The 72,089-nt window shown below is 45.9% G+C and overlaps 1 protein-coding gene and 1 pseudogene across 1 annotated transcript; both read left to right on the plus strand.

The window, feature by feature from the left end:
• The first annotated feature begins 4,724 nt into the window (after positions 1–4,724).
• Positions 4,725–38,267, plus strand: LOC136503330 (4-hydroxy-7-methoxy-3-oxo-3,4-dihydro-2H-1,4-benzoxazin-2-yl glucoside beta-D-glucosidase 2, chloroplastic-like; annotated as a pseudogene).
• A 16,509-nt stretch (positions 38,268–54,776) lies between these two features.
• LOC136504699 (calcium-dependent protein kinase 29-like) lies at positions 54,777–58,183 on the plus strand. Its single transcript, XM_066499666.1, has 8 exons — positions 54,777–55,514; positions 56,186–56,309; positions 56,429–56,572; positions 56,711–56,863; positions 56,955–57,070; positions 57,173–57,340; positions 57,499–57,720; positions 57,835–58,183. Exons 1-8 carry the CDS (start codon positions 54,933–54,935, stop codon positions 58,027–58,029), a joined length of 1,704 nt encoding a protein of 567 aa, XP_066355763.1. The 5' UTR covers positions 54,777–54,932; the 3' UTR covers positions 58,030–58,183.
• Positions 58,184–72,089: the final 13,906 nt, after the last annotated feature.

Consider the following 72,089-nt stretch of genomic DNA (forward strand, 5'->3'; position numbering starts at 1 on the left):
ATTTATATTGGCTGTTATTTTTATTTATATGATTAGTATATTGTTCATGTCAATTGCGTGTAGATCACGTATGCACGTAACTGTCATAAATCCTTTGACATTTACTAGTAAACATGCTCGTTCGTTGCAAGGGACGAAAAATACACATTAGCGAAAAGACCTCCCGGCCGCTAAAAATCAGGCTAGGCTTGCATCCATAATATAAATTAATATTAGCAATAATACGACAATGTCATGTTAAGCCTATATAAAATTAAAATACAATGTTGATAAATTTTTTTCTCCCATTGCAAAGCATAGAAATAGTTAGAGGTAATCATAACTTTAATTTTCATACTATCCATGTGTTGCTAAAATTAAATATCGAGTTTGATGACCTTCTTTAAGGTTACATAAAAATTTGTAGTTTAAATCTCTAATCAAAGTCGGTGAGGAATTAGTCACCGACGACTTGTCAAGGTTTGGTTTGTCCGCTGATGTTTATGATAGGAGACCTCTCTTGTTTTTCAACAATTCCTCATCGGGATTGTGGTGATACATTTATTAAGACCGGATTAGATAACAATGTACTCAAGTTTTCAGTTTATGATTTAATTAGTTGAACTATAAGCTGATAAAAAATTCAATGTATATCTATATATCTAATATTAAAGAGATAAAATTTCTCTTCACCCATTTTTCTTGTCCACCTCGCCGTAGCTACCTGGATAGTGGAGAGTTTTCTCTGTGTCTCGTATGTGACCCGAACTCATGGTTCATACTTATATGAGTTAGGACAACTCACATCTATTAAGGATGAATACAGAGTCTAATTCCAATATGTATTGGGTCGCACCATAAGTATCTCACATGTGACGCCGGACTCATGGCTTGCGTTCATTCGAGTTGGAACAACTCGCATTTTAGGATGACACGGAGTTCTATTCCTACACATAGTGAGTTCTGTTACAATGCACGTGTGCGTTTGCTATAAGGATAACTTTTGTTTCGAATCAAAACTAAATCAATAATTTAGTTTGCAGAAATCTTTGTTTCCTATAGAAGTGTCAGTGGTTTAAATGACTCATGATATTATATTTATTATTTGTTTTTTAGAAAAAAAACCCACACGGTAGGACTGGGGTAACCAAACAAATCGGAAGCTGACATAAAAAACCGGAAACAGTGGAACGGGGAAAAGGATACTGCATGGGACGCAGAAAAAAGGAAACAAAGATGTGATGTCATGCTCGTAGCCTCGTACACATGTGGTTCCAATTTGCCTATCTAACGGACGATATCAGCGGCTAGTTTGTCGCGTCGTCCTACGCATGTGTGATGCGTGCTAGTCGTCTTCTGGTTCGATGGGCCAACCGGTGCGTGTGGTTACCGGTCAACTTCGATCGTCTATAATTAAGTTGACGTGGAAAGCAAAAAATGATTCCAAACTGTACAACGTTGGTGTAACACCCTAAAATTTGCTTATCTTGAAATAGAGCTAAAATGATTTAATTTTATATTTTTATGCTCATGAAAATATGGGAAAATAATAAATTTTCATTAGATTAAAATTTATCTTAAGGTAGAAACATGTTTGTTGCATTCATGCCGGTCGCACCTTGTGTTTCTATGTGCAAAATATATATATTTTTTAAAATATGTTTAGGAGACGAATATCTATCTCTAGAAAATTTTTAACTTCTTTCTGGAATTTAATTCCTACCCCTTCACCTTAATCTTTATGTTCCAAGTTCTCAACAATCTTTTCGTGAGCTTCAAATATTTTATTTGGGTTCATCATATTCCAAAGTGTCTCTGGGAATTTTCTCTAAATTTTTAGAGGTCTCGGAGTATTTTTCGTGGCTTAAATATCAATTCTGCACTTTTCTAGAATTATTTTATTCATGAAATTAATTAATTCCAAAAATAAATAATATATCTCATTTTCCAACCAACTCTCAAAGCCCATATGCAATAATCCTGATAAATCTCAAATGCCCATGTATTTATTTACTAATGGGTTTTAATGATTATTTTGGTCCATTAGTAAATATGGAGGGTACAACATTAATTAGCACCATATTATTAGTTGATGTAGATGTGAGAAGTTTTTCTCCCTATAAATATGTACTAACCCCTTGGGTAAAGCGCACCAAAACTAACATAAGGGGAGCCACTAGTTTGGAAAATCCCTCATGTAGTAAATTAGATTTTTCTCCTCCATCTCTCGTCGTCACCGTCGCCGCCACGCTACCCAACGCCGTAGACCCATCGTCGACCGCAAGAAGGCCCTAGGTGAGTTCGTCGTCTTCTCTTATTCCCTGTACTCTCGGCTCGTCAAACCGTGGCCTCTAGGACCCAAACCAAGCGCTCCGGGGAGCTTCTCGCCGCCGGTAATGGAGCTCCGCCACGTCGGTTTTCTTCTCCGACCGGTGACTCTCTCTCCCCCTCCTTTCTAATCTGAATCGTCCAGATTCAATCCAATAGTCCAAGATCGCCCGTACCCCTTAGATGGGTTTATTGGCAAAAGAGCTCCTGCAGTTTCGCGTAATATAACCCGCAGTCCATAGCGCACTTCTAGAATACATTTTCCTATTCCAAAAGCGTAGTTTCTTTCTAGTAGATTCAGAATACGTTTTCTCTTTCAGAAAGCGTAAAATCCCTCTGTTAGATTCAGAATACGTTTTCTTCTTTTGAAAATGTAGTTTCTTCGGTTGGATCCAAAATACGCTTTTATATATTTACAGTTTTGCCACTAGTCTTATTTAGGCCATAAAATCTTCGTTTTAACTCCGTTTTGATCGATTCAAGTTGCGTTAGATTCGTAATTGAGTAATCTACATGTTCATTCTACTGTTGAATATATTTTCAACTTTTAAAATTCAAGATTAAAATTCAAGAATATCTTTAAAACCTTTTTGCTTGTTGTTTCATATGTTTGGTGTACTCTTCTAATTTATTTCTATTGTTTGCTTCGTGTATGATTGCATGGATGCTTGTGTGGTGTTTTATGATCATGTCTAGTCAGTGAGCTATACACAGTGAATCCAGAAGCAATTCATTGAAAGTTTAGACTAGAAGAAGGATCTGAGTTTAAAGCAAATATAGCATGGGATCTTCCTTGTCGTCCTATTCACCTTAATATCATTTTAATCATATGCATGTGTCTACATTGGCAACCAAGTAATTTTCCTAGCTAATTGATATCCTGGATTCCTTGATTCCTACGGGTTATTGCATTGGGTAGTATGATGCTAGTGCTCCAACTAAAGCCAAGATCTTGTAACTTGACTAATGGTATATGCAATAAACATTAAAAGATGCTTTTTAGCAACATGGAACAAGGGGGCTAGAGCATTGGGCTATTTTATGATGCTCTAGATTCCTCTCCCTAAGGACTTATCTGTAAGCGAACATCCGGAACTTACAGTACAACTGTGAGGGCTACATGGCTCTGGCTTTAGCTCAGTATGAGGACCTTTTCTACCTTGTTAGTGGTTACCTTTATGGCGCAAGAGGGGCTCCGACAGGTATGATCTCGGCCTGCCAAGAGGGTGCACTTTGGTTTCTTGGTATTTTGTTAGTCACTCCTTGGAGGGGGTTCATGCTTATTGATGGAGAAACCTTAGCGGCTCTAACTTGTTAGATGAACCTTTGAAAGGTTTTATAGTGAACCCTGCCGACCTTCCTTGGTAGTGGGTCAAGATGTTGGTCGTCTCGGGCGAAAGGGTAAATCACGACTCACAGTGAAAGTGTACAACCTCTACAGAGTGTAAAACAGGTATATCAGCCGTGCTCATGCTCACTAATGATTACTATTTATGCTATTCATTATTCATGTTTACCTGATCATGTGTTTATATGGGCTGGTGAATAAACTTGTTGCCACCCAATTGCTAAAAGATGACTCATTAAAAGCTAATTACAGTTAAACCAGTGTCAGCCTTTTGAGCCTCATGAACCCCATGTTATATTTGTTGAGTACGATATGTACTTACGCTTGCTTTACTTTTTAAATCTTTGGAAAAATCCTAGATGGGTACCAGATTGCTAGAGTTTGGAGGAATTAAGCTTGCGATCAACCAGTCAGTTGTCCCTGTGGAATTGGAGTTTTCACCCGAAGATCGGAGTTGTCTTTCCACTGTTTACCGTCTAAGGTTATATCCTTTATACTAAGTATGTTATATATTAAGCATTGTCTATTGATATTACCTTTATTTATAGCTATATATGGGATTTGACTTCCTAAACTCACATATAGTGTGTATTTGATTTTGTCCTTAAAACTGGGTGCTACAGTTGGCAAGGCCAGTTCACACTGCAGCACGTGATCCAGCTTTACGCGTGCAATTTTTACACGGGATATGATGTGCTGGCTCGCTAGTAAGGCCAGTGTCAGAAGGTTTTATTTCTTAGTTTTCAACGCACTCACATTTTAAAAATGGTTGAGAAGAATTTTATTCTCATAAAACTCTCTACTTTAATAAACTTTTATCGTCTCTCTCTTCAGCAATACAATGCCATATCAGCGCATTTAATGTCTATGAAACTCTATGCAACTCCTATTGAGATTAGTCTAAATAGGCGGCGGTGTGTACCGTACACATTACAAGCATTCCACTACATATTGAAATAATTGGCAATAACCCGCTTACACGGTCGGCATCTTTGACTATAAATAGACACTTGCATCAGCCTCTCCTACTATACACAAGCAGCTCAAAACTTTAGCCAGCTAGCAAGACATGGCTCCACTGCTTGCTGCTGCCATGAATCACACTGCCCATCAAGGCCTTAGAAGCCATCTAGGACGACCCAATAATGAGAGTTTCTCACGGCACCACCTTTCTTCTTCACCACAAAACAGTAAGCGAAGGTGTAACCTTAGCTTTAGGCCACGAGCTGAAAGAGTAGCAGGCAGTGAGAATGGAGTCCAAAAGCTGAGCTCCTGGGAAATCACTAAAAGGGACTGGTTCCCCTCTGTAAGTATTATTTTCTAGCACGAATGTTTACATCTTTGTTAGATATGATAGGAAAGTAGTGTTAACAGTTGTTACAATGACAGCTCATACCTAGAAGAAAAAGAGATGATGTGTGTGAATGCATTGTACGAGCTGTTTGGTTTTACCGACAGTAACGCAAACGCAAATGATTTAAAGCTGCAGACCTTACCTGCGGAAAATGCAATTGAACTAATTTCATTTACGTTTACGTTACTACTGAACCAACCAAACACTATGATATTTTAATTATTTGTTTGATATGCACAAAATAAGTGCTATACATATGATATATATGTGCGTAGATCGAAGGTGGTTAGAATGAAGATGGAAAGGGGCCAAGCACTTGGGATCACTTCTGCCACACTTATCCGGGTAACGTACATATACCCCAGCGGCCCAGCCTTTTTTTTGTTTATAATAATAAGCACGCAGGCTGTATATGTTCCAACAATAAGATGCAATTTTCAGTGTATAACCATCATATGTGATGTCCTTCTTTCCTTAATTCTTCCTTTTCGTTCTTTCATGTGCATATCATCAATAGAAAGTATAGCGGACGGTAGCAATGGGGACGTCGCAACCAATTTGTACCATATGTACCCTGTAAGTACTGAGATTATGCCATTGATGACTAGCTATATTATAATTACCTGGAAGTACCTGAGATGTATTGTATGCAGTTAGCTCTGTTAAACATGTAAATATGTATGATTATGAAGGGATCTATTTTGTATTGTGCAGATTTTTTGTGGCAAAAAATTGTTAATGTATATGCACTACTAACTTAATATGCTTGTTGTCGGAGACCAATATTAGGGTACCCGAAGAGGAGGAGCTAATGACCGTCAACATTGATTCGTCCGCGCGATCGAGAGCACGACTACACAGCTTGCCGGGTCACTTCTCGTCCGTCCACAGAGACCATGGGCCCAGCCTCGTCTGACCCTCGAGGGTTGGCTCCGCCTCGGTGGGCGCTATGGCCGCAGGCTCCGTCTTGCCCAACCCCTGAGGGCTGGCTCCACCTCGCCCGACGTCTGAGGGCAGACTCTGCCTCGCCCGACCCCCGAGGGCTGGCTCCGCCTCGTCCGACGTCTGAGGGCAGACTCTGCCTCGCCCGAGCCCCAAGGGCTGGCTCCGCCTCGCCCGATGTCTGGGGGCTGGCTCCGCCTTGCCCGACGTCTGAGGACAGGCTCCGCCTCGTCCGACCCCAGAGGGTTGGCTCCGCCTCGCCCGACGTCTGAGGGCAGGCTCCGCATCGCCCGACGTCTGAGGGCAAACTTTGCCTCGCCCGACCCCCGAGGGCTGGCTCCGCCTCGCCCGACGTCTCCACCTCACCCGACGTCTTGGGGGCTGGCTCTGCCTCGCCCGACGTTCGAGCGCTGGCTCTGCCTCGCCAGACGTCTGAGGGCTGGCTCCGCCTCGCCCGACGTCTGTGCGCGGCTCCTTCATAACTACGTGCACAGATAAGACAGGGCACTCAAGTCAACCGCAATACCGAGGACCATACCCTGCATGTCTGTAGGAAAGTACCATCAGGATATGACCAGAATGGTGCAGTGAGACTTTCCAGGCATGTCAGAGTCCAAACAGTGTTATAGGCGCTGACATTTGTCTTACAGTGTTGTGGGCACCGCCATTTGCCCTCGGGCACGGATCCTGACAGAAGCACACGACAACCACTACGGTCCAGAAGAAAACTCGAATCACCTATAGTAACAGACGTACGGTCACTACGCCGTCTGCTCCCTATATGGCCGTAGATCAGCACCCAGGTCTGCCGTGTCGCCCGCCGGAGCAGGATGGGATGAGACAACTTGCTGACAATGGCAGGACATGGCATCATCAACGGACAGACGCCCAGCGCGGCCCTATTAGGATCTGCGAACATGAACCTAGCATAGAGCTATTCTTGGCACCGCCTGCCATGTCAGCGGGGCCCGCATAGAGGAAAAGCAAGACCCGGCATCTTTGAAGGACCTCCTTTGCCTCTAGTTTTCCTCTTTTCTCCCATCTATAATCCCTGCTCTCCCTTGGCCTATAAAAGGGAAGGCAGAGAACCCCACTAAGGGGATCGATTCAACACACCACGCATCACATCACACATAGTTGAGCAGCAACCAACCTCTCAGCACCAATTCAACCTTTCCATCAGAGACATGGGACCTGTCCCTCTCTTACCCGTTTATAACCCCTACTACAAACTTTTCAGTGCTAATAACAGGAGCAACAACCACGAACTGGACGTATGGACATTCTACCCAAACCAGTATAAATCTTGTGTCTTTTTAGCACACCATCCGGACCAGACGTGCAATAACACAAATTTACTCGTTGGTGTTTACTCGAAACACCAACACTTGTTAATATATATTGTCATCACCTTCTCTTACGCCAATGACATGGCGAGGCTTGCCAGAGAGGAACCCCTCTCTCTGGAACACCTCATACGGAGCACCCCGATAGTGCTTCCGTTCGGTCTCCGCAATGCCAGGGGGGGCCATTAGCCACCTTGTGGCACAACGCATGATTCCACCTCCCACGAACGATGAATTCATGGGGGTGATCGAACATGCCGTGGAGTCTTTCCACGACCTCCTCACAGAGGAGCCAGAGTTGCCCTCTAGCTCTGACTCCAGTAGGGGAAGCCATCACCCCTCTCGTGAATGCTTCATGATGGGTACACCCGAGGGACACATCGAAAGCATCCACGAGGAGGAGGCTACCCCGGTGAACAACCTCGATGACGAGGCCAAGGGGGAGATAGTGGCCTCACCTCACATGCATGTAGAGCATCTAAAAGCCTAACACCAAGAGATCGAGGAAGTGCGGCTCCAGCTCGAGGAGGAATGCGCGGAGTTCGATTGGGAAATTGAGCGCCACAGAGACGGTGGGTGTGCACGTGCCATGGCCCGCGACGTGAACCAAAGGATCATCACCGACGATAAAGCCCTCCCTCATTTCGTCCGGGCGAGCCAGAACATCACCGCCGCTGTGGCCTTGCTCCATGGCCTTCGAGACACTGCAACGCCCGAGGATCGTCTGGCCCACCACGAGATTCACACGCTGCTCGAGCGTGCTGTGGCGCAGCAGGCCGATAGCTCATTGTCTCGGTGACACAAGCTTGACGTCAGCCAACGCATGCTCTCAGAGCATCCCGGCAGGGACGCGTTGGTCGACCAAGCGCCACAAAGTGGTGGGCAGTGCGTCGCGGTTCTTGTGCATCAGCATCTCGGCTGCAACCGTGACACACGCAACACCCTCGATGCTCGCAGGCGTACCCATGAGGATTTGAGAGAGGGAGATAGCTGCGGCTATCATCCTCATCGTGGCGAACGCTACGACAGGGCCGAGGGCCAAAGCCCGAGCCCTGGCCTACCAGGGCCCTAGGCCTTCGGTCATCACATCCTCAACGCTGCCTTCCTACCAAGGTACCAACCACCAACCAACATCCCGAAGTACTCTGGGGAAATGAACCCCGGACTATGGCTCAAGGATTAAAGGCTTGCCTGCCAAGCCGGTGGTGTGGATAATGATGATTTCATTATCTGCAACCTTCCATTGTTTTTGGCCGATTCGGCACGAACATGGTTGGAACACCTGTCGTCCAACAGAATCCTAAGTTGGGCGGACCTAAAGGAGATCTTCATGGGAAACTTCCAGGGCACATACAAGCGCCCTAGGAACCCATGGGACCTCAAGAACTACCGACAAAAGGCCGGAGAAACCCTCCATGGGTACATCCGATGCTTCTCCTAGCAATGGAATGAGCTTCCTAACGTCGCCGACGCTGATGTTATAGGGGCTTTCCTTTCTAGGACCACCTGCGAGTCTCTGTTTCACAAGCTGGGATGCAAGGGTCCGCGAACCACCAATGAACTCCTTGACATCGCCACCAGCCACACCAAGGGTGAAGAAGCAGTTAGAGCGATCTTCAATTGCCTCAATGGCAAGGCAAAGCGGGATGAGGACGCTGGCAAAGGTGCCTCCAGCCGTCCTGCCAAAAAGAAGAACAAGAAGCAACGGCGCTGTAGCACCCGGTTTTAAGAACAAAACCAAATACACACCATATATAAGCCCAGGAAGTCAAATCTCACATATAGCTACAAATTATGGTAATATCGAAAGACAATGCTCAATATATAACGCACTTAGTATAAAGAATATAACCTTAGATAGCAAACAATGGAAAGATAACTCCGATCTTTGGGTGAAGACTCTAATTCCATAGGGACAACTGACTGGTCAATCACAAGCCTAACTCCTCTAGACTAGCAATCTGGTACCCATCCGGGATTTTTATCCAAATAATTGAAAAAAATAAAGCAAGCGTAAGTATATGTCGTACTCAACAAATATATCATGGGGTTCATGAGGCTCAAAAGGCTGACACTGGTTTAACTGCGATTAGCTTTTAATGAGTCATCTTTTAGCAATTGGGTGGCAACAAGTTTATCACAAGCCCATATAAACACATGATCAGGTAAACATGAATAATGAATAGCATAAACAATAATCATTAGTGAGCATCTTTATCATCGGTATCATTAGTGTTTATCATCATTAACCATTTGTGATCATCTATTCCATAAATATTCCAAGGCCGCTCGTGACCATGAGCACGGCTGATATACCAGTTTTACACTCTGCGGATGTTGTACACTTTCACTATGAGTCATGATTTACCCTTTCGCCCGAGTTAGTTAATCTCTTGACCCACTTCCAAGGAAGGTCGGCAGGGTTCACTATGAAGCCTTTCAAAGGTTCGTCTAACAAGTTAGGGTCATTAGATTTACTCGGCAAACAGATGTAGGAACCCCCCTTCCTAATGGCACAATGACACACAACCTATACACAAGGGGATAGAGGCTGTCCTATACCCGATTCGGCAAGCCATTCTTACGCCAATAAAGGTAACCTCTAACAAGCTAGAAAAGGTCCTCATACTGAGCTAAAGCTAGAGCCATGTAGCCCTCACAGCTATACTGTAAGTCTCGGATAATCACTTACAGATAAGTCCTTAGGGAGAGGAATCTAGAGCACCATAAAAATAGCCCAATGCTCTAGCCCCCTTGTTCCATGTTGCTAGAAAGCATCTTTTAAATGTGTATTGCATATACCATTAGTCAAGTTATAAGATCATGGCTTTAGTTGAGCAATAGCAAAGCTACCCAATGCAATACCCCAAAGGCATCAAGGTACAAGGTAACAAGGTACTAGGAAATCTTTAGTGGTAGTCAAGGTAGACACATGCAATATGAATTAAGTGATTAAAGGTGAATAGGACAATAAGGAAGATCTCATGCTATACTTGCCTTAAAACACCGATCCTTTGATAAGCTTTAATCTTCAACGTTCTTCTTCTTCTTCTTGATCACCACGTTTATCTCACCGACTGGACCAAATCATAAAGCACCACACAAGCATCCATACAATCATATACGAAGCAAACAATAGATCTAAATTAGAATAGTACATCAAACATAAAATCAAGATGAAAAGTTTGTAAAACGAATCTATGTCTTGCTACGAACACACAGACGCGAAGAGCACGCTAATCGGAGCTACGGTTGAAAAGATACAACTACCGAGAGATCTACTCATAAAACTATTAGCTTCATGTGTTTTAATGGTATAAAACATATATAAGATATTTTATAGAAATTAAGTCAAATTTAAGTTTGAATTATAATACTAAAGTAAAACAAATCATATTTTATTTATAAAACCCAATTGCATAATTATTAATCAAGATATAATTTAAACCATGGAATTCCAGAAATAGTGACATGGTAACAACTGTTACTAATGCGTAGATCTCATCGCTATGAATCTAATGCAACTTGAATGGGTTAAAACGGAGTTAAAACATAGAAGGTATGATTTAAACAATATTTCCTTTAATAAAATAATAGATTAAATCTAATCACGAATTTTAAAAGTTGAAAACATACTTAATAGTAGTATGAACATGTAGATTATGAAATTACGAACCTAACGCAATTTGAACGGATTGAATCGGAGTTAAAACGGGGAAGTTATGGCTAAGGCTGGATAACGAGCTAGCTCGACTCGGCTCCGGTCGGCTCGTTCTGGCTCGTTAAGCTCGCGAGCCAGGTATAAAAAATACACAAAATATAATATTTGCATTTATGTAAAGTTAAGAATAATAATAATATAAAAAAAATGCATCTAGACCAGTTCCCAATCAATTTATAGGGTCTAAACCAGTTACCAGTCAATTGTAAAGTGCAAGATATGAAGTAATACAAAAACTAATATAAGTTTTGATACTTTTTTTTCACGAAAGCTTGGCTTGTTTAGCTCGCGAGCGGCTCGCTAGCTGGCTCGAGTTGGCTCGTTATAGCTAACGAGCTAAAATCTTGGCTTGGCTCGGCTTGTTATCATAACGAGCCGAGCCGAGCCGAGCCGAGTCGAGCTAGCCACGAGCCGAGCGAGCTAACGAGCTTCGAGTTTTTCATCCAGCCTTAGTTATGGCTAAAACAAAATTGGTGGCAAAACTATAAATAAGTGAAAACGTATTTTGGATCTAAACCGAAAAAACTACGTTTTCCAAGGAAGAAAACGTAATCTATGATTGCGCTTTGGACCGCGGATTAATTTGCCAAAAACAGAGGGGCTCTTTAGCAAAAAGAACAACGAATGGGAACATTCTAATCTGGGCCATTGATCTAAAAACGGACGGATCAGGATGATGTGTATTTATATTGTATTTCAGGGTTTGTTTTCTTAAAGGAAAACGGCCACAAAACTCATGCATGACCTCATATGATGTCATCAAGCTAGCTAGCAGATTGGAACTGGGCAAAGCCAATTCACGGCCGGGCTGCTCTGCTAACTCCGCTCGCTCGCGCGGTGTCATGTGTTTGCGCGCATGCATGCGGAGGGAGCGCAGAAGCTGTGCGCTCGTCTCGGCTGTGGGTTGGGCATGGCGCCGCTGGAGCAGCCGGCACTGGTGAAAGCGTAGGGTGGCTATAGGCGGCACGGTTTGCCACCGCTACAGAACGAGTGGGAGCTCACGGGAGGCACCTGCGGCATATTTACCTCAACGCGAACCTCAGCCGAAGATCCTCGACGACGGCAAGGCAGCAGGTGAGATCAAGAGTAGTGGCGGCGCTGTAGCTCTGAACGCCGGCTGCGCTAGGATTATGCGAGGAGCGGCGGGTGCTCGGATGTATGTGGGCAGTATGGCACGGAGGCTCGCTATTTATGGCGCTGGCGTGTCTTGCGAAGCACGCAACCGAGTGAGGCGGTGCGGCGTGGGACACTCGACAGCGGCGGAGTCCGGGTTGCTCATGGGTGGAGGTGGGAGATGGAGCTGATGGGCGGACCCAGGCTCAGCGGTGGCGCCACGACTCGGGCGAGGCGGCGCAAGGGCTCCGGATTTATAGGGGCGGAGCGACACGGGCGGCACGGCAAGACGGTGCCGTGGTGGTGTGGGGCTCTTGACGTGGAGGCGGGATGGACACGGACGCTGTCGAAGAACCCGTGCCGGTTATGAGCTCGAGCTGGGGGATGAAACTGATAGGTAGGTCCCACCTGGCAGTGAGAGAAGAGGCGGGGTTGGCTGTCAGCTAGAGAGAGACGGAGGAGTGCGCGCCTACGTGGCTTTGCTAGGCCGGCCTGCTGGGGCTTCATCCTGGGCTTCGCGAGTGGTGGCGGAAGCGGCCTATGCGTGGGCTGCTGTGGAGAGGAAGAGCTACTGCGGTGATGGGCCGCGCACATGGGAGAGCACTGGGCTGCGGGGTTGAGGGAGAACAGGCCGGCGCAGTGGGGAGAGGGAGAGAGTGAGTTTTCCTTTTTTTTCCATTTTTTCTATCTTGTTTTCAAAACCAATTTCAAATGTAAGCCAAATCAAATTCAAATAGAGTTTTGAATATACTTTTCAACTCAAATAAAAATGAGCCATTTTGGTAGGTTTTCTGAAAATCAATTATACAACTTTTTAAATCCTTTTATTTTCAAATTTTCTTTTCTTTCTTTTCTTTTACTTCAAAGCCATTTTTTTCTTTCATTTGCAAAAACAATTTGAACCATTTTAAATTTTCAATCAAAACCACTCAATCAAATACATCAAATGCAAGGGCATGTATGCACAAACATGTTGCTAAACCTTATGATGAATTTTAATTAAATGAAAATTTTTATTTTCCTATATTTTATGAGCACAAAAATTCCAACTTAAATCTTTTTAGCCCTATTTCCAAAAATTCAAATTTTAGGGTGTTACAGGCGCGAGGACTCTCTCGTGGCCGCCGCTGACCATAGGGGTGGTTGGAAGCCCGCGGAGGGCACTCTGAACCACTTCAAAAAACTACTCGAGGGGCCATGCCCAAACCATGCCTTCCTCGTCAAGCATTTGTACAATGAATGCGCCCTCATGAAGTTGTTCATGTCTGGAGGCTCCAACAAAGGGGAGCATGGGAAGGACCCCGACCCTACCACGGATGACGCCGAGGGGAAGGACGACGGCATTTCAACACTAGATGGCTGCCTCATGATCTTTGGAGGATCAGAGGCCTACAACTCTAAGCGCCTCTAGAAGATCGCGCGCCGTGAGGTCTATACGACTGAACCGGCCACGCCTACCTTCCTCCGGTGGTTAGAGTCCGCTATAACCTTCGATCGAACCGACCACCCGGAGAGCATCCCGCGGCTAGGGAGATACCCGCTTGTGGTTGACCCGATCGTCGGCATGAAGCGGCTCACCAAAGTACTGATGGATGAAGGCAGCGGCCTCAACATCATGTACGCCAAGATGCTCGATGCTATGGGCGTCAACCGAGCACACATCTGGCCAACCAGAGCGCCCTTCATGGCATTGTGCCTGAAAAGTAGGCCATGCTGCTTGGGCGGATCGACCTACACGTCACCTTTGGCGGTCCATCCAACTACCAGACGGAGACCCTCGCTTTTAAAGTGGTGGGGTTCCATGAAACTTACCACACCATCCTGGGACGACCATGCTACGCGAAGTTTATGGTTGTCCCCAACTACACCTATCTCAAGCTAAAGATACCGGGCCCAGGCGGGGTCATCACCGTCGGCACCTCCTTTCAACGCGACTACGAGTGCGAAGTCGAGTGCTACGATCACGGCGCAGCGATCGTCGCCTCTAGAGAGCTCACGGCCCTCAAGCAGGAGGTCGCCGAAGAGGCATGAAACATCCTCAATTTTCCTTGAGGGGAAAATCCACAGAATGAATTTTAATATGATAGAACCAAGAACTGATTCCATCATATTATCATATTTTAGTTGATGTCACAGTCATACATCGTAAGATTACAAGAATACAAGATATTACATCACTAGGGAACACACCTATTACAGAGTTAATCTAGCAGAAGACTATCGAGTGAAGGCTCCTCCTTCACGGGTCATCATCAGAGTTGGCGTAGTGCAGCGTAGATTCCATCTCCGAACCAAACTTGAGCGTAGGCATGAGACCTCCTAATCCTTCTAAAGTCAGCATCTCTGAGAAGCAGGAAATCTACACACCGCTAGATGTGTGCAGGCCATGGTCAGCACCGATAAGCTTTAGTGGAAAAGATAAACAAGGGATCTGGCGATCCTAATATTTGGCTGTGGTTTGCATCCTTAGCGTATGAGAAGTATATAACATTAGTAATATAGTAATAATATCCAGTTTTTAACACATTCACCACCACACCATCCATATCCATCCCCCAACCATCCATCCCAAACCATCTCCACACCACCACACCATATCTCATCTCACATGCTCAGGTCGACAGGCCAACTCCCTCTCGGCCTTGTCTCAACGGCCCGCGGCCCCCAAGGCTCACGACCAGAAAATACCCCAAGCCCTAGAGGGAGGAAAGAAGGACTCATCTCCTATCTAGTTTAAGCGAAACCCAGGAAAGGTCCATAGCCGGCAAGTCGGCATATGTATCGATCGATCAACCATACACTCTGCAGAGGTTTCACATACCAACAAGATAGCCATCCTCGACGATGCCCCGTCTAGGCAGATTCTGGCCGCTTGCTAGCCTAGAACGATGCCACCCTACCTCTCAGCCCTGGAACATCCCAAGTCTAGTCTGGGATGGCTGATACTGTGAGTCATAGACAGAGCCGGGGCCCTCCGGATGTCAAGAGCCGGGTCCACAAGGCCTCCTAAAGTCTCGGAAGGGTGTGGGGGAAAAACCGCGCACCCCGTACCTCCTTGCACACGTTCGCCTAGCAATAGTGGCATCGCTCTACCAAGTAGTCCAACCGTCCCGCACCATATAGGGTGAGTGGGATGTAAAGGATTCCCGGTGAATCTGAGTACTAGTAAGTCCTTAGGGATTGACCAAGCCAGAATGTCTTCATCAGGGTTTCCATTTTACGTGCCACCACAGCACCTCTACCCTGGGCTCCACCTCTCTGAGGTTCACACCCAAGGCCACCTCCAATTACCATTTACCCGCCACAGGTATTCCATATCCAAGTGCCCAGGTAGCACCACATGGCAAGACTCGCCCTAGGCTCATCGTTATTCCAGCTCGGTCGACACAACCCTCACTCTCCACGCACCCAAGACACACGATGCACGCTCACACACCACCAAGTCCGGCACCCATAGCCAAACCATTCCCAGGGGGTTCACCACCAGCATCACATCCCTGATATAATGCGAAGTGGAGTTAATAATAAGTATAGTGGTGTAATATGCAAGCAAGCAGGCAAGTAAGCATATATAAGCGAGCGAATGCGCAAAGTAGGGTGACGTGGTAGAGTGGGTTGCATTAGGGTAATAATGGCTCAGGCAGTAGCATGCATCAAAGTACTAGCAAAGGAATAATTATAAAGTGCTAGCAGTTCTAGATATTATGCAATGTCTAATAGGATTCTCTAAAAGAGGGTGCTGCCATGACACCTGCGATGTCGAGGTAGTAGTGGTACAAATCTTCGTTAGTCGGTGTAGTCGATTAGCAAGGTCTCCTCCTCCCAGGGTCCTTTCACTTTTGGTGGAAAGGCATGAAGACAGACATTGTGGGACATGTGGCATGATGTGACACCTATAATAGAGTCAAGGCTGAACATCAAAGGCCTGCAGGATTGTTAAAGCCTCTTGACGTTCGTGAGTGGAAATGGGATAACATATCCATGGATTTCATAGTTGGATTGCCCCGTTCACAGAAAGGCAATGATTCCATTTGGGTGATTGTTGATCGTTTGACCAAGGTTGCTCACTTTGTACCAGTTAAGACCAAGACCAATGCCAAAAAGTTAGCAGATCTATATGTTGAGCATATTCTCAGATTGCATGGAGCTCCCTCTAGTATTGTATCTGATCGTGGTCCTCAGTTTATGTCCTAATTCTGGGAAGCCCTGCACAAGTCCATTGGAACCAAACTTGATTTCAGTACCGCTTATCACCCACAGACAGATGGACAGACTAAACGAGTGAATCAGATCTTAGAAGACATGCTTCACGCTAGTGTACTGAATTATGGCTCTGATTGGGAGAAATGCCTACCCTATGCAGAGTTCTCTTACAACAACAGCTACCAAGCCAGCATCAAGATGTCGCCGTTCGAAGCTCTATATGGTAGACCTTGTAAGACACCTTTGATGTGGTCCCAACCGGGAGAAAGATCATTTTTTGACTCCGCTAAGATTCAAGATGCCGAAGAAGGAATTGCTCAAGTGAAGGAGAATTTGAGAATTGCTCAAAGTCGATACAAGAGCTATGCTGATAAAAGAAGAAGAGAACTTGAGTACAATGTGGGAGATTTCGTCTATCTCAAGGTATCCCCGCTACGTGGAATTGTCAGATTCCATGTGAAAGGAAAGCTCGCCCCTAGATTTGTTGGGCCATATAAGATCCGCAAGAGGATTGGAAAACTCGCTTACAAACTTGAGCTACCTGAGGAATTGGCGGGTGTACATCCCGTATTCCATGTCTCACAGCTACGCAAGTGTTTGGGAGTGCTCGATGAAGTAATCCCGACTAATACACTTGACAGTCAGAACACTCTTGAGTATAAAGAACATCCTATCCGAATTCTGGGTAGAGATACCAAAGGGACCCGAAGCAAAACTATTCCTATGTGCAAGATCCAATGGAGCAATCACACTGAGAGAGAAGCAACATGGGAGAAAGAGTCTGACCTCCGGCTACAATATCCTTATCTCTTCGAAGGATATGTTACGCTTTAATCTCGGGGACGAGATTCTGTTAAGGGGGTAGGACTGTAACAACCCAAAAATCCACACACCAAAAATCCCAACTACAATTTTTTTTTTCTTCAAAACCCCATGTGATGATGAGTGACATTTGTAGGAGCTAACCCTAAGTGTTGCATTAGTCATAATCCAACTAAACAAACTCATAATCATAGCATGTCACTTGTTGTATATGTGTGTGTTTAAAATCCCTAACACATACATTCTTGCATGCATTTTAATTCTAAACAAGTGAGTTGCCTTTTATTGATCTTTTGTTGTGCAAATAAAAGTGACCACTTATAATTAATTTATTATGCAATAAATTAATCACCTAAGTACCACCTAAGTATGTGGGCCCCACCTACTAGCCCTAAGCTCCACCCTTAATCAAGGTGCACACTTGTACATGAAACTAAATAAATCAAACCCTAACCAAATTGGCAACAAATAAAAGAGAAAGGAAAACAAGATAGAAAAAAATAAGAAAAAGAGAAAGGAAAGAAGAGGGAGCAGCAGCAGCCCAGGCCTGCTCGGCCTTGCGAGCCAGCCCGGCCGAGCCTGCCTGCCCTCCCACTCGCACACACAGCCCACGAAGCCAGCCCAGCAACACCCTACCGCCCACGCGCGCACAAGCCGCTGATGAGCCGGACCCACCCGTCAGCCGTCATGCACCGAACGCTGCCGCATCAGGACAAGCTGACAAGCGGGCCCCCTCTGTTAGCCGCCCAGCTACAACGTCATCGTCTTCCCCACGCTCCCTCCACCATGCGATCGTGAGCCGACCACGGAGCAGGCATGGGCCTGGGGTCATGCACATCGCATGACCCTGTCCCCCACCTTAGCGCCACGCCCACGTAACCGCCCCCACACGTGAGATCTATCCGATGCGCTCGGCGCATCACCAGCCATTCCGCCATCCGCCATGGATGAGCATGGAGCTCAGCCTATAAAAGGAGGACCCCAAGCCCTAGCCCTCCATTCACCTCGCCGCCGCCGTGTGGTTCGCACCAGCACACTAAGACGAGGGACAAGAGGAGAAGGAGAGGCGCGGAGAAGGACGCCACCGCCGGAGTAGAGGAAGGCCCCACCGTCTTCTTCCACGAGCCGGCGTAGCACCACGCACCGCTACACAGCCGCACCACCACTCCGCACCGCCAAGCACACCACGGTGAGCACCTTGGCTGAGACCTCTCCAAGCCCATCAGGAACGCCATCGCAAGGCACGTGCTCGCCGCGCTCACAACACCCTACGGCGAGGCCACCACGGTGTGATTACGCGCCATCACGGCCAACATCGACCTCGCTCCGTGCTTCGCCAAGCTCGTGAACACATGATGCACCCATTTAGTGATGAGGAGAGCATGGGAGAGACCCTGACCACAGGGCACGCCGGAGCTACTCTACCGTGGAACACCGCCGCCATGGCGCAGCCACCGTATGCGCATCCGGCCACCTCGCTGGACTAGGACTGGCCGTAGAGCACCGCCGTGACACCTGGATGATAGCCGTGTAGACCAAGAAGCTGTTAGCCAGCCGCAGCGCCTTGGCCACGTGCACCGGACCTCGGGCGGAGCTCCACCGTGCACCACCACCGCGTGCAGACTCCACCGTGCCTTATGGTCGTCGTCGATGTTACACTATGCCTCCCCGCTAACTGTCTAAAGGAAGACAGGGAACCAGGACCCCACCGTCGAGCACCGCCACGCCGAGCTGCCGTTCACCGTGGCCAGAGCCCTAGGAAGCCCTAGCCGTCGCCCCAACCCCACCGTCGTAGTCGTCATGGCATGGGGAGGCTATTGCCTACCCTAATCGGACGCTAGCGCCGCCGCGGGGGCTCGCCGGTGACCTCACCGCCGACAGGAGCCCCGTCAGGGAAGAGAAGGGGATTTTCCCATCGCCGGCCACACGTCCGTGCACTTCGTGCATGTGAACCGAACCCTGGGAAGGAGTAAGTTTACCAAGTCCTTCATAGACCGGCTCTGCGGTCTATGGACCAACGCAGGCGGGTTCAAAATGAATCGCGCCTCACCTGCACCCGTGGACCACGGCCCGTTAGTGGCCCAGTAAGATGACGTGGCCGTACCAGCACGCGCCACGTGGCGGGCCAATGCCCAGCCCGTATCCAGGCCCAACCGGCCCAGTTTGGACCCGGCCTGAGCTGACCGTTGACCAGGCCCACAAGTCAGCGACACAGAGCCACTGGACCCACTTGTCAGTGGGAGACGTCATGCTGACGTCATGATGACGTCATGTGGGTCCCACCTGTCAGTGATAAACACAGCCGAGGTGACATCATGATGATGTCACGATGACATCAGCTGCTGATGTCAGCAGCTCTGGACCCACCTGTCAGTACCAGAGCCAAGACGATGATGTCATGCTGACGTCATACTGATGTTAGCATGCCACGTGGACCAACAGGAGCGTGACACGTGTTAGCACGATATTAATTCAACCTTTTCCCATTTTCAGAAATGATTGAAACTTTGGAAATTCATAACTAATTCATACGAACTCAGAAAAATATAAGACTAGGACCAAAATTCATCTAAAATTGAGCTCTACGCAATGAACCCATGTTTGAGTGCATTTGGCTCTTTTGAATTTTTATTGCTTTTTGTGCTATTCTATAGACGTCGCTAACGCGACTATAATGCGATCGTTTACAGACTCAGAGGAGAACTAGACGGACAAGGACCGAGAGTACCGTGAGGAGTATGGAGACGACTACACTGAAGGTGCCACATCCCATCCAATCTCGTAGCACCTATTACGCATGGCTAATATAGAGCTGCTATTGCTTTACTTTATTGTTATAATCACACTGTGATAGGACTTGCATGGTAGTATGCTTTCTTGATGGCCTTTACCTTGACGCAACTTTACCCCTGCTCACCCTGCTGTTAGGCTAAGTCACACGCTTGCTGCTATATTTCACTGCTTATTATTTCTACTACACTTATATATACCATATTGATGCGTGGTGGAAACTGGAGTTATCTGGACTATGGGGAGAGTGCTGCGTGTGTGACTTGGGTGTGTGGAGGGTAAGGGTTGTGTCGACCAAGTTGGAGTATACGATGAGCCGGGGGCAAGTCTTGCCGTGAGGTGCTACCTGGGCACCCCTGGAATGGATACCTATGGTGGGTAAATGGTGATATGAGGTGGCCCTGGGTGTGAACCTGTGATGGGAGGAGCCCAGGGTGAAGGTGTTGTGGTGTCACAGTAAAACCCTGATGAAGACATTCTGGCTTGGTCATCTCTAAGGACTTACTAGTACTCAGACTCACCGGGAAGCCTTACATACCACTCGCCCTATATGGTGCGAGACGGCCGGACTACTTGGTAGGATATTGTCACTACTGCTAGGTTGATAGCGGACAGTGCAAGGAGGTACAGGGCATGGAGGATTCCCCCCACACCCTTCCGAGACTTCATGGAGACCTTGTGGACCCGGCTCATGACTCACAGTTTCAGCCACCCCAGACTAGACTTGGGGTGTACCAGGGCTAAATGGTAGAGTGGCATTATCCTAGGCTAGCAAGCGGCCAGAATCAGCCCAGTTGATGACGGTCAGCGAAGAAGGCAGATCTTGTGGTTATGTAAAACCTCTGCAGAGTGTATGGTTGATCGATCGATACATATGCCGACTAGTCGGCTATGGACCTTTCCTGGGTTTCGCTTAAACTAGATAGAGAGATGAGTCCTTCTCTTCTTCCCCCATGAGAGAGTGTCAGTCGTAGCCTAGGGCTACGTGCCATGAGACAGTGCCGAGAGGGAGTTGGCCTATCGACTGAGCGATGGTATGGTGATGATATGGAGATGGTGGTATATCGATCCCAGGATCGAAACCTGGCTCTGGACAGAAATGGGGTGGAATGTGTGTGGGAATGGTGTTAAAACTTGACTATACTATTATATCCTTGATATGCTAATACATAAGAAACCCCAGCCTTATAGGTTCCTTTTGATTATATCCAACTTGCATCCAATTTCCACAAAGCATAGCCCATAGGGTGGGAGTGGCCAGTACAAATCATACTGATAAACTTTGGCACACAGGTTCTGCTGAGGAGTTTGACGGTTGAGGGGTTCGTTCCTACGCTCGAGTTTTGGCGATCTTATCTCCAAGCTGTTCTGGATGAATGCTACTTTTGATTCCGCAGATGCGGCGATGTAATAATTTATGTAATTCCACACTTTATGTACTCTGATATTATCATTGTATGGATGTGGTATTCGACTGGAATTTGGGTAATATGATCTACAACGGTCATATTACACTTTGACTCTGTGGATTTCCCTTCGCGGAAATCAGGTCGTTTCACCGGGCCTCTTTGATCAGGCAGTCCTAGTTCTCCTTCTGCTCATGGAGGATCTAGGATTTCTCCCTGCTACGAGCGATCAGGGACTGAAAAAAGATAAATGTCAGAACTAAAAAATACATGGAGAAAGGAGAAGGCAAGAGGCAAGGCCAAGTGACTACCCGACCAGTGGGAACAATGACTTCACGTAGGGAGCCCCTAGCATCATCCAAGGTTGATAGCACGGTCGCAATCCCCTCGTTGAGACTCTCCCACTCCATGCTCTCAGTAGCATCGTTGAGGGAGAAAAGTGTCGATGTCGGGCCCCGCAGATTCGTCCACCGGAGTAGGGGCTCGCCCTGCGCGGGTGAACGGCTACACCCCGAGGTTAGGGCCAAGGAAAAATCCCCGCCGGTCCTCTCCGCCACTGACACAACGTTCTGGGACCCCTTGGCCATGCCTCCCTCTGTCTAGCCTGCATCGAGCGTCGTCACTTGGGCCGCCAGTGGCATGGGACTCGCCGCTTCATTAGGCTGCGCCATGGCTGCATCCGGCTGCACCTGGCTTGTCGCAGTCACTGCCACCTCTGCCTACGTCGGTGGGGCCTTGACCGGCGGTGTCGCGCCCACCACAGTTGGCACCATAAGCACGAGCGGCAGATCCGTCCACCCTAACGTCGACAGTGGAATCACCTCTGTCGCCGGTTGCTCGGCGATCTCCGAGGGCGCTCCCTCAGCCCCGGTACCCGCTTGTCCCGCCAAGGGCACGGGTGCCACTATGAGCGGCGCCTCACCGGCTGGTGACATAGTCGCACCAGCGCCGCTCTCGCTCAAAATGGGTGCAACGTCAGCCGACGACCGCCGCCTCACCTGAAGGGCGACAATCTTCATGGGCACCAGCGCCAAAAGGTTGCCCCATCTCAGGATGCTGCAAGCAACAAAAGGAATAAGTCACAAAGAGAAATAGTGAAAAATAGAGAAAACTGAGGAGTTGATGACTTACATTGGTGCTGTCAGGCGATGGATATGTTTGGGGGATGAACCCCCAAGTCCCTGCTCCACGTCGTCGAAATAGGACCGTTTTGAGCCCGCCCCCTGCTCTCTAGCAGCGGGGCTCACTTGCCTTGCCTCCAGGGGCACAGCAGCAGAGCCACCCCCCTCCATCAGCACCTCAAGCGTGGCGGCAGTTCCGCCCGCCCCTGTTACCTCTTGGTGCGCGGCGGCGAAGCCACCCTACTCTGTTGGCACCTCTGGCGTGGCAGCAGATTCGTCCGCCCCTGCTGGCTCTTGAGGCATAGCGACGACCCCCCCTCCGCTGGCACCTCGGGCGTGGTGGCAGATCCGCTCGCCCCTGCTGGTTCTAAGGGTAGGCTGACAGACGAGCTCGTCTCCTCTGGCCTCGCGGACGCGTTTTCCCTTCCATGAAACAGGAAAGGTCCCGACCCCTGCAAAGATAAGCGGTTCCTGTCAACATGTCCTCACTCTCCAGGCATCACGCTCAGTGTCATCAACTACCTCAACATCTTCTTCCTCGTCGGCGTCGTTGTCACTATCAGTTTCCTCCCCTCGCTCCCACGCATGCAATTTCTACTGCTTCTTCTTCCTCTTGTCCTCCTTTGCTTTCCTCTGTCACTCGGCCTCGGTGTGGTTTGCCGCCCTCGTGGATAGACCCCTCGGCAACGAAGCCAGGAGATCTATGAGGATGAGGTCCCTCGACTGGTCCCCCAATTTCAATGTCAGTATCAAGGGGTCAGAAGTTCAATTGAAGAAGAAGGCATGAGGAAGAGAAAACTTACAAGGACAATGTACCCTAGTTCCAGCCGCATCGGGGGATGCCCCGGCATGGGTACACAAAATCAAGAGGGGTGCTCGTGCTGTTCTAAGAAGGCTCCATCACCTCCTTGATGCGTTGCACAACTTCAGAGGGGGAGAGCGTCGTCCCATCGAATGACGCCTCGGGCGCCATCACGTACTGGGGAAGCGCGCGCCTCATTAGTGGTGCTGCCCTCCTCTCATGGTAGGCGCCGATGATTCCCGACCCCTTTAGCCCTTTCTCCTTCAGGAAGTGGATGGCAACGAGATGGGCCTAGATCCTCTTCTTGTCCTTCTTCAGGGCACCCCACTTCCTCTAGGAATCTAGGGCCTCTTCGATTAAGCGTTCGGTAAACTCTGGCAAGGGGGCGGCGGCATCGTTCTTGAGATAAAACCAATGTGAATGCCACGCCTTGTTAGAGGTTGATAGCCGCATCGCCGGGTACTCACCAACTTGGTTATTCTGAAGCTGGATGCCGGCGCATCCCATTGGCATATTCAGCTCTTACCTCTTCTCTGTCTTCTTCTGGTGGGTGACGGTGAAGAAGTGCCGCCACAGATTGAAGTGGGGCTGATCCCTAGGAATCCCTCACACAAGGCGACAAACACCACCATGTGTTGGATCCCATTGGGGTTGAGGTGTTGTAGCTCTATCTTGTAATAGAACAACAATCCTCGAAGAAATCTGTGGGCGAGGGTGGCGAGCCTGTGCTCATGGAAGCACGCGAACAAGATGACGTAGCCATTGGGCGGCAATGGCATGTCCTCCTCGCCAGGCAGCCACCACTCCTTGGTGGTGGTCCGTGCACAGAGAAGACCTCAGCGGACAAGGCCCTCCAGGGGCTGGAGGGTGATTTTAGAGTGGCACCACGGCTCCATTGGGAGTTGGGGGTGGGTGGATGCGAATTTCACAACGGCTAAGACACAGATGTGGAGAACTTAGGTGATTGGCATCGGAGGTTGTAGATACGAAGGCAAGGAGGCAAAGTATGAAACCCTAGGGGCGAACCCTTTGGTTTTATTGGGGCGACGGATGTGAGGAAACTAACCATCCGCCTAGATCTCCGCGCCTCCCACGATTTGCCACAACGTCACGCCATGGGATACATGCACGCAATCCCTATCCTTTCCTTTAGGAAACTCGCCGGACGTTTTCGCCTCCCCGGGCGGACCGGGACTCATTACAAGTAAGAGGAGTATGGATCAAAAGCGCATCTATGGCCCGTCTGGGCCTAGGAGTTAGATGATTGGCCCATCAACGGGTCCAACAGCTGCTCCAAACACCCGTACAACAAAGGGTGGAAAGAGCTAGGTCCCGCAAGTGGCCAACACCCAGGCTCATGAGTGTAACACCCTAAACTTTGAATTAGAGCTAAAATGAATTAATTTGGAATTTATATGCTCATGAAAACATAGGAAAATAAAAATTTTCATTAATTTAAAATTTATCATAAGGTAGAAACGTGTTTGTTGCATTCATGCCGGTCGCTCCTTGTGTTTCTATGTGCAAATTGTGTGTGTTTTTATACGTTTAGGAGACGGATATCTATTTCTAGGAATTTTCTAGCTTCTTTCTGGAATTTAATCCTTACCTCCTTCACCTTAATCTTTATGTTCTAAGTTTCCAACAATATTTTTATGAGCTCCAAATACTTTATTTGGGTTTATCATGTTCCAAAGTGTCTCTGAGAATTTTCCCCAAATTTTCGAAGGTCTCGGAGTATTTTTCGTGGCTTAAATATCAATTCTGGACTTTTCTAGAATTATTTTATCCACAAAATTAATTAATTCCAAAAATAATAAATCTCTCATTTTTCTCAATGCTCAAAGCCCATGTGCAATAATCCTAATAAATCATAAAGGTCCAAGCATTTATTTACTAATGGGCTTTAATGTTTATTTAGGCCCACTAGTGCAGGTGGATGATGCAACGTCAATTAGTACCATATCGCTAGTTGACATGGATGTGGGGAGTTTTTCTTCCTATATATATCAACCAACCCCTTGGGCAAAGCATAACAAAGCTACCATAAGGGGAGCCCCTAGTTTGGGAAATCTCTCGTGTAGTAAATTATATTTTTCTCCTCTTTCTCTTGCCGTTGTCGTCGTCGTCGCCGTCGCCGTCGTCATCGCTGTCGCCACCGCACTGCCCGTTGCCACCCCGTCGAGCTGTACGTCATCGTTCTTCTACTCATCGCTAGAGCTCTTTGTCCATGAAGACACGCCGCCGCTGGCACCACCAGCTGCTTACCGCCGTTCGCTACACCACTGCCGAGGTGATGAATCCGTCGACACTTTCATCTCCACGACGCCACTGTTCGTATTATTACGTGCTGCACCGGCCATCATCTATCTATCACGTGTGGATGCAAGAAGATGGTGTGCCTTGTAGATAGTAGGCAGCAAACGTCCATGAGTAGGAACAGCCTGTCGCATGATCAAGCTGATATGTCAAACAGAGGCGGTTGGACAAGCAGGTGTTTCTCTTATCTATCTAATTTCAACTAATGATTTGTGTTCCGATCCTATGTTCTCCTATGCTTATGACAATCCTGTATTCCTGTTATTATTACGTCCATATAGCAACCCGGCCCTCATAATCAACCCTTTGATGAACATATATAATTGTTTTCCTCCACCATGGTTAACCAGCTGCACCTGTGGTATCGCCGCAGTCCAAAAGGTTTTCCTCGATTCCGTTTCTTCTTTTGAAAGCGTATTTTGTTTTGGTTAAGTCTAAAATATGTTTTCAGCTATTTACAGATTTACCACTGATATTGTTTTAGCCATAACTTCTCCGTTTTAACTCCGATTTGACCCGTTCAACTTGCGTTAGGTTCGTAATTTCATAATCTACATATTTATACTACTGTTAGATATGTTTTCAACTTTTAAAATTCATGGTTAGATTTAATCTATTACTTTAATAAAGGAAATCTTGTTTATTTCATATCTTCTATGTTTTAGCTCCGTTTTGACCCATTCAAGTTGCGTTAGATTCATAGCGACGAGATCTACGCGTTAGTAACAGTGTTTATCATGTTACTAATTTTGAAATTTCATGGTTTAAATCATATCTTGATTAACAATTATGCAATTGGATTTTATAAATAAAATATGATTTGTTTCACTTTAGTTTTATAATTCAAATCTAAATTTGACTTAATTTGATTTATAGTATCTATAAATATCTTATATATGTTTTATATAATTAAAACACATGAAGCTAATAGTTTTGTGAGTAGATCTCTCGGTAGTTGTATCTTTTCAACCTTAGCTCCGATTAGTGTGCTTTTTTGCGTCTGTGTGTTCGTAGCGAGACATAGATTCGTTTTACAAACTTTTCATCTTGATTTTATGTTTGGTGTATTGTTCTAATTTAGATCTATTATTTGCTTCGTGTATGATTGTATGGATGCTTGTGTGGTGCTTTATGATTTTGTCCAGTCGGTGAGATATACATGGTGATCAAGAAGAAGAAGAAGAACGTTGAAGATTAAAGCTTACCGAAGGATCGGTGTTTAAGGCAAGTATAGCATGGGATCATCCTTGTTACCTATTCACCTTTAATCACTTAATTCATATTGCATGTGTCTACCTTGATGCCAATAAGGATATCCAAGATACTTGATATCTTGTACCTTGATACCTATGGGTTATTGCATTGGGTAGTATGGAGCTAGTGCTCAATTAAAGACCATGATCTTGTAACTTGACTAATGTAATATGCAATAAACATTAAAAGATGTTTTTAGCAACATGGAATTAGGGGGCTAGAGCATTGGGCTGTTTTTATGATGCTCTAGATTCCTCTCCCTAAGGATTTATCTGTAAGTGATCGTCTGGGACTTACAGTACAGCTGTGAGGGCTACATGACTCTAGCTTTAGCTCGGTATGAGGACCTTTTTCTAGCTTGTTAGTGGTTACCTTTATTGGTGTAAGAATAGCTTGCCGAATCGGGTATAGTGCGGCCTCTGTCCCCTTGTGTATAGGCTGCGCGTCATTGGGCCATCGGGAAGGGGGGCTCTATATCTATTTGCCGAGTGAATCTAATGGCCCTAACTTATTAGAAAAACCTTTGAAAGGCTTCATAGTGAACCCTACCGACCTTCCTTGGAAGTGGGTCAAGAGATTAGCTACCTCGGGTGAAAGGGTAAATCATGACTCACAGTGAAAGTGTACAACATTTACAGAGTGTAAAACTGGTATATCAGCCGTGCTCACGGCCATGAGCGGCCTTGGAATATTTATGGAATAGATGATCACTAATGGTTAATGATGATGAACACTAATGATATGGATGATGAAGATGCTCACTAAATATTACTGTTTATGCTATTCGTTATTCATGTTTACCTAATCATGTGTTTATGGGCTTGTGATAAACTTGTTGCTACTCACTTGCTAAAATCATGACTCATTAAAAGCTAATTGCAGTTAAACCAGTGTCAGCCTTTTGAGCCTCATGAACCCCATGTTATATTTGTTGAGTACGACATGTACTTACGCTTGTTTTACTTTTTAATTATTTGGATAAAAATCCCGGATGGGTACCAGATTGCTAGAGTTTGAAGAAGTTAGGCTTGTGATCAACCAGTTAGTTGTCCCTGTGGATTTGGAGTCTTCGCCTGAAGATCGGAGTTGTCTTTCCGCTGTCTATACTCTGAGGTTATATTCTTTATACTAATACGCTATGTATTTAAGCATTGTCTATTGATATTACCCTTATTTGTAGCTATATGTGAGATTTGACTTCCTGGGCTCACATATGGTGTGTATCTGGTTTTGTTCTTAAAATCGGGTGCTACAATGAGCGCCACGGGCATCTCGGCCCCCGATTAAGTCTTAGTCAGGCTTTCCCTGACCAGATCTCCTCGAACAGGGTACCAGGACCCCAATCAAACTATCTAGCTAAACAACCACCAAATCTTACGACCATACCCACGAAGGGTCCGACCTTGGCGAAGAAGAAATCACCATCTTTAGGGCAAGCCGTGGGCAACAATAGAGGGCCAGGGCTCTCAGAATCCTCTCTTTTAGAAAACCATCCGAAGCAGTATCCTACTCCTCCGTAGGCTCGGGGGCTACACCCACCGGGTGCGCTCGCGCGCACCCGCCGGCAAGTCAACAAATCCCCCAGGCAATTCTACTCGAATTGCCCGGGGGCTCAGGGGCTACTGTCGGGGACAAATATTAGGGTACCCGAAGAGGAGGAGCTAATGACTGTCAACATTGATTCATCCACACGATCAAGAGCATGACTACACCGCTTGCCGTGTCACTTCTCGTCCATCCACCGAGACCATGGGCCCTACCTCGTCTAACCCTGAAGGGTTGGCTCTGCCTTGGTGGGCGCTGTGGCCGTAGGCCCTGTCTTGCCTAACCCTCGAGGGTTGACTCCGCCTTAGGCTAACTCCCGAGGGCTGGCTCCGCCTCGCCCGACATCTGAGGGTAGACTCTGCCTCGCCTGATCCCCGAGAGCTGGCTCCACCTCGCCCGACGTCTGAGGGCTGGCTCCACCTCGCTCGACGTCTGGGGGCTGATTCCGCCTTGCCCGACGTCTTGGGGCTGATTCTGCCTTGCCCAACGTCTGAGGGTAGGCTCTGCCTTGCCCGACCCTGAGGGTTGGCTCCACCTCACCCGACATCTGAGGGCTGGCTCCGCCTCACTCGACGTCTTAGGGCAAACTTCGCCTCGCCCGACCCTCGAGGGCTAGCTCCGCCTCGCCCGACGTCTGAGGGCAGGCTCAACCTCACCCGACCCCCAAGGGTTGGCTCCGCCTCGCCCAACGTCCGAGGGCTACCTTCGCCTCACCCGACGTCTGCATGTGGCTCGTTCATATCTACGTGCACAGATAAGGCAGGGCACTCAAGTCAACCGCAATACTGAGGACCATACCCTGCACGTCTATAGGAAAGTACCATCAGGATAAGACTAGAAGGGCGCTTTGAGACCTTTTAGGCATGTCAGAGTCCAAACAGTGTTGGAGCCGCCGACATTTGTCTTACAGTGTTGTGGGCGCCGCCATTTGCCCTCAGGCATGGATCCTGACAGAAGCACACGACAATCACTACGGTCCAGGAGGAAACTCGCATCACCTACAGTAACGGATGTATGGTCACTACACCGTCTGCTCCCGGTATGGCCACGGATCAGCACCCTGGTCTGCCGTGCCACCCGCCGGAGCAGGATGGGACGAGACAACTTGCTGACAATGCCAGGACATGACATCATCAATAGACAGATGCCCAATGTGGCCCTATTAGGATCAGCAAACATGCGCCCGACGTAGAGCTATTCCTGGCACCGCCTGCCATGTCAGCGGGGCCCACATAGAGGAAAATCAAGACCCGACTTCTTTGAAGGACCTCCTTTGCCTCTAGTTTTCCTCTTTTCTCCCATTTGTAATCCCTGCTCTCCTTTGGCCTATAAAAGGAAAGGCAGGGAACCCCACTAAGGGGATCGATTCAACACACCATGCATCACATCACACATAGCTGAGCAACAACCAAGCTCTCAGCACCAATTCGACCTTTCCATCAGAGACTTCGGACCTGTTCCTCTCTCGCCCGTTTGTAACTCCTACTACGAACTTTTCAGTGCTAATAACACGAACAACAACCATGAACTGGACGTAGGGACATTCTGCCCGAACCAGTATAAACCTTATGTCTTTTTAGCACACCATCCGAATTAGATGCGCAATAACATAAATTTACTCGTTGGTGTTTACTCGAAACACCGACACTTGTTAATATATATTGTTATCATTATTTATGTTAGTATTCTTTTGACTGATAGGAGGATGTCCGATTGCTGAAGGAAATGGGCATGGACGCCTATAGGTTCTCCATCTCTTGGCCTAGAATACTACCGACTAAGTAATACTCCTTCCGTTCCAAATTATAAGTCTCTTTGACTTTTTCGGTTCATCCAATTTGCTATGTATCTTGTAATAGAACCGACCAAATCATAAGAACGTAAGTACAAAAACAATCACCGAAGCGATCAAATTCCTGTACTTAAGCTCCCATAATCCCGGTAGTCCGGAAATCACGAAGGATTTCAACCAACTCTCGACATACAAACCAAGATTGTAGTGATTCAACACAACACATCATCCGTTACAACATTTCATAATAAGCATTTGGATACATCCATCAGAGTTTAAATAGAATATTACAAACCAAGTTTGAGTGTGCGGAAGCAACATAGTTTAGTACAAAACATCATCGTTTTCAAATACATTGCCAAGTCTGAGTCATGTCCCATAAAAGCATTATTAGGTACGAGAACTAGTAGAGACCGCACCCAACGGTCTAGTCTTCATCCCAGCAGGGAGAAGGCAGTACTTGCAGCAACCAAAGTAGAACTGGTCATCTACAGCAGGTGGGAGATAAACCCTGAGTACGAGAAGGTACTCAACTAGACTTACCCACCAAAACCAGAAATAAAAGACACCAAGGATCATGCAAGGCTTTTCAGGTGGGCTAGCTTGACACAGTTGCATAAAAGAGCTTATGATTATAGTAACCAATTTAAAACTTAGCATCAAGCTTAACATCATTTACCTGTCCACTAGATTAGCACCTGTACTAGAGCACTCACTTATTAGGAGCAAACAATATTAACCATAGCAGGTATAATAAGGCTGTCATCATCATATCATCATTTCTGAACCATTATGTTATTAAGTGTATCTACTTTGGAGATAAGCCCGTCAAGTTCTCACTAACCGAGAGAGACGGCGACTCAAATCGAATTACAACTCAGCTGAGGGGGTATTCCTAACTCTCACCCTGGCATACTTAGCAAGGGTAGCCGTGGGTCACCTTTGGAACAACTCAAGAACCAAATTCGCGGGTTCGATCAGCGCCAGCACTCTCAGGGATTACCCTTCTGCCAGGACGATCAGGACTTTTAAATCACCTGCCCTTGGACTCACGCCTACGACTCCCTTTCGAGGCGCACTTTATACTTATCGACTCCCGGCCTGAGGTGAGCTACTCGGCTTCGCGGTCGGTCATCGGACACGGCCAACTAAGAGAGAGGCATGCGTTCAACATGAACAGGAAAGGCTCCAAGAATCAATCCTTAAGCGACACAGACGGAGTCACTGTAAATCGGCAAGCCTCCGCCCGGTCTTCATTTCAAATTAAGACTGGTTCTTTTCCACGATAGCAAATATAGCCAACCGTGCCATATGTATCTTCCTATATCTCGCAGGTGATAGGAAATCACCCGACTTCTACCGCGTTTAAGTAGGGCTAAGCACTACACGAGCCTGAGCTACATAGGATTCAGGGTAACAATATCTGGATAAGGATTGGGTAACCAATGCAGCAATTGTTTGCATCCAGCACCTAAACTTAATGCAACAATATATATACGTAACAATAATACTGTAACTGCATTTCGGAAATTAGGAGGCTTAATATGCTCCGGGGCTTGCCTTTCACAAAGTTGCAAGGACGGTGATCCGGGCACTCAACGGCGACCTTGTCTGGCACTTCTCCTGAAGGCTGCTCCTCCTGAATCTCCGGTGTCGGCTGCTGCTGCTGCTCGCTCGGTTCCTCGAATTCCAGCAGGGTCACTCCTTCCGGTACACCTATTGCATGCCGATGCACAAGATAAATATCATGAATGCATAAGGAATGACATGATGCTCAATGATGAATGAATTACAGTAAGTGTTTACCGAAAGCATCACTGGACACTCGTTTACCGAGTAAAATAGCTCTATTCAAATCACTTTAAGCATGTATCTAACTTAACTTAAAGAACAAGATCAACTTACCTAACTTGCATAACCTAAGATAAAGATGCTCATCTTCAGTTAAAGGCCTAACACCTAGGAACATTACCACAAACTTAGAAATAGTAAAGGCATACATAATTTATCATTTAAAGTTTCATATGCACACAAGTAGTCCCTTAATTTAAGCACAACCAAAGTTATACAAATCCAAATGACTTGCATGAGGACATTCTGGAAAGCTTATGAAATTCTCTACAAATCATTTATAAACATCAAAGCATGATTCTTACGTTAATCAAATCGAATTCCAGTAAACCTAGAATCTGTCCAGAAATGATAGGGTTACTAAATTAATTATTTAATGATGATGCAAAAGTATAATTGGACCAAGCCAAGTTAACCAACTTGTTGCACATACCAGAGAAACACTAGAAAGTATAGTGCCAACTTCTAAATAAATTATTTAATATCATTTTCACATTTATTTAGTTAATTAGGTGATTAAAGCAATATATAGTAAAACTATTCATAAAAATCTACAAAAATTACAGTAGCTATCTCATGCTTCACATAGGCTACCATAAAATTTTCAAAGCCATTGGGCAAGCAGAACTTGTTGTACCCAAAATAACAGGTGGCATGCCTATTTTTAGCATAATTAGGAAACCCTAATGAAAAGTGTCAAGCAACAGATTTCACATTTTTCCTAGCATCATTCTAGCATAAGAACCTTACTCACCAAATTTTACCTATACTGGATCTATAGAAAAATTATGAAAATTCACACAAGATCCATCCATTGATAAAAAGAAATTCTATAACTCAAAAACTATACATGCACTAGCTCTGAAATTTTAATCAGAGCTTCTACTAAGCAATAATAGATTACCCACAAAATTTCATAATTTTTGGACCACAGAAACTCAAGATAAAATTCAAACAAGTTTGCATGCATCTAAAAACACATTTCAAAGTCCTATTTCATTCATCCAAAATTTCTAAAACATATGCTCATATAATATTTTTATTAGATACTAGACATTACTAGGAACTCAACAAAATTGGAACCATAGCATTTGGAGCTACCAATTAGGAGATACACATTTTTTAATCATGCACACAATTCTGTGAAAAACAAAATAAACAAAACCAAAAACAAGAAATCAACTTCGCAACTGGGCCGGCCCGAACAGATCCGGCGGCCCACGAAGCCCACGCCCGCAAAAGCCAGCACGGCCTAGAAGCAGCGCAGCCCAGGTCAGGCTCCCGCCTCTGTGCTTCAGCGGCTGACGATGGGGACCCGCGCGTCAGTGAGAGAAACAGGGGAGGAGGAACGACCGGTGGCGTAGTTCGTCGTCGGTGGCTTCTCCGGCGAGGTCGGCGATGCTACTACGTTCAATACAACAGTGCGCATCTATTGGTGCCCTCAATTGAGGCTAGTGTTGCGGCTACAGGGTTGGCGACGAGCAATGGCGGCGCACGGCCGCAGCATGGCCGGCTCCGGTGAGATGACGGCGTCGCAGCCCTATAAGGCGACCCTACGAGCTTCGGCAGCACTCCTAGGACCTAGCGCGTGACAGAGGAGGGATGGCAAGGGCGCGAGGACAGCTGGCCGCGTGGAGCGCCATCTCCGGCGAGAACAGCCACGGCGGCAGTGGAAGAAAACGACGATTCGCCCTTACCGAGGCTCGATTGACCCGATTGTGAGGTGGAGAGGGTAGAGAAGACCACGGCGAGGCTACTGACGGACTGGGCAACTCGTTTTTGCGGTGGCGAGCGCGCACGATGATGGCGACGCGCGGTCGGCAATGGGGGAGCTTGCTGCGGACACGGCGCTGCGCGCGGAGAAGGCGAGAGAGGGAAATGGAGCGGTGAGCGCGTTTGGGCAGGGCTGGCCCTCTTCTGGAGCGCGGACGCACGACGTGGTGACCTCGGCAGCATATGAACGCCACGCGGCGAGCGTCGCCTGAGCCGGTCGACCACCGTGCTCACTGACCGTTTTCTGAAAACGGCGATTCAGTGTACGATGCTAATGACTGTCAGCGACATTTCGACGTGTCAATCCGGCTAATCCATTGCTCCTTAGCAAAAACTACGTACATGAAATTTGTAGGTGTACCATCCATCTACAATTTCTTTTCAAGGACCATGACCTAATTCTCCATGGATCAGCAGTTACATCAATCCAAAGTGGGCTTGATCCAACTGAAATTTCAGTTAAGACTTAGCATATTTTTCAGTGTTGAAATCAGCATGAATTTTTGACTTGTGGGCCATGTTTGAGCCTGTTCTAACCATTTTCATGAAATGATCATAAAACAACTTTTGTTCCTTAATAAATTAGCTACAACTTTGGTAAAGATTGCACAGCCATGCAAGGTCTCTAAGTTGGTCTTTTGAATCAGTCAAACAGTGACACTCCAAGGGTTATTAAAAGTCAAACCTTCACTTGAGGGCATTTTGGTCATTTTAATCTACATGAACAATGTCCCAACAAGTAACCTAAGTGTAGTTAAGGTGTAATAGACCATAATCAACCACTTTACAAAATTGTTATACCAACTTCTAATGATCACATGTGATAAAGCAACTAAAACAAGCAATTCACTCATATGTTGCAATGCAATGTTTCACATGTTGCATGACTTTGTTGTTATTCTATACTTGTCACATTACTACCATGTTGCCATGTTTCAAGGTATGAGAAATTCATGTTGCATTCATATGTTGCACTACCACCATCCATAAGCAATAAAGTATGAAACAAACAGAATATGCGAATGTTGCATACGTATGTTTCAATGACAATGGCCTGATGACATAGATGATGCATATGTTTATGAAATGAAATGCAATTAGTGGAAGCCAAACACCTAGGGTGTTACATATCTAGACATATTATTATATCTAGATGTATAGCAAAATAGATGTACCAAAAAAGTTAAAATGACTTATAATTTGGAATGGAGGGAGTACATATTAAAATTATGAAGTATGTTTTCCACGGTGCATGCATTAATGCATCCAATAAGGCAATAAGGGTTGTTGGATTGTTATGATGCTAGTTTTAGCATATGCTTACGACATTCAGAAGGGACAATCGAAGGAGGTATTAACTGGGAAGGCATCCACTACTACAAAAGGCTCATAAACTTGTTTCTAGAGAACGGTAAAAACCCATTTCTCTTCCTGGTTAGATTAGCAGCTTAATTAATTAATGAAGATCGTAATCCAGTGACAAAAAGTTTTCACACGAATCATTTTTTACTCATTGCAACCCAGGCATACAGCCATTTGTAACAATTTTCCACTGGGACACGCCTCAAGCACTGGTAGACAAGTACGGTGGCTTTTTAGATCAGAGGATTGTGTAAGTACTATACACAGTTAAAATGATATGCTCACATCTATTATTATTTAGTCTACTTGCTCTCACTCCTTGCACGAACAAAGAATACCAATGAGAGGACGGTGATTCTGGTGTTTCATACATTTTGGACAATGAATTTGTATGATTTATTTTCATTATGGTTCGCATCAAAAGTATTAGAGAAACAGCATCATCAATTGTCATTCATGGGATTGCCAGTTAATTAGCATATATAACACATCATTCGGTTTTGCAATTTTTCAGAAAAGATCACACAGACTTTGCTAAGGTGTGCTTTGAGAAATTTGGTGACAAAGTGAAGAATTGGTTGACTTTTAATGAGCCCCAGATATTTTGTTCTTTGTCATACGGAACCGGGACCCTTGCCCCAGGGCGGTGCTCACCGGGACAAAAATGTGCTGTCCCAACTGCAAACTCACTCACTGAGCCATACACTGTTGGCCACAACCTTCTCCGAGCCCACGCTGAGGCTGTCGATCTTTACAACAAGTATTACAAGGTACCCTCTCTCTCTCTCTCTCTCTCTCTCTCTCTCTCTCTCTCTCTCTCTCTCTATATATATATATATATATATATATATATATATATATATATATATATATATATATATATATATATATATTCAACGACTCTCATATACAGTCTTCTAAATTAATAGGTAGTGGTACACCAATATATAGCCTGTTCGGCAGGATTGAAAAATAAGCCAAAATACTGTTCCGGCTGATTGTTGTGAGAGAAAAATACTGTTCTATCTAGACGTAAACAGTGTTTCTGTGAGTGAGCTGGCCAGCCAAGCTCAGCCCAGCCAGCCAGCCGAACGAAGCCATATACTCCAACATTGATAAATAAATTGCAGGGTGAGAACGGACGCATAGGGGGCTTGTGCTTGACGTAATGGGTTATATGCCATGCGAAAATACGTTTATAGATCAACATGCCCAAGAAAGGTCCATGGACCTTAACCTAGGATCGTTCGTGGAGCCGGTGGTTCGTGGTGACTACCCTTTCTCCATGAGATCGTTGGCAAGGGAACGGCTACCCTTCTTCACTGACAAAGAGCAAGAGAAGCTAGTGGGTTCCTATGACATGATGGGGATAAACTACTACACCTCAAAGTTCTCCAAGCACATCGACATCTCACCAAACTACTCGCCGGTGTTCAACACTGATGACGCCTATGCCACAAAAGAAAGTAAGGAACAATAGTTGGGTACTAAGAACCTTACTGCTTCATTGTTCCATTAAAAAAATCTGACGTTCTCATATTAATCGTGTACTTTTATTATTCTGTCAACCAGTGTATGGGCCTGATGGGAATCCTATTAGTCCTTCTGTACGTGCCGTCCTAACACTATATTATTTTTTACCATATTTTATGCTCAAAGTGATAATGTAAAAAACCCATCCAAAATTAAATATAATCATAGAGTGCTCATGGTTAAAATGGCACGTGAAAATGGAAAGTCCGTGTTAGGCATGCAAATGTTTTGTGTTGGCAATAAAGCGGAACAAATCTGCCGTTTGTTCTTGTAATATGCATATTGGATCGATATTCATACTCCAGTTTGCAGACGGGGAATTCGTGGATCTACATTTACCCTGAAGGCCTAAAGGATGTCCTTATGATCATGAAGAACAAATACGGAAACCCACCCATATACATCACTGAGAATGGTAAGTAGTAAAATGCTATATATTTTTGCATTTTTGTTGCAATTTAAGTCATAGGTTGTACTAAATTTTAGCTACCTACAAGCAATTGTATCTTTTTATTCTTCTCATGGGCCTTTTGTAAATAAAGGGGTTTTGATACTTTTTAAACAAGCAAAACGTTGAAAAGTAAGTAACTAAACTTTTCATTATCACAAAGACTGGATCACCGTCACAAATGGTTTCAATTTCGCAAGAATAGCTCTGTTTTCTTTGTTTGAAAGATGAGCTTAATCCTATATATATATACACATTAGCTAGGCTCGATGAATCACTATCACAAAGACCGGATCCAGTGATGTACGTATCTGGTCTAATCGGGATCATATCGTCCCCAGAAAGAAAATGAGATCAGTTGCATATTGAGTCTGAGCTTGTCATATAATAATCACATGGTATGGGCATCTAATGAGGACCATGGATGTGCCGAAATGAAAGCTCGCCCCATAGCTTGCTAATAAGTTACTGTATTCATTAAAACATCTGGCGAACGACTGAGATGACTTGGCCCGATAATCCATGGAATGTGAGGCACTGAAAAGGTGATTTATTTGTTTTTACAGGGATGGGTGACGTTGACAATGGCAATCTACCCATACAAGTTGCCTTGAGGAGTCAATGGAGTATGAATCTATAGAACTTACCTCCAGCGCCACATCGCAACTCTTAAGGAGTCAATGGAGTATGAATCTATAGAACTTACCTCTAGTTTATTTCATTCTTTTCGCTTATTTCATACAAAGAAACTTGTCCGTTGATTAGTACACATTTTGTTGCACTATATATATAATACACATGTACACTATTTATTTATATGTGGCGCACGGTTCAATTAAAATAATAATAATAATGCTTGCATTTGCATTGCATCCGTTCGTGCCAGCTTGGGAGCAAATGTGCACGGCTACTTCACTTGGTCTTTGCTGGACAACTTTGAATGGGCCACAGGCTACACCGAACGTTTCGGACTCGTCTAGGTTGACCGCAAACACGGCTGCAAGCGCACCATGAAGCAGTCAGCCAGGTGGTTGCAAGAGTTCAATGGAGCTGCCAAGAAGGTTGAAGATAAGTTTCTTACGCCAGCGCTTAATTTTTTTAGACCTCTCATCTAAGTACAGCTGTAGTATCTGTTTGGATACAAACACACACCACCACACACACGCAGACATCTCACACACACTGTATACAAACAAATCTACAACTATACCTAGACAACGAACGCAGCTGAGAGGTATTCGAAGATCATTAGGCTCCGAGCGTGACGGACACGTCACTTGACCATTATGACACATCTGCGTGAGAGGCAACTGAAATTATTAACGATGAATAAATCTCTGAGGTGAAGCTCCTGGGTTGATTCCAGGAATCGAACCCAGGACCGGCCGCTCGTACCACAGGAGCAAGCCAAACGAGCTAGGGCTCGTCCTCGCCAGCGCTTAATTAGAACACTGCTGGCTGATGTATGGTGGCACGTACTGCACGCATGGAAAACTTGAAGTGTGGCTGTGTGGTTTGAAACCCACATTTTTCTTTGCACCGCCAGAGGTAGTATGGAGACATGTTCCTGTTCACTGTTATCTTGCTATGCAATAAATGAAGTGGTACATTTGCCAGTTTCAATATTTGTAATGTTGAATTATTATGGACGATGCCTTGTATTTGTCAGGGGGCGAAAGCAAATGGCCTGAACTTCCAAATAAACTATTTTCCAATTGTTTAGTATGTGAAAAAGAAAGAAAATTGAATTTTGTATGTACTTCTTGATGTTTCTGTAGAAACTCCGAACGAGTTTGGTGCGGCGGTACTTGTTAAAATGCAGTATATCCAAGACACAGATACCTTTGGAACACAAAATAACTTCAACATTTTTTTATGGAAATTTAAAATATTTTGCTAATTTAGTAAAGTTATAAAAAAATACTAAAGGGTCAAGTATAATATATCTATCTATATATAGCTAACATTAAAGAGTCAAAATTTCCGCAATTTTTTCATCTGGCCCTTGCTAACTAATTCTGTAGCTTTATTCCAACATGTCCGACGTGTCTTCGCTTTCCAGTATGCTCCGAATCAGAACGAGTCCAGCAGGCAATTAAGTCTCTACAAAACAATCTCCTACAACTAAAAAGAATAAAGTGTGGATATTTTTTGGTGCGACATTTGTTTTGGTTCGTCTGTATCCCTCTCCCCACCCCGTGCGATACCGCGGCTAATAAAAAAAGAAAAATCCCCCCTCGTCTCTCTCGTGGCCCGACGCCCGACGGCGCTCCTCCCTCCCAGCCGCGGCGATGCTCCTCCCTCGCCAGCGGCGGTGGCGCTCCTTCCTCGTCGGCGATGGCGGCGCTCCTCCCTCGCCGGTGGCACTCCCTCTCACGGCGGCCTCCCATCTCCAGCGAAGCTTTGCGAGCTCGGCCTCAGCGCTGCCAGATGCACGGGCACGGCGGGCCCTAGCTGCATCGCGTGGGGGCTAGGACGGCCGCGTGGCTGAGGGGCCGGCGACGGCGGCCCCTGGCTTGTCCCACCGTGCCACCGACACCTGCGGCGACTCCCAGGACAGGCGCGGCAAGGTGTAGGGGCGATGGCGTGGCCACCCCACAGCGGCACCGGCGGCGGCGGTGCCCCCTCAGATCCGGTCGGCGGGCAGGAGGAGCCTCGAGCGAGATGAGGGGCTGAAAGCTCTAGTTTGGTTTTGGTGAATTGATGAAACCCTAAGTGCTAACCTAGTTTATCAAGTGATCTGAGATAGGTAGCACATTCCAAGTAATGAAGCAAATGAAGATCATGACATGATGATGGCGATGCCATGGTGATGATCAAGTGCTTGGACTTGAAAAGAAGAAAGAGAAAAACAAAAGGCTCAAGGCAAAGGTATAAATGGTAGGAGCCATTTTGTTTTGGTGATCGAGACACTTAGTGAGTGTGATCACATTTAGGATCGATAGCCATACTATTAAGAGGGGTGAAACTCGTATCGGAATGCGGTTATCAAAGTGCCACTAGATGCTCTAACTCATTGCATATGCATTTAGGATCTAGTGGAGTGCTAACACCCTTGAAAATGTTTGTGAAAATATGCTAACACATGTGCACAAGGTGATACACTTGGTGGTTGGCACATTTGAGCAAGGGTTAGGAACTTTACCGGCGGAGTGTCCGTCCGTAGAGTGCAGATAGTCCGACGGTGCCACCGGCGCCCTAGACAGAAAAGACGGAGGTCATTGTAAGTGACCGGACGCTGGCCTCGGTTGGACCGGCGTGTCCGATCAGGTGGAGCATGAAGACGCTAGCGTCGGTCTCTGACCGGACACTGGAAGGTTGCGTCCGGTCCTGCTGACGTGGCAGCACACAGGGGAGTCGCCGTGTGACCGGACGCTGGGAGTGTCTGGTCGCGCATGACCGGACGCGTCGGGTCGTGAAAAGTCGTCTCTGGATGCTTACTGGAAACGACCGGACGCTAGGGTTCAGCGTCCGGTCACTTTGAGCTGCTGCGTCCGGTCATCACTTGACCATTGAGATCGAGCGATCGACATTTGAAGAGAGGGGACACGTGGCATGCATCGCGTGACCGGACGCTGAGGTCCAGCGTCCGGTCAATATGACCGGAGCATCTGGTCACCCCGCGTTGTGCCCAGTGAAGGGGTACAATAGCTCTATTTCGTGGGGGCTTCTATTTAAGCCCCGTGGCCAGTTCAAGCTCACTCTCTTGACCATTTGCATCGATATAACAACCTTGTGAGTTTAGCCAAAGCCCTCCCACTCATCTCCATCATTGATTCATCATCTTTGTGAGATTGGGAGAGAATCCAAGTGCATTGCTTGAGTGTTTGCATCTAGAGGCACTTGGTGTTCGTGTTTCACTGCAGGATTCGCTTGTTACTCTTGGTGGTTGCCGCCACCTAGACGGCTTGGAGCAGCGAGGATTGTTGAGTGGAGGTTGGTGATTATCTCCGGCTCCGATCGTGGTGATTGTGAGGGGTTCTTGATCTTTCCCCGGCGGAGAGCCAAAAGGTACTCTAGTGGATTGCTCGTGGCTTGTGTGATTCTCATCTTGTGTTGGTTGTGCGGCACCCTATTGAGGGTTTGGCGTGTGATGCCAATTAGCACGTGAACCTCCAAGTGAGTGAATCGCCACAACGAGGAGTAACTTGCCGGCAAGCAAGTGAACCTCGGTAAAAAATCATTGTGTTCATCATTTGATTCCGAGGTGATTGGTCTTCATTGGTATTCATTCTTGTGATTGATTGGCTCCTTCCTCGACACGGTGGTATAAACAAATTGCTCACTCTCTTTACATTACCGCAAACTCGTTGTCAAGCTCTTTAGTGTAGCTAGTTGTGAGAGCTTGTTAGTTTGGTTAGTGTGGCTCTTTAGTTAGCTTTTGAGAGCACACTAACTTAGTATATTGACATAGCTATTGTGTGGATAGAAACTATATAAACTAGAATTGTGGTAGGTGGCTTATATTTTTAGTAGGATAGCGCAACACTTGCTTCACCTCATAATTGTCTAACCGGTTTGTTAAGTATTGTTGTAGAAATTTTTATTAGGCTATTCACCCCCCTCTAGCCATTAGGACCTTTCAAGTGGTATCAGAGCCGAGGTCACCGTGATTTGAGGCTTAACAATCTTCGGTGTAAAAATAGCTCAAATCAACAACACCAAGAAGCCACCCTAATTTGATGGCAAAAATTATCCTTATTGGAAGTCAAAGATGACCACACAAATCAAGTCAATCAATAGAAAGGTGTGGAAGGTGGTAGAAACCAAAATTGAGATTTATGATCCGGAGAATCCCACCGCGGCCGAAGAAGTGCTTCTCCAAAACAATGACATTGCTCTAAGTGCCATTCATGATGCAATTGATGAGAGAACATTTGACCAAATCAAGAACATTGAGATGGCTCATGAGGCTTGGAAGAAGTTGGAAGAATCATTTGAGGACACTCAAGCCGTGAAGGGTGCAAAGGCATACATTCTCAAAGAGAAGTTTGTAAGCTTCAAGATGAAGGAGGATGAGGGTGTGCCGGAGATGTTTCATAGGCTTCAAGTGCTTGTCAATGATCTCAAAGCACTTGGAGAAGAGGTGAAGGACAAGGACTTCTCCCACAAGTTCTTGAGATGCTTGCCTTCAAGATTTGGCACATTGGTCACTATTCTAGTGAGGAGTGGTTTGGACACCATGACACCAAACCAAGTGTTGGGAGATATAATGACCGATGATACATATAGAGATGATGATGAGAAGGAAGAAAAGAAAGAGAAGAAAGATGAGAAGAAGGGTGAGAAGAAGAAGAGCGTGGCATTCAAGGCCACATCATCCAAGGGCAAGGCAAAGCAAGATACATCAAGTAAAGATGATGGCTCATGGGATGATGATGATGATGAGAAGATGGCTCTCTTTGTCAAGAAATTTGGCAAGTTCATGATGAAGAAAGGGTACCGTGCTAGAAGAAAGAAATCTTCATCCAAGAGCAAGGAAGAGTCAAGAAGGTGCTTCAAATGTGGAAGCAAAGATCATCTTGTTGCTCAATGTCCATAAAATAGCGACAATGATGATGACAACAAGAAGAACAAGAAGAAGGACAAGAAGGAAAAGAAAGAGAAGAAGGACAAGATGACCTTCAAGAAGAAGAAGGGTGGTTCATATGTGGTCACTTGGGATAGTGATGCTTCCTCAAGTGATGATGATGATGATAGTGATGATGATAAGACCACCAAGAAGAAGGCACTTGCAAGCATTGCAATCAATGAAAAGCCTTCTCTCTTTGACACTCCATCATGCTTCATGGCTAAGGCCACTAAGGTACAAATTTGTGATGATGGAAGTGATGAGGAACATGATAATGAAAACAAAAATGAAAGTGGTAGTGGTGATGATGAACCTACTAAAGATGAATTATTTGACATGCTAGAAGATGCTAAAGAACACTTTGACATTAAGAGAAGGGAATGCAAGAGCTTGAATAAGGAGGTAAAATCACTTAAGCAAGCCCTTGATGAGCTCAAAGCAACTTATGAGAGGCTAGAGGAAGCCCATAAGAAGCTTGGCAAGGCTCATAAAAAGCTTAAAAAGGCTCATTCCTCTTTGCTTGATGAGAAAAATAAAAAGAAGCATGTTGAAACTTGCAATATAGGCTTAACTTGTGATATAATTGATGAATCATTATCCATGCCTATCATTGTTGCTCCCACTAACCCTTCTTGTAGTACTTCTACTTTCACCTCATCTAGTAGTGATGGTTTCACTTGTGATGCCTCACTAATGGTTGAGAATGAGAACCTCAAGAAGGAGGTCAACAAGCTCACTCACACTTTGGCTAATGCCTATGGTGGTGTGGATCGCTTGCTTATGTGCTTGGACAGCTAAAGAGCTTCTCTCTACAAAGAGGGATTGTGCTATACCCCCAAGAAAGGCAAGGCAGCCTTTGCTCCTCACAAAACTAGTTTTGTGAAGAACGATAGTCGGTTTTGCACTAGTTGCAAGCAAGTTGGTCATGTAGAGCAAAAGTGCATGAACAAGAAGTCACAAGCTAATGTATCCTCCATTAAGCTTGATTCTTTCTATGTGCTTACTAAGGGTATAAATGGTGTGAAGGCTAAATTCATTGGTAAACCATGGATGTGCTCAAAGAAGAAAGCCATTTGGGTACCAAAGAGCTTAGTGACTAACCTTTAAGGACCCAAGCAAGTTTGGGTACCTAAAAAGAATTGATCTTCTTTTGTAGGTCAAATACAAAGCCGAAGGAAGGCATTGGGTTCTTGATAGTGGGTGCACTCAACACATGACCGGTGATGCAAGAATGTTCAACTCAATCAACACCAATGGCAATGATGGTTATGATAGTATCACATTTGATGACAATGGCAAAGGCAAGGTCAAAGGGCTTGGTAAGATTGCAATATCCAATGACATGAGCATTTCTAATGTTTTGCTAGTAGAGAGCTTGAACTTCAATTTGCTATTCGTGGCTCAATTGTGTGATCTTGGATTCAAATGCATATTTAGGGTAGATGATGTAGAGATCATAAGTGTAGATGGCTCTAACTTGATCTTCAAAGGCTTTAGATATGAGAATCTATACTTGGTTGATTTCAATGCTAGTGAAGCTAGATTATCAACATGCTTGTTCACTAAGTCTAGCATGGGTTGGTTATGGCATAGAAGGCTTGGTCATATTGGAATGAAACAATTGAATAGATTGGTTAAGCATGACTTGGTTAGAGGCTTGAAAGATGTTGTGTTTGAGAAGGATAAACTTTGTAGCTCTTGTCAAGCCGGCAAACAAGTTGGAAACACCCATCCTAAGAAAAGCATGATGATCACTAGTAAAGCATTTGAGTTATTGCACATGGATTTGTTTGGGCCAACTCAATACACTAGCATTGGTGGTAACAAATATGGCTTTGTAATAGTGGATGATTATACTAGATACACATGTGTATTCTTTCTAGTAGACAAAAGTGATGTGTTTGCAACATTCAAATCATTTGTCAAGGGCATTCACAATGAGTTTGAAACAACCGTCAAGAGAGTTAGAAGTGACAATGGTAGTGAGTTCAAGAACACTAGAATTGATGAGTTATGTGATGAATTTGGAATTAGACATCAATTCTCGGCCAAGTACACTCTACAATCAAATGGCCTTGTTGAGAGAAAGAATAGAACATTCATTGATATGGCAAGGTCTATGCTTAGTGAGTACAATGTGAGTTAATCTTTTTGGGCCGAAGCTATCAACACAGCTTGCTATTGTAGCAACTGTCTCTATTGTCACCCATTGAAACAGAAGACACAACTCTTGATTGGTAGAAAGCCCAACATTGCATATTTTTGGGTCTTTGGTTGCAAATGCTATATCTTGAAGAAAGGCACTAGATTGGGCAAGTTTGACAAGAAATGTGATGAAAGATTCCTACTTGGTTATTCCACTACAAGCAAAGCATATAGAGTTTGGAATTTGGATAGTGGTACTCTTGAGGAAGTTCATGATGTTGAATTTGATGAAACCAAGGGTTCATAAGAAGAGAATGATAACTTGGAAGATGTTAGAGGCATTCAACTTTCAAATGCCATGAAGAACATGGATGTTGGTGAATTGAGGCCTAGGCAAGTGAATGATAATGAAGATGATCAAGTACAAGTACTCTCTAACTCAAACATGCAAGATGATACAAATCAAGCTAGTACAAGTGGCTCTCATGACAATGAACTAAATCAAGTGGCTAGTATATCATCTCAACCCAATGATCAAGCAAGTGCAAACAATCAAGTTCCAATGCTCCAACCAACCAATATTGCAAGGGATCATCCATTGGACACTATCATTGGTGATATTTCAAGAGGTGTACAAACAAGATCAAGATTGGCATCATTTTGTGAGCATTTCTCATTTGTGCCATCCATTGAACCAAAGAAGATAGATAAAGCTTTGAAGGATGTTGATTGGGTGAATGCTATGCATGAAGAATTGAATAACTTCATAAGAAATCAAGTATGGGAATTAGTAGAGAGACCAAAGGGACACAATGTGATTGGAACCAAATAGGTCTTTAGAAACAAGCAAGATCAAGATGGGATAGTAGTAAGGAACAAAGCAAGATTGGTAGCATAAGGCTATACACAAGTTGAAGGTCTTGACTTTGGAGAAACATACGCCCCGGTTGCTAGATTGGAAGCAATTAGAATCTTGCTAGGCTATGCTTGTGCCCACAATATCAAGCTCTATCAAATGGATGTTAAGAGTGTATTTCTCAATGGTTACATCAATGAAGAAGTATATGTTGAGTAACCTCTCGGTTTTGAAGATGACAAGAAGCCCGACCATGTGTACAATTTGAAGAAGGCATTGTATGGCTTAAAGCAAGCACCTAGAGCATGGTATGAGAGATCGAGGGACTTCCTACTCTCTAATGGGTTCATGATGGGTAAGGTTGACACCACTCTTTTTATCAAGAAGATTGGCAAAGATTTGTTTGTGTTGCAAATCTATGTTAATGATGTCATATTTGGATCAACCAATCAAGACTTTTGTGATGAGTTTGGAAAGATGATGGCTAATGAGTTTGAGATGTCCATGATTGGAGAATTAAGTTACTTCCTTGGCCTTCAAATCAAGCAATTGAAGAATGGTACATTTGTGAGTCAAGGCAAGTATATCAAGGACATGATCAATAAGTTTGGCAAGAGTGATAGCAAAGCCATTAGCACACCGATGGGAACAAATGACAACTTGGATAGTGATGCAAGTGGCAATATGGTGGATCAAAAATTGTATCGGTCTATGATTGGAAGCCTACTCTATGTGACCGCATCAAGGCCGGATGTCATGTTTAGTGTATGCATGTGTGCAAGATTTTAAGCCTCACCAAGAAAAAGTCATTTGAAGGCTATAAAGAGAATATTGAGGTACTTGAAGCTTACACCAAATATTGGTTTGTGGTATCCCAAAGGTGCAAATTTTGAGCTAGTTGGTTACTCCGACTCGGATTATGCGGGATGCAAGGTTGAAAGGAAGAGCACCTCGGGCACATGTCAATTGTTGGGAAGATCACTTGTTTCATGGTCATCAAAGAAGCAAAATAGTGTTGCATTATCAACCGCCGAAGCCGAATACATATCCGTCGATAGTTGTTGTGCACAAGTACTTTGGATGAAGGCCACTTTGAGTGACTTTGGAATCAACTTCAAGAGAGTGCCATTGCTATGTGATAATGAGAGTGCAATCAAGTTGACCAACAATCCGGTTCAACATGCAAGAACAAAGCACATTGATGTCTGCCACCATTTCATTAGAGATCACCAACAAAAAGGGGACATTTGCATTGAGAGTGTGGGCACCAAAGATCAACTTGCCGATATATTCACCAAGCCATTGGATGAGAAAAGGTTTTGCAAGCTAAGGAATGAGTTGAACATATTGGATTTCTCAAATATGTATTGATGCACCCCCACTCATATGACTTGCCTCTCCTTCAAGCAATCCAAGGTAAAAGTTGATTGGCATGGCATACATCCTTGCTAAGGACATGTTTAGTCATTTCTCATATTTAATAGGCTCATTCATGAAAATCAAATGAATTTGATGATTGTATGGTACCACTATTGCTTCTATGCTTGACTTGATCTAGTGGTAGCATATGACATGTTTATGGGCTTGTAAACCTAGTGTTTAATCTAGAAAATGAGCTCTAAGTGTTTAACTCAACATGGTATAAGATAACCCTTATTTGGAGGTGTGAAGAAGCTTGTCCTTGGATGAAACCGAGTTAAATGTCTTTGGCATATGATCTAGATTGGACCAAATTTGAGAACATGATCCTCACCCCATTGATTGACATTGATAATCTCAACCTATCTAATTTTTGAACCTTTGTGGTCATTGATGACAAAGGGGGAGAAAAACAAAGATATTAGTGATATTAAAATAAAGATATTAGTGATATTAGTACATGAGAAGAAAAACAAAAGATATATTAGTGTACTAAGATGGTGAAAAGACAACAAAGGGGGAGAACTTGACATAGGGGGAGAGATATGACAAAGGAAAGAGATCATTTAAAACTATTGAGCACACAAGTAGGGGGAGCAAGCTCATGAACTTGTATGGTGCATTTGAATGTGCATTTCATATGTTTGCTTGCATGGCACAAGTTTTAAATTTCAATATTCATGCTTGTGTGGTGTATGCTAGTTATAGGTTTGAATGATGAAATGAAAATCTAGCATGCATAGGTTATCTAGTGATTTCATTTTCAAGTGTTTCTAAGTGGTATCAAGCTAACCATAGTGCTAAGGATGGTATAATGGTGCACTTCGATTGGTATCACGCTTCAAAGGTCTATCTTTTATACCCTAGCATCATTTGGTAGACATTGTCTCCTATATTTTCTATCTAAGCATATGTGCAAGCTACAATCCAAACTCTTAGCACATAAGTAGGGGGAGCAATTGCTACCAATTGGGGTTCATGAAACTTGTCCATATCCTTTTACACATGATAAATATGCTTGGGCAAGCAACACGAATTCAATTGAATTTCAATTCATATCTTTATAAAAGGGTTGTCATCAATTACCAAAAAAGGGGAGATTGAAAGCTCTAGTTTGGTTTTGGTAAATTGATGAAACCCTAAGTGCTAACCTAGTTTATCAAGTGATCTGAGATAGGTAGCACATTCCAAGTGATGAAGCAAATGAACATCATGACATGATGATGGTGATGCCATGGTGATGATCAAGTGCTTGGACTTGAAAAGAAGAAAGAGAAAAACAAAAGGCTCAAGGCAAAGGTATAAATTGTAGGAGCCATTTTGTTTTGGTGATCGAGACACTTAGTGAATGTGATCACATTTAGGATCGATAGCCATACTATTAAGAGGGGTGAAACTCATATCGGAATGCGGTTATCAAAGTGCCACTAGATGCTCTAACTCATTGCATATGCATTGAGGATCTAGTGGAGTGCTAACACCCTTGAAAATGTGTTGTGAAAATATGCTAACACATGTGCACAAGGTGATACACTTGGTGGTTGGCACATTTGAGCAAGGGTTAGGAACTTTATCGGCGAAGTGTCCGCCCGTAGAGTGCAGACAGTTCGACGGTGCCACCGGCGCCCTAGACAGAAAAGACGGAGGTCATTGTAAGTGACCGGACGCTGGCCTCGGTAGGACCAGCGCGTCCGGTCAGGTGGAGCATGAAGACGCTGGCATCGGTCTCTGACCGGACGCTGGGTCACTTAGTGACCGGACGTTGGAAGGCTGTGTCCGGTCCTACTGACATGGCAGCACACAGGGGAGTCGCCATGTGACCTGACGCTGGGAGTGTCCGGTCGCGTATGACCAGACGCGTCCGGTCGTGAAAAGTCATCTCTGGATGCTTATTGGAAATGACCGGACGCTGGGGTTCAGCGTCCGGTCACTTTGAGCTGGTGCGTCCGATCATCACTTGACCGTTGAGATCGAACGATCGACATTTGAAGAGAGGGGACACGTGGCATGCATTGCGTGACCGGACGCTGAGGTCCAGCGTCCAGTCAATATGACCGGAGCATCTAGTCACCCCACGTTGTGCCTAGTGAAGGGGTACAACGACTCTATTTCGTGAGGGCTTCTATTTAAGCCCCATGGCCGGTTCAAGCTCATTCTCTTGGTCATTTGCATTGATATAACAACCTTATGAGCTTAGCCAAAGCCCTCCCACTCATCTCTATAATTGATTCATCATCTTTGTGAGATTGGGAGAGAATCCAAGTGCATTGCCTGAGTGTTTGCATCTAGAGGCACTTGGTCTTTGTGTTTCAATGCGGGATTCGCTTGTTACTCTTGGTGGTTGCCGCCACCTAGACGGCTTAGAGCAGCGAGGATTGTTGAGCGGAGGTTGGTGATTGTGAGGGGTTCTTGACCGCTCCGATGGTGGTTGCCGCCACTCTAGTGGATTGCTCGTGGCTTGTGTGATTCTCATCTTGTGTTGGTTGTGTGGCACCCTATTGAGGGTTTGGTGTGTGATGCCAATTAGCGCTTGAACCACCAAGTGAATGAATCGCCACAACGAGGAGTAGCTTGCCGGCAAGCAAGTGAACCTCGGTAAAAAATCATTGTGTTCATCATTTGATTCCGAGGTGATTGGTCTTCATTGGTATTCATTCTTATGATTGATTGGCCCCTTCCTCGACATGGCGGTATAAACAAATTGCTCACTCTCTTTATATTACCGCAAACTTGTTGTCAAGCTCTTTAGTGTAGCTAGTTGTGAGAGCTTGTTAGTTTGGTTAGTGTGGCTCTTTAGTTAGCTTTTGAGATCACACTAACTTAGTATAGTGACATAGCTATTGTGTGGATAGAAACTGTATAAACTAGAATTGTGGTAGGTGGCTTGCAGTTTTAGTAGGCTAGCGCAATACTTGCTTCGCCTCATAATTGTCTAACCGGTTTGTTAAGTGTTGTTGTAGAAATTTTTATTAGGCTATTCACCCCCCTCTAGCCATTAGGACCTTTCAGGGGAGAGCAAATCGAGCGGGATGAGGAGCGAGCAGATCGACAAGGTACGCCCTTTGCTCCTCCCTAGCTCGACAAGGTGCGGCTAGGCCATCGAGCTCCGCGGCCCCCGGCGACAGCCTGGCCAAACCCACGTGCTCGACAGCCCCTGGTGGCTACTTCAACCTTCTCCTCTCCATCGGCATCACAGGGGCGGCTCCCCCTCTCCATCGACATCGCAGGGGCGGCTCCCCCTTTCGTGGCTCCAGTCGAGCAAGCAGCAACTACAGCTTTGGCATACTCAGCCCACAGAACAGCCCATCACGCCCGGTGCTTCTTTTCTCGTCTGACCCGTGCAAGCTTCCCCTTGCTCTATTAGATTCCTTGTGATTCAATGATTTTTTGTAGCATGCTGATATCCCGCTTAATGTTGCAGTAGTGGGTGGAGGCGGTCCCTCCTCTCCGACCCCAGGCAACAAGCTTTGACGGCATATCCTGGACAGCACACTGCGTCCAATGAACTGCTTGAGGTGATGGATTTTTCTTTTTTATGCATGGATGAAGGGGATTTCTTTAATTCTTTTATTCATCTCTTGTTCCTCTTGCAGACAAGCATGGTGGCCATGGCAAGAGCATCGTTGGGTAGCTGCAGAGGGTGCTCAACATTTTTGCTTCTGTGATTGTTTCCACATTTTTTCTATCCATGTTTGTATGCTCTCACTCACAAGATTCTATGCGTAGACGGAAGCATAAATCTTTATATCCTAATGTGCAAAATTATGAATTTTAAATTTTTCAAAAATATATTCACAATGGATCTTGAATCGTGCACAAAAATGTTAGGATTTCAACGATGAAAACTGTTTTTGAATCGGATGCTTCGTTGAAGAATTATAATAAAAAAATGAAAGAGATTGGATTGGGTTGCATGCGTGCGTGCATCAGCCTGGTCAGTTTTTTCTATCAATTGAAGATCTAAATAGAAAGGTATCTGGATGCATGGTTACATTGATTCATTTTGGGATAGACAATGTGATGGAGAAAAAAATGTATATTTCCCTCTTCTACTAGACATCCTGTGGTGGTTCAAAATTCTGCTTCTTATCCAATTTTAGCATCCCTTGTGGAAAGTGTTATACACTATAGATTGAAATAAATTCCTAGCTATTCGTCCAGCAATGAGTCCTTACGAATTTGATAATACCGTAGAGCCATTTTAATATGATAATATCTTAACAGAGCAATGTGTATGCTACCAATTACAATTTCAATGGTGACGTGAAGTTGCAGCCTCCAAGAGCGACTAAGGATAAGAAGTACCATCGGTGACTACTGTACACCGGCCACATTGGTGATGATTGCTATAGGGCATATCTTTTATATTTTCTTGGACAAAGATTAAGGTCTGGCATCGGCAACTTCTCTAATGTGATCGAAGTCTATTAGTGTCCAGATTACTATTCGGTGGATGCACAAATCATTTGACATTGTATAGCAAACTGAGAACTAGCTGCTTAGGAAAAACCTTAAAGAGTTCATGACAATTCTGATAGTTCTGTTGATCTATTTATCCTTTCTATCTTTACCACATCGGTTCTTCTTTCTCTAAAACATACTTGATTACTCGTAAATTCATGGTTAATGCATTAAGTTTTGGATTGTTATAGGTATGGGTAAGGTTGTCGCTCGGCCCTTACTGAGTCGGTGAGCCTACGACGCCGCGCTCTCCGTGACGGTGTTAATTTCATGAATTTTGCTTTTTGGATTAAATGTCACTTTAAAATTTTTACAGTATTATTATTTTATCGTGCAATTCTTGTGTTTTTAGTACAAAAGTTTTACTGTCCCGTAGCAACGATGGACATGCTACCTATTACTCCTATCATTGTCGTCGAATCCATCTATCGTAAATCGTAAAAGGAAGAAGTTTGAGACAGATCATCCTCATCCAGTCCGGAGATAGCATGATCTCGTGCAGCAACCAAAAAAAATCAAATTTATGTTGATTTATATATCAGATATATGAAAAAACATCTAATCAAAGAATTATAATTCTCAAGCAAATCAAACGCTTGAAGCTAAGCAAGAAAAAAAATCATGAAGCAGTCAAGCGCCCACTGTCCAGCCGACCATCGGGCCATAGAGTCGCGTCAAAACCTCGTGCCACTGCACACAGCCCCATTCACCGTATACAAGATGCGCCCCCTTTGTCGGATGTGAGGAAAAAAAGAGTTTGAAATCAAGCAAAGCAAAAAGAGGAGAGGAAAACAAATCAAAAGGCATGAGAGAGAGAGACGGAGGCTCTAATAACACTTGGATCAAGAGACAACTGAACATCAGGTTCCCTCAACAGATCGAATCCATCCACCATGGACGAGAAACCTCCTCCATCACATCTTCTCGTCTAGCCAGAGTTCCTCTACCGGCGTGGGGCTTCTCGTCCACTGCCGCCTCTCGGCGGCACCGTCAATCTCCTTCTCTGCTTTCCCCAGTTGCCAATTCTTCTGCTTTCGTATGAGGGTGGAAATCTGATGATGTAACTATATTCTTCTGCTTTCCTCAGTTGCCAATTCCACTCTGTCAATTAGCACTTTGAGATTTTCTATGATTCCTTCCTCCTCAATCTCCCCTTCTTTAATGGTGAGAACTCCGAAATTATCCATGCTAATCCAATGTCTAAATCTTTCTCCTCTTGGCTCAAAATCAATGTGGTAAAAGCCAAGACCTCGATGAGCACTACCAAAATACTGAGCAGCCTGCTGATAGAGGTTTCTGCCATTCATGGCACTTGTCCACCACATGATCCACACTATGGCAGATGAAGCAAGACTTGGGTCTCTGGCAGCCTGAACTATAATGACCTAGCTCTCCACAATTAGAGCGAATTACATTCACCAGCTTCTCATTGATATCAGGAACTGTCTCCTCCTTTGTCTCCACAGCCATCTCTGTTTTTGTTTCCTCAGCAACTTTCTCCTGATTCCGACCCTGCTCTGCATCATGTTGAGGTCTCCCTTTGCTGGATTCTCCCCCTTCCTCTTCCTTCCCCATGGAATCCCCCTCTAGGTCTCTGACCATTGAATCGGTTGAATGGTCCATACTATTGAGGTGGAGGGTTGGGGAAGAAGCCATACTGGTGTGGAGGTGGCGGCGGAGGAGGTTGATGGTAGAACTGATGCAGTGGGTGTGGCGAATACGGCTGCGGGAACTGGTTCCAACCGCCGCCAATCCCTCCACTCCTCTTCTAGGCTACTGGGGCACATCCCTCGCCCACGCGGGGCAGTTGGCCATGGATTCCTTAATGATTCTCACGAAGCTCCTCCTTACTTACTTCCCCTACATGTCTTTTGTGAAATCTAGCTTGTGAGTCTTACGTTCCTAGACATCACCTCACCAACGGCGAAACAATCCTCCGCAGTGAAGGGCTTGGATTCCCAAGGACTCTTCTGGATCCACACCAGAGCTCGCCCCTCAGATGCCCTAACCCTAGCTACACGGCAACGGTGTTGCAAGCCTGGGAAGAACCACAGTTGGCCCTAAAACTGTGGAACCTCGTCATCCATCTCACGCGGGTTTTGGATTTAAGTTCTTCCTCCAACTCGATTCGCCATCCATGGGTGAGTGGGTGCCACTTGGCTTCCCCAGTGCCTACCTCGACTCCAAGCCTCCCTCCCCGAGGCGGAGAAGGAGACCTAAACAGCGGTGAGACGTGCGGGGGAGTCCTCGCTATTGGCCTAGGTGGAGGCGTCCTCATCGTCTCCCCAGGAGGACCTCCTCTCTTCAAATGACACTCATCCTCCTTATTTTAACACTACTAATATATAATGATACTAACTATGCACTATAAAAACTAATATTCTCTTATATATTTAGTCAAAGTTGTAAATGTTTGATCTCTCGGTAAGTGAGAATGACACTCTTTAAGTAACGAAGTATATAGTCGTCTACCTTATATAATAATGAGAATCCATTAAGATGTACTCACTCTATTCTAAATTATAAGACGCTTTGACTTTTCTAGATACGTTGCATTTGCTATGCACATAAATATACATTATGTCTAGATACATAGTAAAAACAATATATGTAGAAAAGTCAAAACATCTTATAATTTAAAACGGATTTTGTAACATATATAACGAGACAACGATCCTAAATTTACATTACTTCCTTTGTTCTATAATATAGTGTATTCTTGGAATTTTAATGCAAATTAAGAGAGAACATAAAAGACGCATGTACTCTCATTTTATTTCCAAATTAGACGCTATCATCAACGTGATTAGTGGTGATTGGTTGACAAATGGAAAATATTTAGTTTTTATCCTTAGAATATTAATGCATTATATTTGAGGACAAATTTTGAATGCTACGATGCTATGTATCGCAGTTTCACGACGGAGGGAGTACATCTGATACTTTGAGGTAGAACGTAATGTACTGGTTACTAGAACAAACCAGCTGGAAAAAGCTAAACAATATTTTGAAAGGGATCTAGCAGAATGCAAACGTGATTCCGGGGAAGCAATGGAAGAATTCCAAAAATGGGAAAACGAGAACGAAGGACCCGGCGAGAAAAGAGAGGCTGCCTGTCTCTCAAAACCATCGACCACGACAGCCCCAATTTCCTCCATCTCTCTCCTCCGATCCTCTCTTGCCCTAGGGAGAGGGAGAGGAAGAGAGAGATCGATTGACATCCGCCGCGCCGTCCGTCCGTCCAGGGAGAGAAGCAAATAAAGGTCGGCAACCACTAAACCACGCTACGCGTGGTCGTCGTCCGGAGCCACGCGTGGCGCCGCGGCGATGGGCAACTGCTGCGTGGCCCGGCCGTCGTCAGGCAAGCGGCGGGGCGGGAACCGTGGCGGTGGTGGCGCTGGCGGGAACCGTGGCGGGCGCCTCGGCGGCGCCGACGTGCGGTCCTGCTCCACGCTGTCCTCCATCTCCAACGCCGCGCGCGCCACGGCGACGCAGGCGTGGACGCCGCTGACCGTGCTGGGGAAGGGCCTGGCCGCGGAGGCCAGCGCGGAGGAGCTGCTCCGGCGGTACCAGCTCGGCGAGGAGCTGGGGCGCGGCGAGTTCGGCGTGACGCGGCGGTGCACGGACACGTCGACGGGCGAGGTGCTCGCGTGCAAGTCCATCAGCAAGCGCATGCTGCGCAGCAGCGTCGACATCGAGGACGTCCGGCGGGAGGTGGCCATCATGCGGTCGCTGCCCGAGCACCCCAACGTCGTGCGCCTGCGAGAGGCTTTCGAGGACGGCGACACCGTGCACCTCGTCATGGAGGTCTGCGAGGGCGGCGAGCTCTTTGACCGCATCGTCTCGCGCGGGCACTACACCGAGCGCGCGGCCGCCGGCGTCATGCGCACCATCATGGAAGTCGTCCTGGTACGTGCCTAGTACTGCCTTCCATGTTTGCATGCATGTCACATGTCAGCATGTGAGCGCATTTCCATCAACAGTTCTGATATGAATTTAAAATGCGCGTAAATAACGGGTTAGCTGAAATCATAGGTGTGCAAGACAAAAGCAATGCAATTTTATAAAATGCCATCCGTGCATTCATCAGAATTTTACTACATTTTAAAAAAGTCCGATTGCATTGCATGCGTGTTTCCATCTTTCCAACTAAAATCGGTAAAGCATCTCCAATAGTTCAAAAAAAAAAAACATTTGGTAATCAGTAAGTTTTTCAGGTAGTTAAAAAAGTTAGGAGCATATTTATTGAAAAAAAAAATCTAGCTCAGTAAAATATAGAAGACAATTTTGCATCACGAATGCTAAACTACTTCTAAAGCACCAGTAGATTGATTGCGATATGCGCGCATATATTTCTGCTTAATTAGATCGATTTTCTTAAGTGCAGAAAGATTGGGAGTTGGGAGTTTTTTTGAAGAGCACTTTTTTCAATCTTGCCAAAAAAAAGTCAAGATTAGGAGTGGTTTTTCTAAACTCTTGGACATGTTCTTACGGTAGACAATTGTGTCATGTCGTGCAAAAACAAATTCATTCAAACTAAAAGCAAATTTCCAATAACAAATTAAACCTCTTGACTGCAGCATTGCCACCAGCATGGCGTCATGCATCGGGACCTCAAGCCTGAGAACTTTCTGTATGCCAACACATCTGAGAACTCGGCTCTCAAGGTCATCGACTTTGGTCTCTCTGTCTGCTTCAAACCAGGTTGGAGCTTGGTCCATGGCAAAACCACAAAGCGTCCACCAATTAGTTTTACATACAAAAAACTAAAACTTCTCAAAATAATCTTCACAAAGTGTGTGCATTTCTTCCTTCTGAGTCAGGTGACAGGTTCAGTGAGATCGTTGGATCCCCCTACTACATGGCTCCTGAAGTCCTGAAGAGGAACTATGGGCAAGAAGTAGATATATGGAGTGCAGGAGTCATCCTCTACATCTTGCTATGTGGCGTCCCACCATTCTGGGCAGGTAAGTTCGATTCATATATATACCTCTGAATCAATCAATCAATGTAAAAATAAAAACCCATCAAATTTCGTTCTGATGCATGGGTCATCTACTCGTTGATGTGTTTTCTTTTTTGTACGCTGATCCTTTAATCTGCAGAGACTGATGAGGGCATAGCACAGGCTATCATCCGGTCCAACCTCGACTTCCAGAGAGAGCCTTGGCCTAAGGTGTCTGAAAATGCAAAAGATCTTGTGAGGAAGATGCTTGATCCGAGCCCTTACTCTCGGTTAACTGCCCAGCAGGTTCTAGGTTAGTTATCCGGCCCCATAATTTTTTCCACTCCCCAAAATTGTTTGGTCGAATGAATCTGACCATCATTTATCACCTTTCAACAATGAAGAACATCCTTGGATACAGAATGCCAGTGCAGCTCCCAATATCCCACTCGGAGAAGCAGTGAGGTCCAGGTTGAAGCAATTCACTGTTATGAACAAGTTCAAGAAGAAGGCTCTGCTTGTGAGTTTGATCATCCTTCGTATCTCATTCATAGCTGTTCTTTTTGGGTATGCCACCAGTCTCCAAATTTTACATAATTTCTTCATTGGTTTTAACCTTCAGGTGGTGGCAGAGTACCTACCAGCCGAAGAGCTGGAAACAATCAGGGAGTTGTTTCACATGCTGGACACCAACAAGGATGGGCATCTGACAATCGAAGAACTCAGGAAGGGACTGCGATTGATCGGGCACAATGTCCATGACATAGATGTTGATATGCTCATGGAAGCTGTGAGAACCTCGATCTTATGCTTTACATTACATTTGTTGAACCATCTCATTTTCAATATATCTTTGCATTCTTGCACCCTTCTCGACACAAGTGCAAGAAATCTGGATGATATGATTGGTTAGCAATGTGAAGGTGTCACTATATTTGCATTCTACAGGCAGACATGGACGGCAACGGAACCCTGGACTGCAAGGAGTTTGTGACAGTCTCCATTCACCTGAAAAAAATCCGCAGCGAGGATCACCTGCCCAAGGTGTTCAGCTACTTCGACAAGAATGGGAGCGGGTACATCGAGATCGAAGAGTTGAAGGAGGCCCTCTCTCCAAGAGGTGACCAGAAGGCGATCGACGACATAATCCTAGATGTCGACAAAGACAAGGTTAGACCACCATCCATCACAAAGAACTGCGAACCTTTCAACAGATCGACAGTTTAAGCAAGTTCATTGCACTGTATTAGTCAAAAACTAAAATGTGCTAGCTCCTACATACAGGACGGGAAGATAAGCTATGAGGAGTTTGAGCTGATGATGAAAGCTGGAGTGGACTGGAGGAACACGTCGCGGCAGTACTCGAGAGCGGTTTACAACACCCTCAGCCGCAAGATGTTCAAGGATGTGTCCCTGGAGCTTGACATTAACAATGGTCCACTTGCTGCAGCCGTCAAAGAACAACAAGCGGTTGATTGAGTGATGTCTCTACTACCTGCAAACTCAAATAAAACAGAGAATGCGAGAACTGTACCCAGTTTTCCATGTTTTGTGTATAGGTCGCCACATTTTGGCAAGCAAATGTATCAGGGGCGGTCAATTGACTCAGTTTCAGGTGCATATGTCAAGGCACTCCCAGAATTACACCCTTTCTCTTTCACATCAAAAAACAAAAGATGCTACTATGGGCATGGGTGTCTCGGGACAGGCGCCCGTTAGTTAGTTCGGTCCAGCCAGTGCAACTGCCCTGGACGTGAGCACCAAACACTAGTACAGAAACGGGCTTTACTTCTGGTTGGGAAACCCCTTCAGTTCCGGTTTCCTAACCGGGAGCACGAATTCGGGACTAAAGGGCCTCTCATTTAGTCCCGGTTTCTCGTCCGGAACTAAAGGTGCGGTTGGTAAGACCAACCGGGACTAAAGAGGCCTCCCGACCTGGCCACGTGGGGTGGGCCTTTAGTTCCGGTTGGTATTACCAACCAGGACTAAAGGTTTTCTTTTTTTTTGTTTCTATTTTCAATTGATGATTCATTTTGGTTTTCGAATAGGTTTTCGAATACGCATTCTACGCTGCTAGTAATATATGTATTCTACACGTTTATAATGTTCGAACATTTTGTACAAACTAAAGTATGAAACTAACATATATATTACATGCATATACATATATTGTACGTTATTTTATATACATATAATATTTATATATATATATATATAAATATTATATGTATATAAAATAACGTACAATATATGTATATGCATGTAATATATACGTTATATTATAAATAAAGCTTGCATTGTATATTCTATCATATCCTTGGGATAACAAATTCACTCCATCTGGTTTGGCTTCCATGTTTCGTTGACATTATTGTAGAACTCGCCGGCGGGGTTGAGGACCTAGTCATTAAGAAATCCTGCTATGGTCTCTTGAATTGCTTTCAGTTGGTCACGTCGTATGACTTTTTCCATCAACCATAGAGTCTTCAATAAAAGTTAAAGGAAAAGTATTAATATATATGTTGGTCACCTGATTACTTATATATATGAGCAACAAAAGAAATTGTGAATATATGAATATATTTATATAACGTACTTTGAGGATCTCTTTAGGAGTTCTTTTTACGTACGCCATGATGAACTCGCAAACATAGTATCTGCAGTAGTTATTCCCCTGTTCTTGCCTCAGAACCCACTTTTACGAGAAAAAAGATCCGATGAATTAAAAGCATGCATGGTGTTAATTGAATTAAATATATATATAAATGTAGCTAGTACTTACTTTGTGTGCGATTACATCTAGTGGCGCTTTGCAATGTTTCATGTGGTGTTCCTCAATGAAACTTTTTCAAACACTGTGCCCAATAAAATAAAAAATTAATTTGGCCACATGAGCATATTTGGAGGTAGAATTCCTCTTAATGCAACGGAAAGCAATTGTGTCATGAGCACGTGGCAGTCATGGGACTTTAAGTTTAGGAATTTCTTCTCTGGCACACTTATTATACCCTTTATATTCGAGGAGAATCTAGATGGTACCTCGATGCTTGCTAGGCATTCAAACATGCTTTCCTTCTCTTCTTTGCTAAGAGTGTAGCTGGCAGGACTTAAGTAATGGCGTCTGTCGGGTTCATAAACCCGGGGTCCCTCGGGGACCGGCTTCCACGCCAGAGCTCGGCCCAGGAAAACGGCCTTTCTTTCTTCTGGACCGGCCCGAAAGTCTAAAACCAACAGACCGGAGCACTCGCTTCAGGCCTAGGCCGCATTCGGCTCATCTCTCCGACCGGAGCACTAGCTCAGCCTCAGGCCAGCTACAAACGGCCTCTCCAATCGGAGCGCTAGCGTCAGGCCCCAGCTACCTCCGCACGGCCTCCACTCGGAAAGCCTGACCTGAGGACCGCCTCCGACTCCGACCCCGTGCCTCCGACTGGGATTCATAGAAAAACACCGCCATCACTATTCTCCGACTGGCGCGCCAGAACCGACTGGGGACCATCCGACCGGGGACGCCCGCTCGAAAAGAACCAGAAGGCGTGCGGAGAAAGGCAAGGCATGGCTCACAAGTCAACACCACTGTACCAGGGACCATACCCTGCACCAAGCAGTGCTCTGTAGCCACCCTGACACACAAAGTATTGTAGGGGCCGCTAGAAACTCCCATATGGTAAGCCCCCCGCGTGTCTCTGGACATCGATCGCGGTATGGGCTCTAGGATTTGCCATACCGGGTGAACATAGCACGGCTCCTAACATGCCACTAGGCATAAAGAAGTATCTTGCAGGTATCGGCGTCATCCTTCCTGAAGAAGATAGCTCGACCTCCCGTGCACATTCGACATCCTACAGCGACATTGACAGTATTGGGGGGCTTCAACCATTATCCTGTTTTCATCACCGTAGGCAGCAAGACTTAGAAATATCTGTATTCTCTCCCTCTCACCTGTAAAGAGCCATCCCCTTCATCTATAAAAGGGGATGCGCTCCCTCCCCCGAAGAAGAGATCGACTTCTTCAAGCTCAGACTCACTAGAACGACATCAACCCCTTACAACCGCAGGACCACCAAGTTTTGACTGCAACCCTTCCGGTCGGAGCCATTCGAACTTCTTGTATACCGCCAAGTTCCGACCGCGACCCTTCCGGTCGGAGCCGACCGAACCTCTTGTACACCCCCTTCTTCCTCCTTCTCGTTTATACCCCCACTACAAACTTTGAGCACCTGGGCTCAGGAATAAAGTCGTCGACCGACCCTGACTGGATGTAGGGTGCGTTGCTTGGACTAGTATAAATCATGTGTCATTGAGTGCTAGGCCACCTCCGATCACAATGTACAGCAAAACTACAAATATTTACTAGTTGGTCAGTTTCTGCACCGATAGTTGGCGCCGTCCGTGGGGAAGACGATGTACATTCAACGCTCTTGGTCATCGGATGGCCCATTTTTCCGCCACTCCCACTATAGCGGGCTCCGACGATACGATTCATTTCGGCTCGCTGGAGTTCCCCACAGTCTCGCCCGCCGAGATGCGGGTTCCACCCGTCTTCGAGCCATTCTAGGCCTTCCGCTTTGGGAGCCTAGACTTCATCGCCAACTGGCTCGGCATACTCCACCTCCACGAGGAGGCTCGTGACCCGGCACCCGTCGGAGGAACGTCCTCCATCGACTCCGGGACGCGCAACTTCGACGGCGCGGCATCTGCGCTTTATTCCGAGCAAACTCTCAGCTCAAACCCCACTGTAAGTAATATGCGTGCTACTCACTCTTTATTTGCTATCTCTCACCAGTCACCCGGAGGAAATGTACCGCCCACGCCACAAACGCCATACGATCGGTTCCCCAATGGCCTTGCGTCCTCTGCAGACGCCTACGCTCGGGGGCTCCGAAGGATGCTGGCACCGTCCCCCCCTCACGTCCGAGTTCGTCGGAGTAGTGGGCTTTGTTCCTGCCATTCCTCATAAACTTCCGGATGACGATGGCGAGGGCGATGGTTCAAGCATCGGTGATGTGGCACCCCGCCACTGTCCGTCCCGGGAGTGCGCTATGGCGGACGCTCCGCGACAACCGCCGGTGGTTGCGGAGTCTGTGTAGACTCACACCCCTCCGGACCCACGTGCGAGAGCCCTTGCGTCTGTGCAAGCACACGCTGAGGAATTACGACAACGACGGCAAAATCAGCCGCCGTCTGCATTAACGCCGTCGGTACAGCACGTTGCGCCCCACGCGCCTGGCCTGGCAGGTGGCGCCCGGGGTCGCGCTTGTCAGGTTCAGCACGACATCGTGAGCGAAGGGAACGATGTCCCACAATTCGCCCGGGCCGGACAGAATATCGCTGCTGCAGCAATGCTTCTCCGTGGTGTTCCTGAGCCCATTGACCCTCAGGAGTGGGCAGTCTACCAGAACCTCTGGGTTCTAGTAGAGGCCGCCGCCGTCCAACAGGCGGAAAGCTCCGCATCGTGACTCTGACTCTCGCCCTCTCTCCCCACCTGGGGGACAGGGACGCACCAGCCGGATCAATCCGTTCGCTCGCCGCCACAGCCGGTAGGCTTGGCTTGGGGAGTGGCAGCCGCGCCATGGTCCAACTAGGTGCCTGCTCCACACCGACCGCACCGGGACGCTCGTAGCATCGATAGCAACCGTCGTCGAGCCCGACACGGTAACGACGTCCGCCATACGGTAGCAGGCGACATGGACCCTGGCCAAATCATCGAGGGAAGCAGAGAAACGTGCCCTAGGTGTGATCGCCGGCTAGATGACTGGAGCCCCAGCCCTAAGGGTCTAGGGCCACGGGCCTCAGCCGACACATTCGGAGAGCGCCGTTTCCGCAGCATTTCTGGCCTCCCACCAACATCACCAAATACACCGGGGAGACAAACCCAGGCATTTTGCTCAAAGACTTCTGGCTCGCCTATCGAGCCAGAGGAGCGGATGATGACTTTTTCATCATCCAATATCTTCCCATTTGCGTAGGGGAGCATGTTCAGGCATGGCTCGAATTCCTTCCACACGACAGTATCTGCGATTGGACAGACCTCAAGAGGGTCTTCGTCGGGAATTTCCAGGGGACGTACGTCCACCCGGAAACTCCTGGGACCTCAAGAGCTGCCAGCAGGAGCCCAGTGAATCCCTGCGGGATTACATCCGCATGTTTTCCCAATGTTGTAACTCCCTCCCTGATGTCGTTGACGTAGATGTCATCAGCGCTTTCCTCTCCGGGACAAACTTCGAGTCCCTAATCCACAAGCTTGGCTTCCTAAAACCCCACACCACCCGCGATCTACTCGACGTTGCCACCAGCCATGCCTCTGGCGAGGAGGCAGCCGGAGCAGTCTTCAGTGGAGGTTGGGACAAAGGCAAGCCCAAGCGTGCGGATCCAGATGAAGGCCCCTCCACTCAGAGGGGCAAAAAGAACAGGAAGGATCGGCGCCGGACGGATGACACCGCGTTGATCGCCGCAGCTGATTGTGCACCCATGCAGCCCCAACAGGGACTGCCTGACCACATCAACAAACTCATCGATGGTCCATGCCCCAACCACAACTATCCTGTCAACCATATCTATAAGGACTGCCAGCTCCTCAGGCGCCTGCTGAGGTAGGCCGGTAGGCCAAGGGAAGAAAAAGGCGAGGAGGCAGCGACCGAAGAAGGGGGTGCAGCGGACAAGAATCTAGACGACTAGAGCATGAAGGGATCCGACCAGAAGCCTACCAACTGAAGGACAACGACGACGACGCTCTCTCCGATGACCTTGGAACGGCTATGTCTTTTCTTATTTTCCTAAGTTTCAGTCTTACCTTACTTAGCGAACGCTCCCGTAAGAGCACCCCGACCCGAACACTTTTCGGCTCGGGGCGCTCAGGGGGCTCCACAAGGGGCTCTACTACCCCTTTGTTTTTGTTTTTACCTTAAGAACTCTTTTGCTTTTGTATGAAGAAACTCCCTCCTACCTGAATAAAAGGGTAGTTCGTTCCTTTGTTTTACCTTACATAACTTTGCTTTAGAACATTCTGACTGATCGCACCCCGCCTTTTCCTACGGTTACGACCGGCCGAGCCTCGCGGGCCACGCCTCGGGGTCACAAAGTTGTGACCTACGGAACAAACGGGCAGGTACGAGATAGAAAGAAATTTTAAACAAAATTATGCTAAGGGAAAGCTAAGGAACGAAAGGGGACAAGCTTCCCCAAACGGAGCGACTCCATCACAAGAACAAAAACCAATTATAGTCATTAAAACACACCATGAAACATCTTACACAGGGGCTTCCCCACGAACTTAAAACTTCCTACATTTGCTAACTACTATTATATTTTTACTTGCTATTGGGCTGACCCGGTGACATCCGACGACGGTGCAACCGACGAAGGCTCGAGCTGCTCACTTCCTAATGACGCGGCATCCGGCTCGGCCAAGACCGGGGCATTCACCTCCAATCCGACATCACGCTCCGGGTTTGCAAAAGGATCCGTAAGTCCTCCCCCTCGCTCACTCTTCCTCTCACTAAGGAACCGCCATAGCGTACAGGCACTCTCGGTGAGAAAGAAGAAGGAAGGAAGAGCGAGGAATCTCCGCCAGAAGAGACCACCAGACCTCCCTGAGTCGATCGAGTCACCCAGGAGAGATCAACTGGCCTCCTGAGTTGATCAATTCACTCAGGATAAGCACCTGAGATACAGGTAGGAAGCGAAGGGGCGCCCCATGCGGGCCATGCCGACTCCATCTCGAATGATGAGCACGGGTCCTAGTCAGACATTTCCTACTGAAGCTCTCCGAACCTCGTCTCATAGGTCATCAAGGTAAGCATGTGTTCATTAAATACAAAACTATTCACATGAGAGCTAACCCACGATTGACAAGCGCAGGTCTCGGATGGGCACTTCCGACTGGAGCTCTTCGAACCCCGTCGCTCCAGTCTTTAAGGTAAAACACCATCAAAGCCCCTCTATTTCATTACAAATCATTCATACATCCATACACGCATTCATCTCATACGCCTGAAGCCCCCGGACGGTTAGGGCATGAACCGCCCTGGGGCTCAGGAACTAAGCATCACACGTGCAGCGAAATGCACCAAAACGCTCCATGTTGCGCCATGAAGCAATGGCTTGCCTCATTCGACATGAGCAACCAAACAGAGCCAGGGGAGAAAACTGTTGATGAGCACCGTGCGGCCTTTGCCCGGTCTGGCAAACCGGGTCATCTCAACCTTCTCGTTCGATCCTGAACCTCTCGCCGAGTCCACAAAATCTCCATCGAAGGGGAGGCCATCCGGCCACCCGGGTTGGTCTATGGAACGACCTAGGCATCTGCCGGGCTACAGGTGAAGGAGTAGTGGAATGTCACAAGAGGGCTATGCCGACCCCGTTACGAACGACGGACCCGGATTCCACTCGATCACACCCGTTAGTGAGCTCACCGAGCTAGTCTTTGAGCCCAAGCAATCGGGATAGGCGACAAAACTCAGCCCCTCCGGTTGTGAGGAACTGAATGGGGTAGCACAAAAATGACTCACAGCCCCCACGAAGGCCCAACAAGGCTCGGGGGTTTAAACGCCATGGGACCGCGACTCTGAATTCGCGTCGACGGGATAGGTGACATCCGGCTACGGCTTGGGACCATGACTCCTTAACTCACGTCGATGGGATAGGCGACATCCGGCTACGGCTTGGGCCTGTGACTCCTTAATTCACATCGATGGGATAGGCGACATCCGGCTACGGCTTGGGTCCGAGACTCCTTAATTCGCGTCGACGAGATAGGCGACATCCGGCTATGGCTTGGGACCGTGACTCCTTAACTCGCGTAACGGCTTCAGACGGCTTCACTAACTAAAACTAACTCTTTTGATCCATGGCAAGCACCGATGCCTGGGTCTACTCGCTACTCCACCTTACCCAATCCCATGGCGCGCACCGACGCCAAAGATCGAACTCTGTTGCATCCGAAACTAAGTTATTTCCATTCACGGCGCGCACCGATGCCAGGGCTTGTTTCAAAAACTAAAAACTTCCTCATCTGATCCCCGGTGTGCACCGACACCGGGATCATTAAGTTCTGTCTCAATCCAATCCCCGCGCTTAAAAACACCTCGGCTGCGCAACGACGCCATGGTTAAACAAAATTCTATCTCAAACTAAAAAACATGCATACATGCCTACTGAGACAACACCCCAACCGTTTCGGCCCGAACTGCCTGGGGCTCGGTGGCTACACCCGCAGGTGCGCTTGCGCGCACCCGCCGGTAAGACAAAAACCCCCTAGACGATTCTGCCCGAATCGCCCGAGGGCTCGGGGGCTCCTGTCGGGTTCATAAACCCGAGGTCCCTCGGGGACCGGCTTCCACGCCAGGGCTCAGCCCAGGAAAATAGCCTTTCTTTCTTCTGAACTAGCACGAAAGTCTAAAACCAACAGACCGGAGCACTCACTTCAGGCCCAGGCCGCCTTTGGCTCATCTCTCCAACCGGAGCACTAGCTCAGCCTTAGGCTAGCTCCAAACGACCTCTCTGGTCGGAGCGCTAGCATTAGGCCCCGGCTACCTCTGCACGGCCTCCACTCGGAAAGCCTGACCCGAGGACCGCCTCCGACTCCGACCCCGTGTCTCTGACCAGGATTCATAGAAAAACACTGCCATCACTATTCTCTGACTGGCGCGCCAGAACCGACTGGGGACCATCCGACCGGGGACGCCCGCTCGGAAAGAACCAGAAGGCGTGCGGAGAAAGGCAAGGCATGGCTCACAAGTCAACACCACTATACCAGAGACCATACCCTACACGAAGTAGTGCTCTATAGCTAGCCTAACACAAAGTATTATAGGGGCACTAGAAACTCCCATATGGTAAGCCCTCCGCGTGTCTCTGGACATCGATCGCGGTATGGGCTCCAGGATTTGCCATACCGGGTGAACATAGCATAGCTCCTCACATGCCACTAGGCATCAAGAAGTATCTTGCACGTACCGGCGTCATCCTTCCTGAAGAAGATAGCTCAACCTCCCGTGCACATCTGACATCCTACAGCGTCATCGACAGTATTGGGGGGCTTCAACCATTATCCAGTTTTCATCACCGTAGGCAGCAAGACTTAGAAATATCTATACTCTCTCCCTCTCACCTGTAAAGAGCCATCCCCTTCATCTATAAAAGGGGATGCGCTCCCTCCCCCAAAGGAGAGATCGACTTCTTCAAGCTCAAACTCACTAGAACGACATCAACCCCTTACAACTGCAGGGCCACCAAGTTCTAACCGCAACCCTTCCGGTCGAAGCCATCCAAACTTCTTGTACACTGCCAAGTTCCGACCATGACCCTTCTGGTCAGAGCCGACTGAACCTCTTGTACACCCCCTTCTTCCTCCTTCTTGTTTGTACCCCCACTACAGACTTTGAGCACCTAGGCTCAGGAATAAAGTCGCCGACCGACCCCGACTGAACGTAGGGTATGTTACCTGAACCAGTATAAATCTTGTGTCATTGAGTGCTAGGCCACCTTCGATCACAATGTACAGCAAAACTACAAATATTTACTAGTTGGTCACTTTCTGCACCGACAGCGTCCATCATCTGTCTTCTCTGGATGCAGGTTGTCTTGTTCTTTCAAACACCGCAGGTCCTGTCATGCTTCAAGTGTGTCCTTAGGCTTCCCATACACACCCATGAAGCCTAGAAGGTTCACACAAAGATTCTTCGTCAGGTGCATCATGTCGATCGCGCTACGGACCTCTAGGACTTGCCAATAGGGTAGCTCCCAAAATATGGACTTCTTCTTCCACATGGGTGCATGACCGTCGGCATCGTTTGGAACAGGTTCGCTGCCATGTGCCTTTCCAAATACTACTTTCACATCCTTGACCATATTGAGTACATCCTCACCAGTTCGGTTGCCCGGCTTGGTCTGGTGGTCTGCCTTACCTTTAAAATGCTTGCCTTTCTTTCTTAGGGGGTGATTCACAGGAAGAAATCGACGATGGCCAAGGTACATGACCTTTCAACATTTTTTCAAGAATATACCTTTAATGTCATCGAAACAGTGTGTGCACGCATTATATCCCTTGTTTGATTGTCCTGAAAGATTACTTAGAGCAGGCCAATCATGGATTATTACAAACAACAATGCTCGCAGGTCAAAGTGCTCCTGTTTGTGCTCATCCCACACATGTACACCTAGTCTGTTCCACAAAAGTAGAAGTTCTTCAACTAGTGGCCTCAGGTACACATCGATGTCGTTGCCAGGTTGCCTTGGGCCTTGGATGAGCACTGGCATCATAATAAACTTATGCTTCATGCATAACCAGGGAGGAAGGTTGTAGATACATAGAGTAACAGGCCAAGTGCTATGACTTCTGCTCTGCTCCCCGAAAGGATTCATACCATCCATACTTAAAGCAAACCTTAAGTTTCTTGTGTCATTTGCAAACTCTGAGAATTCTCTATCAATTACTCTCCACTGGGACCCATCAGCAGGGTGTCTCAACATATTGTCTACCTTACGGTTTTCTTTGTGCCATCGCAACAACTTTGCATGGTCTTTGTTTCAGAACAGAGGTTTCAAGTGTGGTATTATAGGAGCATACCACATAATCTTGGCAGGGATTTTCTTCGTGGGATGTTCGCCCTCAACATCACCAGGGTCATCTTGCCTAATCTTATACCGCGATGCATGACATACCGGGCATGCATCTAACTTCTCGTACTCCTCGCCACGATAGAGGATGCAGACATTAGGACATGCATGTATCTTCTAGATTTCTAATCCCAAAGGGCAGACTACCTGTTTTGCTTCGTATGTAGTGGCGGGCAATTCATTATCCTTTGGAAGCATCTTCTTTTGGATTTTTAGTAACTCCCCAAATCCCTTGTCAGATACACCATTCTTTGCCTTCCATTGCAGCAATTCCAGTGTGGTACCCAACTTTTTCTGCCCCGCATCACAAGTTGGGTATAACAATTTCTTGTGATCCTCTAGCATGCGCTCGAACTTGATCTTCTCCTTTTCACTTTCGCATTCTCTTTGTGCGTCATGAATGGCCTGACCAAGATCATCAGCGGGCTCATCTTCTGCCCCTACCTCTTCTTTAGCATCTCTCATTGCAGTATCATTGAAGGCCCCATATTCAGCAATAATGTCATCATCGTCCCATTGTTCTTCTTCACCTTCTTCCATTACAACCCCGGTTTCTCCGTGCTTCATCCAACAAATATAGTTTGGCATGAAACCCGACTTCAACAAGTGTGAATGAAGACTCCTTGAGCTAGCATATTCCTTCAAATTCTTACATATGGCACATGGGCAGCACATGAAACCATCGTGTTTGTTTGCCTCGGCCACACGTAAGAAAGAATGCACACCCTCAATGAACTCTTGGGAGCGGTGATCAGCATTGTACATCCAATGCTGGCTCATCTGCCTTACATGACATACATATCATATTAAAACCTAGAACATAATTAGTTAATTATATGACATGCATGCCACCACACAAGGTATTAATTTATGAAAGTCTCACTACAATGTAGACAATCCCAACTACCACTAAAAAAACTAAAGCTAAAATGCACTTCAGCAGCATAAGGATTTCGCGACCAATCCCAACTAAAACAGACAGATCATGCGTTTGTTCAACATCTATGGGCTTCTTCCGTAGGATCACTGCCTCATCAACCGCCGTAGCCGCCTGTGCAAGAGAGTTTTGCATGTGTTCAACATACTCTTCCTCCTAGTACTAGCCTGAACATCCAGTGCCATCCCACTGAAATTAAAATAAAAAATTAGAACTTTAATCACAATCATCATGAAAATAAGTATAAATTAACCATAATCATCAAATGCGACAAAATAACTCACATTGTGATCCGGACACTTGTAGAAGATACGGCCCTTGTTGGGACACTCCTTCCTCACCTGGTACTCCATCACAATCTTCTCCTCATACTTGCCGCATGCAATGAGGGAGGTCCGGCCTCAGTCGCTTTGTAACCCGATGAGAGGCCAAGGACCCGGAAGCAGTTGCCATCTACTCTCTATACTCATTTTTAATATAATACAAATTTCTCATTTTATAAACAAATAAAAAAACTCTAAAATTCTCTATATCTCTAAAGCATGAAGTGGGCCATGCATGCTAGAAATGAAAGCTCAATACTAGTTTTGAATAACTACTTTAACCTTCCTTCATCCAAATATGCAAACTTTAAAATGATTTTGAGCTTAAATGGCTTACAAATAAAAAAAATCTACCATAAAAAACCACATATATCTAGTCCACAAAATGAAATAAGCTACTGATGAAACATGAGAGTATAAAGTTGGTAACCTTTAGAACCGAAGAATCGATGGAGGAATCGGTTTGATCGACCTCTTACGAGCTCTAGTATGAGTTAGTTATCGATCCTTATCTAGTTCAAGTTTGGCTACATTAGTTAAGTTCGACCTCCACTGCTCGAATTAGATCAAGGTCAAGTTACCAGCTCTATCTAAGGGTGGCATCCTTCGGGTAGATTCATTAAGTTACTGATCTCGCTGATGTTCTCGTTATCATTAGTTTTAGCAATGTCAACCTGCCCGATCGAGATCGATCTAGATCGACCTCAAATCCTTTTAGTCCATTGTTTGTTTTTGTCACATTGTTATGGTTCGTACTTTAAATGATGGATTATGTTTTATCGGCTGTTCTACTTCGATCTTGATCATGCGTAGTATGTGGTCAAGGCATGTTTAATCTTGAGAAGGTTTACTAGCTAGTTGAATCTAGTCTATAGCTCGCTATTATGGCTGTAATGATTCAGTCGATCCCCACTATTAGCACTTTAGATCAGAGTATGCTAGCTTGTAGATTTGCTTTCGACTAGGCATGACCTTGGCTGCTTGCTATGCCTACAACGGCTAAATAGCCGATCGCCCGTACTTTAACGCTTATAGTGTATCTTCGTAATTCTGTTTAATGTGAATATATATGTTTACTCTAAAGGTCTGATTTGTTGTCTTTATCATGGCTGCCATCGATCCGATCGAACCCCACTATTAAGGATAACAGGTTAGGTTTGATGAGTTTATAGATCTGTCCATATTAAATAGTCAATTGTTCGCATGCTGTAATCCCTTTTCTACCTAAATCGGTTGTTTTAACCGATTTGCCTGTGCCTTCACAGATATGACACGCTTTCATGAGTCTATTGAAGTATGGTGAGTTCTATGGATTTTCTAGTTCTAGACTATCATCATCATCATAGCTACATCGATCCGGTCGAACCTCACTGTTGGCTATAATAGATTAGATCTAGACGGTTTGTAGATCTGTCTATACCAAACAGTCGATTGTTTGCGTGGCATATCCCTTTTTCACTAGATTTATTGGCTCTATACCACGTGTCAATCAAAATCTAATTTAGCCAGTGATGTATATTTGATGCATACAGGCTAATAGCTCAAGGGAAAGGATAATTGAAACTAGGTGCATTGTATTCGTTACTATAAAATCAATCATGACCCGTGAGCTTTACAGTACCTAATAGCTGATTTCTTCTCGTATGGGCTATTTTAGTCGATTTTCCCATCTGGCTACTCCCGAAGCGGCACACATGAAACTATCTAGGCAAAACCAGCATGCTCCACCCTAAATTACTGATAAACTTTCTCTCCTTGTCAATTGCAAGTCAAATTGACAGGCACGCCCTTGGGAATTCGTAGGATCGACTGGTCCTGCGTTGAAGCCAGGTAGATCTCTAGATTGTTCCAACTTGCTGCATGTCCACCTAGTGCGGCTACCACATTTTCGCGCCGACACGCGTTCTGGCACACCTAGTGGGACCCCACAGTCGTCATGGCAACTCACAAGAACAAGGACATCCTTATGGTGCCTTATGAAGACCTACCTAATGAGGATAAAGATGTCATCAGCAAAGCTATAGAAGAATTCTAGAACAAGTGTTTGTTGTCCTATACCAAGACATGTGACAATAAAGTTGTTCAGAAATATCCACTACCAAGAGTTTTGATGCATGGGCAATCAGATACAGACGAGGCTGATGATAGGTGTTTCTTTGTAGATGTTGTAAACAAATCTATTCATGATGCCATGTTGCGCCATAATATAGCTTTCTTGAACACATTCCACAATACCATGAAAGTGGTGTTTCATGGATGTCTAATTGATCAGGTTGGACCAGCTTATTACAACATTCCACATCCGTCGACTTAGGGGACTAATCAAGCTGGTACTAGCCATCAAGATGCAGCACTAACTGGTAATGATGATGTCTAGGCAGTTCGGAGCTCATCTGAGCAAGTTTAAGGCACCACTACTAATCAAATACAAAATAATCCTAGATCAATAGTGCAGCATGTGCAACAGCTGACGGGGCAAGTTCAAAATCAAACGGTTGGTTTTGGCATGTCAGGCCAAATACCATCGTCGGCTCAAAAAAAACACCATCAGTTTAAAGGATTCATAGAGAAACAGATCCCATCATTTACAACCAGAGACTTCAAGCAGCAAACTAGCAAAGGACCCAATAGATAGAGATTCCAAAAGGATATCATTATGGCAC

The sequence above is a fragment of the Miscanthus floridulus genome, chromosome 14 (assembly GCF_019320115.1).
Source record: "Miscanthus floridulus cultivar M001 chromosome 14, ASM1932011v1, whole genome shotgun sequence".
NCBI lineage: Eukaryota > Viridiplantae > Streptophyta > Magnoliopsida > Poales > Poaceae > Miscanthus > Miscanthus floridulus.

Bases quoted from the DNA above. Each gene is read 5' to 3' on its own strand.
- LOC136504699 (XM_066499666.1), top strand. From the start codon at position 54,933: ATGGGCAACTGCTGCGTGGCCCGGCCGTCGTCAGGCAAGCGGCGGGGC. The intron at 55,515-56,185 runs GTACGTGCCTAG...TCTTGACTGCAG, and splicing joins CCATCATGGAAGTCGTCCTG to CATTGCCACCAGCATGGCGT. The intron at 56,864-56,954 runs GTTAGTTATCCG...TCAACAATGAAG, and splicing joins AACTGCCCAGCAGGTTCTAG to AACATCCTTGGATACAGAAT.